Source organism: Ahaetulla prasina, chromosome 1 (genome assembly GCF_028640845.1).
Source record: "Ahaetulla prasina isolate Xishuangbanna chromosome 1, ASM2864084v1, whole genome shotgun sequence".
Taxonomy (NCBI): Eukaryota; Metazoa; Chordata; class Lepidosauria; order Squamata; family Colubridae; genus Ahaetulla; species Ahaetulla prasina.
Window position 1 is genome coordinate 54,588,114 of NC_080539.1, and position 60,948 is coordinate 54,649,061.

The 60,948-nt window shown below is 37.0% G+C and overlaps 1 protein-coding gene across 4 annotated transcripts; it reads right to left on the minus strand.

Annotated features, from left to right (window-relative positions):
- Positions 1-30,406: 30,406 nt before the first annotated feature.
- Positions 30,407-60,290, minus strand: BICRAL (BICRA like chromatin remodeling complex associated protein). Of its 4 annotated transcripts, none has more exons than XM_058165255.1 (12): positions 60,155-60,290; positions 52,698-52,746; positions 50,484-50,532; positions 49,964-50,032; positions 46,616-48,307; positions 45,423-45,513; positions 43,709-43,809; positions 39,587-39,648; positions 39,320-39,465; positions 39,052-39,146; positions 35,573-35,675; positions 30,407-34,299 (listed from the first exon to the last, which is right to left on the minus strand). In XM_058165255.1, the coding sequence occupies exons 2-12, from the start codon at positions 52,739-52,741 to the stop codon at positions 33,494-33,496; spliced, it is 3,258 nt and encodes a 1,085-aa protein (XP_058021238.1). In that variant the 5' UTR covers positions 52,742-52,746; positions 60,155-60,290; the 3' UTR covers positions 30,407-33,493. The 4 variants fall into 4 exon arrangements, with proteins under 4 accessions (XP_058021238.1, XP_058021240.1, XP_058021239.1 ...); XM_058165257.1 differs by lacking the exon at positions 60,155-60,290 and adding an exon at positions 58,876-59,589; XM_058165256.1 differs by lacking the exon at positions 60,155-60,290 and adding an exon at positions 54,266-59,589.
- Positions 60,291-60,948: the final 658 nt, after the last annotated feature.

A 60,948-nucleotide genomic window follows, 5' to 3' on the forward strand; every position in this document is an offset into this window, starting at 1 on the left:
AAAAGCATACCTTTTTCAGGTGCTATATGTTCTAAGGCAAACCCCAATGAGCTTTCTTACCATAGAAAGATCATCACATTGCTCAAAAATTTTGTCTCATGCCTGCATCTCACCACCACACTGATCCACTGACTGACCTTCCATTGCTGAAGGAAGCATCTAGAATCATCTTGCATGAAGCAGCCCTTAACCTATTTTAGATCATTGATCTGATAGGGAACTTCTTATAATATCAAAAGAGATTAAGGTTAAAATCCGGAGGATACAAAGAAAATGAATGCTTTTGAAAGAGCCTCTCAAAATATATGAGTCCAAATCATTAATGCACACTTGCAGTGCTTGGGCAAATGATAAATGATACAAGTGACCAAGCCCTTAGGTCAGGAAGAGTGTTTCTTGTCACTCAAATATTTCCCTGTAGAGCAACTGCAGGAGAGGTGCTGACAGGCTCGGAAGGGAGTCCTGCCCAGTCCTTTGTATGCAGAAATATGTTGACTTTGACATGAGCCTTCAAGTGGGTGGGCTCAAAGTGAGGAACCTAATTGTGTGGAGAGATCTAAAGGCTTCATCATAGTTTTGGCAGACTTCCTCCTTATTTTCCCTGGGGACAAGAAAGAATGCATTAACATTCTCTACAGCTGCCAACAACACTCTCCCTTGTGAACTTTTCACCAGGCAGATTTGCACATTTCTCATTTCCAGACCTTTAAAGAAAAAAAGGGAGAGGAAACAGAATAGATTCATTAAATTTGCAGGTGTTCTTCTAAAAGTGAAAACAGAAATTATGTTGTCTCCCCCTTGTTGTCAGTATGAATATTAATCCATCTCACTGCGTTCTGTCTATTCATTCTACTATCTGTTCTGAGATACACATCATGATAATAGGAATTTCTAGTCGAAGGAACTATTATGTGGCGTTTCCTTCAGAGTTCTATGAATGAAGAACTTTTTAAGGTCAATCTTAATATGGAGACAATCCACTTGGAATCCACTTTGCTATTTTGGAGAACAGATGACGACTTCAAAGGAGACAGTCCCTACCCATTTAAATGTGAGTATACTCAATTATGGAAAGTTTGAATGTCAGAAAAATTATTTCAGCACTATTTTTTTTAAAAACTCTATTTAAAAAAAGAATTTTCAATTTTTGAGACCAATATGTTATAATGCTTAGCGTTAGTCTAGACTAAGAACTTTCCTAGTTAAATCCAAGTTCAGACTAACCCATTGGGCAACTTTGGGGTAGTCATCCTTTCTCAGTGAATGAAGGGCACTCCTCATTTAAGCCATTTTATGTTCTAGAACATAAGAACATATATAGAACAATAAAATACACTACCATGTTTTATGTGGTCCTTAGTTATCTCTGAGCTTGTTTGTTTTCTTGTTTTCATTACCAAACTAGGTAACATCATCTTCTATTGATAAGACCTTATATTTTTCCCCATGATAAATCATAGAAAAGCAGAAATCTGATCTTCCCAGTTCTGTTTTTTAAATTGGGAATGAGTTGAAATATGCTACAGCACCAACACTGAAGTTGTGGCTCCCTGATCCTGAGTTAAAGACTCCTTCTCTTATAATATATTGACTATGTATCATTGGCAGATGTCAAATAGAGAGAAGCTTTATGCTGTGTGACAGAGGCACATAGTGACATAGTGACAGGAACACAGTGCCGCAAGGGAGAGGAATTTGTCAACAGCTCTGTTCCAGATCTTGAGTGACAAATCTACTATTTCATTTTCCTTACCTTCCCCCAGGATTGCAGCCTTGAGAGAGAGAAAGGCTGTAGTAATACAAACAGAGATAGCTCTTTCTCTCCCACACTGAACTATATTTATTTGTTAAAGGTTGCCAGCAAACAAGCTCCCACAAAGAAAAATTCCCAAGCCACTGGAAGTATTAGGAACTGCGCTTCTACAAATAATCATAGCTTTTCTGTGACTGATGAGAGATATTGTTCCTGGGATTCATTCATTATGCTGGCTGAATCTAATTGTATTCTCTGCCGAGTTTCCCTCCTACATCTTTACTGATCATTTTTCACTCCAGGGTGAAATTCAAGCCTATCTGAGCACTAAGACGGATCTTTAATGCATCAGAAATTCTCCCTTGAAAAAATACTTGTGATTGAGGACGGTTATCATGAGGAATTCCTTTTTGAATCATGAATTGAAGATTATCATTATCTAGGTATCCATCAAATGTAAACCAACTTTGTTGGATAGTATAGTTTGTTTGGATAGTATAGTTTGGACAGTATAGTTGGAGCAAGCTAAATTCTGTGCATTAAAGCATGTCAGAAAATGTTCTCTTAGAATCAAGCACATGGTTGCAACACAAGCAGAAAAGAGCGCAAACAGAATAAATGCAAGTTAGGGCTCTATTAGTCTGAAAGCCCAATGAAGCCACATCAGAGGTGGGTTTCAGCAGATTCTGGAGAACTGGTAGCGGAAATTTTGAGTAGTTCGGAGAACTGGTAATAAAAATTCTGACTGGCCCCACCCCCATCTATTCTCTGCCTCCCAAGTCCCAGCTGATTGGGAGGAAATGGGGATTTTGCAGCATCCTTCCCCTGGAGTGGGGTGGGAATGGAGTTTTTGCAGTATCCTTCCCCTGGAGTGGGGAGGGAATGGAGATTTTACAGTATCCTTCTCCTGCCACGCCCACCAAGCCATGCCACGCCTACAAGCCACGCCCACAGAACCGATAGCAAAAAAAATTTGAAACCCACCACTGAACCACATGTATACATATTCAAAAATGTTCTGCATTATAGCTTTTAGTTCCATTTAGAGACAGGTAAATCACTATATTCTGACTATGTGCCTGCAAATAGGTGGAGTATAAGGACTATTTCCTTATTTGTAGCATTAGAATACCTTAATTTTGCCACTCAAGTGCCATTTTATCAATGAAACCAAGCTAGTATAAGAAGTACAATAGAAATTGGTGAGAACACAGAAGGCTCTACCTCACCCGTATTAGCAGTAATTGTTACTTGCCCAAACCAGAAACAAAAGTACAATCCTTAATCTTAATTAAGATTAAGACTTAACTGGGCAAGAATATCACATTGTTATTCTAACTATGGCTTAATAAGCATTCTCATATCTTGGAGGCTGATGCAAATATCTGTCAGTGTATGGTTAGCCAATGCTTACAAGAGCTTTTATTTAAATAGGATAGTAGCCAAGAGATATCTCAAAAATTGCTGCCTAGATTTTTGGCTGATGAATCATGGTCTGCTCCCATTTGTTGCCAGGTTTCTTTTCAATGGCCATCAAGACCTTCTAGAACATAAAAATAGATGTTAAGACCAGCTGCCTCATTAAACAGAAAGTGAATTCCCTCATTAAACTATCCTTATTTATATAGGAAATGATTGAGTGATGGAGACGCTAATAGGGCCTCCTCCCACTTTACATATCCAAAAGGTTTGGTTTCATTTGACATTAATATCAGGGTATTTATAATAATAAATACACACTGCTAGTCCATGTGGACATGCTCACTCAACAAGTGTTGAATTTAAAAAGAAGTAACTGCCTATTTTCTCACATTATACAAATAAAGGGCCATGCACACTATACAAAGAAGTGATTCAACATAATTCAGCAATTATTTTTAATGTGTTGGACTGCTGGTTTACTTCTTATGTTATTTCAGACAGCCTGACCAAGTAATTTAACCATGTTTTCTCAGAGTAAAAAAAAGGAACATTTTATTTGTTTATTCTGGAGACAAATTTCAGCGATTTGACATAATTTTGATCGATTAAATAATGGCTTTCTTCCTGATTTATGGGCAATTTCAGGCTTCCATCATCACATGAAAAAGGTGAACGGCTGTCAGCCATGTGCTTGTTATGTGATGGGCAGATTGTCAGGCCAAAGTTATATGGTAACAGTGGGAACCTGTGAGCTTCCAGTTGTTGATAGAGTCTAGCTCCCATCAAGCATCTCTAGCATAGCCTAATGGCTTTGATAAGAGGGAACTGTGGTCTAACTATATTCGGAAAGGTAAATTTCCCTACTCTCTTGTCTTGGCAACTAATGATAGGAACTTCATAGTGAAATTCCTATCAAATTCCTAACAAACAGGAAGCAGTAGGTGAAGCTAAGCAGAATTACATCAGATACGTGTACAGTTAGCACAGGAGAAGCCCCAAGGCTGTGTGCTCGCCCCACTTCTCTTCTCTCTGTATACCAATGATTGCATCTCTAACAATCCATCTGTTAAACTACTGAAGTTCGCAGATGACACAACAGTGATCGGTGTCATTCAAGACAATGATGAATCCGCTTACAGACGGGAGGTTGAATGAAAAAAGTAAGGTTCTACATTTAGGCAAAAAAACCAAAATGCACAGGTACCGGATATGTGGTAGCTTGCTCAATAGTAGTAACTGTGAGAGGGATCTTGGAGTCCTAGTGGACACCATTTAACTATGAGCCAGCAGAGTGCAGCAGCTGCCAAAAAAGCCAACACAGTTTTGGGCTGCATAAAGAGAGGGATAGAATCAAGATCACGTGAAGTGTTAATACCATTTTATAAAGCCTTGGTAAGGCCACACTTGGAATATTGCATTCAGTTTTGGTCGCCACGATGTAAAAAGGATGTTGAGACTCTAGAAAGAGTGCAGAGAAGAGCAACAAAGATGATTAGGGGACTGGAGGCTAAAACATATGAACGGTTGCAGGAACTCGGTATGTCTAGTTTAATGAAAAGAAGAACTAGGGGAGACATGATAGCAGTGTTCCAATATCTCAGGGAATTGCCACAAAGAAGAGGAAGTCAAACTATTCTCCAAAGCACCTGAGGGTAGAACAAGAAGCAACGGGCGGAAACTAATCAAGGAGAGAAGCAACTTAGAACTAAAGAGAAATTACCTGACAGTTAGAACAATCAATAAGTGGAACAACCTGCCTGCATAAGTTGTGAATGCTCCAACACTAGAAATTTTTAAGAAAATGTTGGATAGCCATTTGTCTGAAATGGTGTAGGGTTTCCTGCCTGGGCAGGGGTTGGACTAGAAGACCACCAAGGTCCCTTCCAACTCTGTTATTATGTTATGTTATGTTATGACTAAGCTCATGGTGCGACCGGAACAGTCTGGAACTGAACACACTCAAAAGTGTAGAAATGGTGGTAGACTTTAGGAGAAACCCTTCCATACTTCCACCTCTCACAATACTAGACAACACAGTATCAACAGTAGAGACCTTCAAATTTCTAGGTTCTACCATATTGCAAGATCTAAAATGGACAGCTAACATCAAAAACATCATCAAAAAAGGAAAACAAAGAATGTTCTTTCTGCGCCAACTCAGAAAGCTCAAACTGCCCAAGGAGCTGTTGATCCAGTTCTACAGAGGAATTATTGAGTCTGTCATCTGCACCTCTATAACTGTATGGTTTGGTTCTGCAACCCAACAAGAAAGACACAGACTTCAGAGGATAATTAGAACTGCAGAAAAAATAATTGCTACCAACCTGCCTTCCATTGAGGACCTGTATACTGCACGAATCAAAAAGAGAGCTGTGAAAATATTAACAAATCCCTCACATCCTGGATATAAACTGTTTCAACTCCTACCCTCAAAACGACGCTATAGAGCACTGCATACCAGAACAACTAGATCCAAGAACAGTTTTTTCCCAAAGGCCATCACTCTGCTAAACAAATAATTCCCTCAACACTGTCACACTATTGACTAAATCTGCACTACAATTAATCTTCTCATTGTTCCAATCACCCATCTCCTTCCACTTATGAGTGTAACTTTGTTGCTTGTATCCTTACGATTTATACTGTAATTGATTGTTTCCTGATGGCTTAATTGTAGCCTATGACTATCATTAAGTGTTGTATCATTTAGTGTTAAATCTGTAGCCTATGACTATCATTAAGCGTTGTAAGTGTCGTACCTTGATGAAGGTATCTTTTCTTTTATGTACACTGAGAGCATATGCACCAAGACAATTTCCTTGTGTGTCCAATCATACTTGGCCAATAAAATCTATTCTATTCTATTCTAAATGGTCAGGCAACAAGGTAAATGACTGAACAAGTTGTGGGAAGCCAACATCAAATACAGGTCATTTGCCATTGTTTTAAACTGTAAAGTAATGTCTGTTAGAGAATCTATGACATTTACTTTAATGTATTAATTTCTCCCAAGGATAAATGTGCTCCCTGTCTCCCATCCAAAGTGACATTTAAATATCTGGAGGACAAAATATCGATAGATGGATGGATAGTTAGATGACAGGCAGGCAGGCAGGCAGACCATAGGTAATTCTGAGAATTATCAACAGATATCTCATCTCTGGCTAATCCCCTAAATGTATAGCTATACTGAACAGTGACCATTTATATTCTTATTTTCTAGGACTTTGTATAATTCCATTTTATAATTGTCCAAGTCAGCATCATCTCATTATCTTTTATATAATACATTCCATCTTTTAATTACACACTATTTAAAGGAATAACCAGACCTTTTTATGACTCTGAAAGTCCTCAAGAAAGAATATCCATTTTAATATTCATGTATGCAATAACATGCATGCATCTTAGATTCAGTATGAAAAAATAAAAAGTAAAGATGTTTTAAATAAATCTCTAAGTATAACTAAATACAGAAGACAATGTAGTGTATGCAATATTGAGCTTCCTAATCTTAGAATTATTTAATATAAACACAGTAATCTTAATCTGCAATTTACAGAGAACATTCTTCTACTTGAGTGATAATCAGATGATAGTACTGTATTTGTAAGCATCCTCCACCCCTAAACTCATCATTTCAAATTCATCTTCAATATATCAAGCTATAATAAGGATGATATTGACCATTAGCTGTGATAGACAAGCAACCTGAGTTGAATAGGTCACCAATTCAAGGTTTTTCTCTACACATTTCTATTTAAATAGTACTAATTTTTCTTACATTTCTTAGCATTTATGGTTACAGGTACTTTTGATGTAATTCTGTGATCCTTTTGCCTTCAGTTTGAGACAATGCATGGTAGCCACACTCAAATTATTATTTTTTTACAGGAAAAATAAAGCTGGTTTGCAGATTTATTTTGGGTATGATAACTGGTACAATAACCCGTGAAGCATTCACGTAACATTACAAACATACTGAAGTTAAAAGAAAAGCTTGTTCATTTCCTCTGCCAATGGATTCAGTTAGGTCCTCAGCCAGCTCTGGGAGTCTTAAAAGAGCCAAGTTTGCAGACCCCTGAGCTAGGTCATTTGTAGTGAACCTGCCAACATACAGGAGCCTCATCTTTTGCCTTACTATGCCAGGTATAGAAATCTTGTCAGTGGTTCCCCCTTGCCACCAATCACTTGTAACAACTATTTCTGTTTTTTAAAACCGTGAATGTTCAATTCAGATGCTTATTTAATGTGCTACCTAGCTTTGCCCTTGGGGAAAAGAAAATCAGCTTTGCAAAATGCAGTTACATATTTAACTTTCAAATTAACTTGGCCTTTCCTGTCAGGGCCAGGTGGATCTGAATATCAATGTAGCATTGCCATCTAGTGGCCTTTTCCTCCTAAAGTGCGGCTTTGAAGGTAATTGTCAGTTAATGATGGAAAAGCATTAAAGTATGTAGGAGGAAATATCTAGTAGCAGATTTTTCTGACTAACAATTTTTATTAAAAGATATCAACTTTTATCAACTCACCTCATCAGGTGCATAGAGTGGCTAAACAATTGTGTTGTAAATGTTGTACCTTGATGAACATATCTTTTCTTTTATGTATACTGAGAGCATATGCACCAAGACAAATTCCTTGTGTGTCCAATCACACTTGGCCAATATAATTCTATTCTATTCTATTCTATTCTATTCTATTCTATTCTATTCTATTCTATTCTATTCTAAACTGGGACGCAGCAAGGAGAAGACTCAAGATGTTATATTGTGTATAATTTCACAATTATAATGTATTAAAAAACTACTGTGATTGTTGAGGCTTTCTGAGATTGCCTGAAACCTTTTAATGTACAACAATCCGTCTCTCAATTATGCTGTTAAAAATCTCATTTTTCTAAAATGAAAAGTTTGCAGTAGAAGGTCTTGAGAGGTTGAAATGTCCTAATCTTACTTTGATCTTGTTTTGAATGCTGATGTAACTGACATCAATTTGATCCTCACCAACAGCATCATCAGAGGTCCCAAAAATTTCACACACAATTAGAGACCCCTTCAGATGCTTTTCTTTTATTGTGTGTTTTGTAGAGAGCCGATATAGTATATTCTAAGTGCTGGACCAGGTTCTAGTGTTCCTTTAGGTATGGAACTGGTCAGGTAATTACAAGTCAATCACTCTCTCTCTTAGCTGTAGACTGAATTCACTTAGTGACTAGGGATTGGGAATTACAACTCCATTAATAAGCACAGTGAACACTAAGCAGAAAATAATATGTATGCAAAGGGCTTATATCACTTCCATTTAGTTGTTAAGCGAATCACCATGTTCATTAAGTGAAACATTGCATGACTGCAACTTACTATTTTATTTCCACATTCTCCATTAATTTTGCTGATCACTAGCTGGTTGCAAAAGTGCAATTATGTGACCAAAATGCTGTGACAGTTTCAAATGCAAAGATTGATCATAAAGCTGGGTTTTTTTGCAACCATAGTAACTTAAATTGCTAAACAAGGCAGTCAGTAGCAATAGCATTTAGACTTATATACAACTTTGTAGAGCTGTACAGCACTCTCTAAGTGGATTACAGAGTCAGCATATTGCCCCAACAATCTGGGTTCTTATTATATGGACCTCAAAAGAATGGAAGGCTGAGTCAATCTTGAGTCAATGAAGAATGAATTTCTGGCAGTGAGCTGAATTAGCCACTTCTAACCACTGTGCTTCCATGGCAATAACCAATTACTACTTATATCTACAAGCTACAGTATTATAGATTACATCCCATAAATATCAGTGAAGAGTCTTCATCTCTTAGTGAATTGATTTGGAATAATAGTAATAATTGTAATGATTTTGGCAATGAAATTTCCCAAGATTATGTGTTTAAAAGTAGAAGTCATCTTTTATAAGTTAATAAATGGTTTAGTGGTTAAAGACACTGAGCTTGTCAGATGGAAAACTGACAGCCAAGGTTCAAGACCTGAGTGTTGCACAACAGAGTGAGCTCCCATACCTTGTCCCAGCTCCTGCCCACCTAGCAGTTCAAATCATGTAAATGCAAGTAGATAAATAGGTACCACTTCAGTGGGAAGGTAACAGTGTTCCAGGCATCTCAGCGTATAATCATACTGGCCACATGACCATGGAAATGTCTTCAGACACCACTAGTTCCCTTGCCAAAGAAATGGAGTTGAGCATCTAGAGTTGGACATGATTGGATAGAGAAAAGCTTTACCTTTAACATATTAATATTTTGAATTACATGAAAATGTAAGCCTTTCCTGCTTATCTACTCCTTTGGGCATCTAATTTTGGCAGACTAGATGGAAATCTAGATTGGAAATAAAATGCAGGATCAATATAATCATTGGTACAATCCAAACAAATTCTTATTACTTTATAGATACAAACTTTCTTACATACTAGACAAGAGAGACTGTGTTAGATATTAATGGGCCAAGGAAAGATTTGTTCCCGAGATTTCCAGCCACTGCTATTTTTGCATCCTGGTGGACTTGAACCACGAGACAAGTTTTAAAGTCTATTGTGGTTCATGAGGATTTGGAGACAGATTTTTCATATGTATTCCTGGAATAAAATCCTGGCTCCATTGGAGTTAGTGGCAAAAGTCCCGTGGTTTTCAACACAGAGCTGCATTTCTTATGCCCTTCTGCTTCTTCCTGTGAGCAGAAACCCTGTGATGGTTTATCTTAACATGTACTAGTTTCTCATTTAATTTTTTATTGAAACCGAGATCATTTCATTTGCCTGCTATGGAAAAATAACAGCAATGAAGTTATAAAATATATTGTATCATATTTTATAATGCTGAACAGAGGTTGATGTGGTCAAGTCATGTAGCTTAAAAATACGATATTGAGGCCAAGGCTAAATGGGTGGCCTTGCACGAAACCCTAGATTTCTCTATGTTGTTTAGTTTTCCTTTTGTAGAAGATAGAAAAGAAGACTGATTAGTTCAATAATTTACAAATAGGATTTCTCCAAGACACTGACATTGGCTGAATCAAAAGTTTGGACATCATCTAGATGTCATCTATTTTGTCGTTTAACCTCACCACACTCTCAATCCCCCACAAAGCAAAGCAAAGAAGGAGAAAAAAAGCTGGAAAAAAAGCAGGCTTAACCACTGTGATGACTGGCCATGTCCCTCTGCAACTCTCAGAGGCTATACATTTGTTGGCCCACCTACCGCAAAAGATTGAACATGTCTCTGTGCAATTTAACCAATTGCTAAACTTGAGACATCTTGCTTCCATTAGAACCATTGTATCTTTTGAGTCTTTTCATCAAGTGGTCAGCCTGACAATTAATAAGTTCTCTGTCATAATGTACATCTAAACTTAAATAACCTCCCAAAAAACCCCATAGTTGCCCCTGATTAGTGCCTAGATGAGACATTACCTGAAAATTACAGGGTTGTGGGTTAAACCCAGAAGGTGAGATAGAATCCCAGAAGGCATTGGCAGTTAGTTTTATTTTATTTTATTTATTTATTTATTTTGTCAAGCATGTATAAGATAACGGATATAAGTATGAACATGATTATGAATTCAGGAAATGGGTACAAATAAATGGGAACAGTAAGACAGGGATGGTAGGCACTTATTTGTGCGCTTATGCATGCTTCTTAATGACCTCTTAGGAATGGGGTGAGGTTAACAGTAGACAGTCTAAGGTTAAAGTTATGGAGGTTTGGGGATGAAACCACAAAGTCAGGTAATGCATTCCAGGCATTGAACACTCTGTTGCTGAAGTCGTATTTTCTGCAATTGAGTTTGGTGTGGTTTAACATTTAAAAATTAATATTTAAAAATATAAATTTTAAAAAATATAGATATATTGTTCATCTACTCATTAGGAGTCAAGCTTGATTCCAGGAAGACTTTATTTTTTCAGCATAGTTTTCAAGGAAATGATATGTAAGAATGAAGGAAGACAAAAATTAAGATTGAGAGGCCAGCTTGAGAAGAAAAGCATTTATAGTATTATGTTTTTTATTTTGTTCATTCATTCCCCCTACACCCATACACACCCACATACTACCCCATTCTGAACCAGAATGCTCGATAAATTATTTCTAGCTGCTGGAGACAGAATATATAACTACAACAGCTTCCTTCCTACCTTCCTCACTCCCCAGTTTTATCCAATATCTTCATTAGAATTCCTCCCATTGCACCTAAACATTGGAGGAGAGGGGCTGAGAGTGTTTGTAACAACCTCTGCATTATTGCCCAAATTTTTCTAAGTATTTTTTAAAAAGAGTTTATTATAGCAGCTGAGTTTGGGGACCCAATAGATTACCAGATTCCAGATCTGTGCTCAATGAACTGGCCCTAATAGCACATCTGCAGATAACTGTAACAACATTCATGGCTCATGAATTAATTTCTCCACAAGGACAGATGAGTTTTGCAAATAATCACCAAGGATCATTTTATTTACCTTCCTCCTCCTCCTTCTGGCTAATGCAGTAATTCTATGGCAAGAAAACCAATCTACTTTGACATTTTATTTCATATTCATTATGTGCATATTTGTCTCACCTACCCATTCTGCTAATGAGGACTTATTACTAGAGCTACTATTGTAGTACATTTTCTGCCAGTCAAAGCTGGCTCGTGATCAGAATATATTTAAAAGAACGGTCATCCAAAATCAAGGTGAAGAAACTTCTGTTTTAAAGCCTGCTGACCATGGCACTGCTATAAAGACTATGGATAGTTACCGCCCGACTCTTCTTTCTGATGCATACTTGTTTTTTAATAATATATTTCTCATGTTTACTTTAAGTAAAGTCTTCATTTTCTGGTGACATTTCCCCCATTTTGCAAAATAACTGCCAACATATGTTCCTACAAGACACAGAGCACACACAGAAATTTAAACCACCAAAGTCTGGATCCAACTTTATAACAAGTTGCCAAAATTCTCCAGCTTCTCTAAAACTGCTTAAGAAAGAGCTAAAAGTGGAAATAGATTAAGTACTGTTTATACAGCTTTTCAATCTATTTAGTATTTAAAGCTACTGCTGAAACAAAATGTCTATGAAGTTTAATTACTCAAAAAGCATTATTGGTTGATTGATTCCATATTACATTATGGAGACTTTATAGCCATTTTATTTTAATTTCAAAATTCTTGGAAAATACTCCAATTTGAACAGGAAACCCAGGACTGAATCCACAGTGAATCTCTCAATTTCTCTAAAAAGGAAGCTTTTCTTATATGCTCCACATATAAACTGCTAACCCTAAAAATTACATTGTTATGCCCATGTTCTCTTCAATCTCTGGAAAAACTTTGAGCCCCTAATATTGATAATTGTTTTAGTCCAAAATTGACTAAATTTCAGGTTTGGCCTTCATGTTTCTAATATTAATCCTCCATTTTGTAAAATTATGAAAGTAATTTTATCAAGTAGTGATTAAAAAGTAATAAAAGGACTAAAATGAATGTTAGAAATGATGAATTGATAGGTGCAATTTTTTATGAGTGCATATGAAACTAAGACACAATAGATAAGTGAAAGTTGTATATTACACACCAATGAATGATAATAATGAAAAAAATTAACGACTAATTTGCTGAAAATTGTGCAACATTTTGAATGAACATCAAAGGAAAAAAATAAGTCTGATAGGTGACATGAATGGATGGGAGGATGGGTGGAAACAAGAGGGTACAGGATTTCCTTCTCAAATTGATTGAGCCAGTCAGAGAGTCAATAATGAATGAGAGTTATGAATATTTCATGAGTATCTGGTTAGAAGAAATATTGTGGGTTTCTGGTTTAAACAAAAGCCTATTCATATATACATATGGCAAAATAATGAATATAAACCTTAATGTCTGATTGATTTGATTACTTACGATGAAAGATTAAGAGAATTAGTGAGGGATACTCAAAGGTTTCTGAATGAGGTTGTGATTTTTTTTAATACTGCCAACAGTAATTCTTGGGGGAAAATAAATAGGAAAATGAAGGGTAAATGAAGGGTAAAAATAAGTGAAGGTGGATAACTGTAAGAATAGAAAGTGTGACTGTGCTATATGAAAAAATATTTGAAAATATTCTATAATTTCCAAAAGAATGAAAGGATGTACCAAAAAAATTCCTTCTCACCCTTATGAATGGTATGTGTCTTCCTCAATCTTGGGTCTTATACCAGAGGTATAAGGTATGAGATTCTGCATAGGTTCTTAGCTATTCCTAGCACTGAACTTTTATGGACAGAGAGCTCTGATGTCTATGGAGATTCTCAGTCATCCGGATCATAGGCATCCCAAAGGTGCTTTTCAAAAGACAACTGGACTTTCTGGTTCATCTTTAAAGATGTTTCACTTCTCATTCAAGAAGTTTGTTCTCAACTGGAGAAGCTTCTTGGATGAGAAGCGAAACGTCTTTTAAAAAAAAAAACAAGAAAGTCCAGTTGCCTCTTGAAAACACACTTTTGGGAGAGAGCTCTGATGTTTTTCCCGGAATCTGTTGGAATCACTCTCCCAGCTTAGGAACCAGAACCCCAGGTGCTCCTAACAATAATGGGACCACTTTGGTCTTAACTTATGTGTGTATCTTCACATACCATAATGGAATCCAGTTTCAGAGACAACACTCAATAACTTTAGACAACTTCTGGAGCTCCAGGTGCTTTGCCAAAGCCAATTGATGGCACCTGCTGGTAGCTACTAAAGGTAGCCCTTGACTTACCTTCCATCACTTACCAACTATTCGAAGTTACGATGGCCTTGAAAAGGTTACATGCAACATGTCCTCAAAGTTATGGCTGCTACACCACTCCCACACTCACGTGATTGCATTTGGGGTTCTTGACAAACAGCTTGCATGTGCAACTGATTGCAGCATTTTAAAGTGTTGTGAACATGTTTTGTGACTTTTTTGTTGTTTTCCTGTAAAAAATACCCATTGGATAATCTGGATTCAGATTTATGACCATGTCGTTTGCTTAACAATAGCGTTGAGCTGCTTAACAACCTTTGTAAAAACAGTCCTAACATTGAATCTGGTCATGTGGTGACTCAACTTACAGACAAAATTACTTACTCAACTTACAGACAAAATTACTTACAACCAAAATTTGAGGATCAATTGAAGTTGCAAATCTGTACAGTGCTATTTTGAATTTCTCACAGTACCATACAACATCTGCTACAGAATGGCACCACTGCAGCCAGATATCTCTATGAGTAGGAAATAAAAGTGACGGCTGGAATATCAGAAAGCAGTTTAACAAATGTACAATAAAGAGGAAGCTTGGAAGGAGGGTACTATGGAGATACATATCTCCTAAACCAAAGCCAGTTTTATTACCTTCAAAGAAACCAGTTGTTTTAAATATATCAGTTGTCCATTTACATTTTAAACAAATACATTTGTCCTGGTTCTGCCAATATTCAAATCAGCAAATGGTTGATTCATTTATCTGCAACCTTAAGGACGTTTTGTAGAGTCAGAAAAGTGACCTAGAGAGAGTGTGTCAGTAGCATGAGAACTGAGCTCTCTACAATTTGAATATGGATTTATGGAATAATTCTTTCTGTTTCTCACCTTCACATCCTCAGTTGAACCTTTAGAATTTCCACTAATATAGCAGAACCCCTAAGCATAATCTTTGAAAAAGCTTTCATGACCAGTTCCCTTCCCAAACTTTGGTCACTAGCCACGGTCATCCCTGTCTTCAAAAAAGGAGACCCCAGCCTAGTTGAAAATTACAGACCAATCTCCCTATGCTGCATCGCCTGCAAAGTAATGGAATTTATCATCAACCAATCCATTACCTTCCACTTAGAAATACACAACTTACTCTCTAATAAACAATTTGGTTTCAGAAAAAAATTATCATGCAACTTACAACTTCTCCACTGTAAAAACTTATGGACAACAAATCTTGATCTAGGCAAAACAATTGATGCAATCTACATAGACTTCTGCAAAGCTTTTGACTCAGTAGTACATGATAAACTTCTCCTAAAATTAAAATCCTATGGCATTTCAGGACCCCTACACAATTGGATATCTGCTTTTCTGTCTAACAGACAAGTGGTTAAAATTGGTAATGCTCTATCAAATCCTGTTCCTGTCAAGAGTAGCGTTCCTCAAGGTAGCGTTCTTGGACCAACTCTCTTTATACTATACATAAATGATCTTTGTGACCATATCTCAAGTAACTGTGTTCTCTTTGCTGACGATGTCAAACTGTTTAGAATAGAATGGAATGGAATAGAATTTTATTGGCCAAGTGTGATTGGACACACAAGGAATTTGTCTTGGTGCATATGCTCTCAGTGCTTAATACCACCGACAACACATCTACCATTCAAAAAGACCTTGATCATCTAACCGCTTGGTCTACTACAACTACAAATCTCAACCAGCAAATGCTCAGTCTTACATATTGGAAAAAAGAACCTAAACACTAAGTACATGCTTGATGGACATTACCTTACAGATGACCCCCACCCTGTCAAAGACCTTGGAGTTTTCATATCTAATGATCTAAGTGCCAAAGCCCACTGCAACTGCATAGCAAAAAAGGCTCTAAGAGTTGTTAACCTAATCTTATGTAGCTTCTTTTCCAAAAACACCATGTCGTGTCCCACTCCCCCTCCGACGACCGGGTCTAGGAAATCCGTATCAAGCGTGGCAACGAAGCCTCTGCAGCTTTGCCAAATTCCTTCGAGGTTTCTCAGGGCAGGCAGGAGTCCAAGTTGTGACTTCAGCAAACTAGATGAGACTTTGCTTGATTCAAGGTTGGAATTCCAAAAACAGGTCCTTTATATAGGCTGTGGGGTGTGGCTCCATGACTCAGCATTTATCCAGGCCTGCCCCACCCTTCCTTCTGCTGGCGTCACCTCTCAGATCTCCAGAAGCGAGGATCCTCCCACTCTGAATTGTCTTCAGCTGTCTCTACTGTCGGCATCTGGGAAAGGGAGGGGTCAGAGGTAGCAGGTCCAGGTAATTGCACCACTTGGCTGACTTCCTGCTCTGATGGCTGTGTTGAAGGAACACACACAGTATGAGTGAGCTGTATTGGGTTTCTGTTTTCACTCCTTGACTCCTCTCCGGGCATGGGGCCAGGGCCGGGGGCTGGAGGCATCAAAGGCCGTTCATCTTCATTATCAGACTCGGAGTCTGATAACAGGCCCGGGAGGAGATGGGAGGGGCCCGGCTGAGGAGGACGAGGCACAACACACCACACTACTGACCAGAGCATATAACACTTTTGCTAGGCCAATTCTTGATTACAGCTCGCCTGTCTGAAACCCATACCACATTTCTGACATCAATACAGTTGAGCATGTCCAGAGGTATTTTACGAGAAGAGTTCTCCACTCCTCCATAACCAACAAAATACCTTATCCCACCAGACTTGAAATCCTGGGTTTAGAAAACTTGGAACTCTGTCGCCTTCGACAGGACCTGGGTTTAGCTCACAGAATCATCTATTATAATGTCCTTCCTGTTAAAGACTACTTCAGTTTCAACTGCAATAATACAAGAGCTACCAATAGATTTAAACTTAATGTCAGCCGCTCCAATTTGGATTGCCAAAAATATGACTTCTGTAACAGAATTATCTGTGCTTGGAATGCATTACCTGACCCTGTGGTCTCTTCTCATAACCCCAAAAGCTTTAACCAAAATCTATCCACTGTTGACCTCACCCCATTCCTAAGAGGACTTTAAGGGGCGTGCATAAGAGCACAAACGTGCCTACTGTTCCTGTCCTATTGTTCTATATATATGTTTTCTGAGGTTTTGGAAGTGTCTTGGCGGCGTTGGTCTCATTCGTCATCTTCAGGCTTCAGCTTCATGCTTGAAGCTGAAGCTGAAGCTGAAGCCTGAAGATGACGAATGAGACTTTGTCAAAACGTCGCCAAGACACTTCCAATATATATATATATATATATATATATATATATATATATATATATATATATATGCTTAAACGTCCTTGTTTCTCCTCATATATATGTTTATATATTATATAATCTTTTTGTGTGATGCTTGTGTATATTGTTATCACAAAATTAAATAAATAAATAAATAAATAAATAAATAAATAAAATGCCACAAGCCTTTCTATGCTTGATATTTCAATTCGTGAGCCACCATTTCAATTTCCTAAATGCCCCGAAAGTGAACTTTTATTTATTTATTAAACTTATATGCCGCCCATCTCACTACTGACATTATATTTGGTGCTCTAAAACATTTGAGAGAATTGAAATAAAATGCTAGTCAGCACAGGCATATTGCTATTAACTCCATCAGAGAAGCCAAAGGGCTGAGGCCCATCAAAACCTTTCAAAGTGCATATTTACCGCTTTTCTAATCCCTTCTCCTCTAAGCTGTAGGTAATTGAAAATTAATAATTAATTATATCTCTTGGACTTGTCAGAATAGAATAGAATAGAATAGAATTTTTATTGGCCAAGTGTGATTGGACACACAAGGAATTTGTCTTGGTGCATATGCTCTTAGTGTACATAAAAGAAAAGATACGTTCACCAAGGTACAACATTTACAACACAATTGATGGTCAATATATCAATATAAATCATAAGGATTGCCAACAACAAAGTTACAGTCATACAGTCATAAGTGGAAAGAGATTGGTGATGGGAACTATGAGAAGATTAATAGTAGTGCAGATTTAGTAAATAGTTTGACAGTGTTGAGGGAATTATTTGTTTAGCAGAGTGATGGCCTTCGGGAAAAAACTGTTCTTGTGTCTAGTTGTTCAGGCAGCTTAATAAAATAATAAAATAAATAAATAAAATAATTATGCTAAACAGCAGCAAAGAAAGAAACTGTTCAGTGGAGAGGGATGAGAGAAAAATGATTCAAAAGAAGAAAAAGAGCACTATTTTTCTCTTCTCCCCCCCACCCCGCAAAATGCACGCGCACACACATACATACACTCCAAGGGAATTAGCTTCTTAATCATAAACAGGGAGGCCCGAAGCAAGAAACCAAAATGAAGGTGACCTTTCCATAGTCCTCTCCTTTGATACATACACCAGGCAGAACCGATCAATGACGACAGTTTCAACTATATAAACACCTAAGGGCTGGATGTCATATTTGACATGGTCCGGTCTTCTCCTAGACACAGAACAGGGACAGAAAAGCTGTTTCATACATTTAGGAACACGCTCTGCAATTAAAATGAAAATATTTGCTTATCAGTTATGGCATTGTAATGTCAAACACACAGTGGCTGCTTGATGTTTTACTTTTACCTCCCAGTAACAAGAAAATTAGCCGGTTTTGTTTAGTTGTCTTCTGAATGTATCAATGTGAAAGGTTAGGCTTAAGTGAAAGAGAAGATAAGCTGCCTGACACGTCCAAGAGAGCTGAGGAAAGATCTCCATGTCCTACTTGTTTAGACAATACCATCGGTGCTGATTTAGGCAAATGCTATATGGGGAACATTCACTACTGGCTTAAAATATCCAAACCGCACAGAGTCTCTTTAAGAGTGAGATGGGCAGTCACTAAATTTGATTAAATAAATAAAAATTAACAGACTATTCATTAAAAAATCAAACTAACACCACATAAGCGATCTTTACAACTAAAACAGCAAAATAATAATAAATTGTTAATCCATATTCCTATTTACTTGAGTTACTTTAGTTCAAGGAGAAAATAGTGAAGAACAACATGTTAGAGATCTGGAAAACTATTAATATGCCAAATAAGATGAAAAATCCAGATGTATCACCAAAACAGAACTTCCCATTATATGCCAACTCCAGTTTCCTTCAGTGATATGCGCTATTTCCTTCAAATCTTGTTGAACATACCTTCATTTGGAGATCAGCACATTTTCAGGTACATTGATATTACTGTATAGTTTCATATGATCGCTGGGCTGTCATTAGTTGTCAGAATAGTAGAATCTTCTGACGTATGGTGGTATTTTGTATGGAAAAATGAGAACCATCATTTGCTTGCCAAATTCTTATCCTCTTGACAGAAGGTTGAGTCTGACCCATGGCTAAGAGAAACAATCATTAGCTTTTTCAAGGATGTGTTCCTGAATGTTAAAAAAAGAAAATCATCAAGACCTTGGTTTTTTAAAGTTTTCCCTTGGCCCAGAAAATATAATTATAAGGCAGATTTTAACCCTAACCGTAACCCTAACCCTAATCCTTTCCTGGGGAAAATGACCGAAGAAAAAGATGATCTTGCAACTCCAAATGCACCTGGATGAAACTGACTTTCTGGACCCATTTCAATCATGGTTTTCTCCAGTGACTTACCCGCAACTGAGCTCTGAGATAGGCTGATCATTGTTAAATAAGGAGGAAAAATTTTAAAAGTATAGTCATGTTTTTAAAATTACAGTGTTCTATTGATTCTAAATAAAAGCAAATCTTGAAAAATAGGTTCCACGATTTACTTGGCCTTAGAAACCATTCTGTAAAATGCCAGCATGTGTCCCTCTCACCCTTGACCTAAGACATGACACCAGTATTCATTTCCATGATATTCATAAAGGAAATTAAATCTAGAAAATACCATTTAAAAGCTGTAGCATTATTAAGCTCTCCCTTAAGGCACAGCTCCTCCTGCCTACATATGAACTATTGAACTCATCTAAAATTTATGGGAAGACGATTGCATAAATCCATTCCCATAATGCTAATAAAATTGGGCTCACCTGTTAGGATGAGCATATTAAGAACCTAATATGATACTTTATGCTTATAAACTTTGGCTTTGCCAGTTTGCATCTAGATTTGCACATGGAGAAACCATCACTGCTCCAGGTGTGGCCTAGTATTGTTGAAATACCTTTTCTTATCACTTCCAAAGTGATCACATGTAAATAAGGTTGTGTGAAAAAGGCATAACACAGCAGGAATTTTATCCTGCAAAATGAACAGTACAATTGTGTTCTTGGACAGTTTCCTCTATTTTTAGCAAGGCTTGTTTTGCAAGAGAAGTTATTAGCAGAATGACAGCCCAATTTTTTTTTTCTAGCAGTGGTGCCTTATTAAAAGGCCGATGCTTATTCATTTAAAAGCCAGAAAGTAGAGATGAATTCATAATGAATGCACAGAGGCCATTGGTCCCATTCAACTTGGGAGCTTCTTTCCAAATGCTACAATTATAATTTCATTAACTTCCAACAATAACCAACTTTGTACCTATTGGCATCATAAGCTCCTGCCCATTTATTGGGCGGAATAGGGCATGAATAGCCCTCAGTATCTATACAAAGTGGCTGGGTATGGTTTCAACAAAGGATGAGGTATCATTAATAATCTGATAACGCTCAGCTGCATATATCAGTCCCAACTTGACCAAGTAAGGTTTTCCAAGAAGTCCATAAGCGAAGTGCCTCATCAGTTCCCTTGGTATTTTTGCAAAACTGTTTCAGTGTATAAAACCCATTTACAAGCCTGAAGATCAGTTTCAAAGTTGCCAAAAACATGCTTCCTTTTAGCTCTCTGCCCCAAAGAAAATGTATTATTTAATTGTAGGTAGAACCACTTTCATGATGAGAGAATACTCAAATCCATGTCAATCCCGCAGTTGAGAGACTGATTCCATTTCTTGCACATATCCTACTAAAGAAACCATACAGCAAGCCTTTGTTGTGACCCAGGCCCAAGTAGGTAGTAGGAAACTCAGTCAGTGAAAAAACAAACAAACTTTATTTGAACAGCTGAGAATTACTTCATTCCCAGTGTAGTTCAACTAAATTAAAGCAAATTCCTCCCAACACAAATTCCTCAGTCCTATCGCAAACCTTGGTCCAATTAGGCAAACTGCCAAAGGCCTTTCTTGGCAAACGTTCAGAAGTCACAGATACAAAAATAAATGCAAGAAGACGAAGCTACCAGCGTTGTTTTCCGGCAAAACCCAAACGCTGTTGCTGGTCTGTTTTAAGCCTTATGGGAGGGGCCAATCATCTCTTGGCCCTACTCCTGAGTCATCCTCTTTGCTTGAGCTGCTCTTGCCTTCTGGCAGTTCTTCTCATGCGTGCATTAGGAACAGGCTCCTCCTGTTCATCTGCCTCACTACTATCAGTCTCTGAAGGCTCTGGAGTCCGCACCTCACTCCCCAATGGCTCTGACCCCACCTCAGCCTCACTGTTGCCAGGTGCGCAGGCTGCTGGCGGACCACAACAGCCTTTTCTTTCCTATACCACAGACCAGTGGTGGAATGTCAACAAAGTAAATTTGCAATTTTCTTTACTTCTAAATATATACTTTACCTTTTTTATTTCTTATCCCTTTTCCTGCCATTTCTTTATGAAGTTAAAGTCTCCACAGTTCTCCATTATCAACTTATCAGTCCGCAGCATTCCTGGTAAGCAGATTAGCCTGCGAGTAGAGATGGAACCATTAGCAATGTTCTCAAATCCATTTCATTAATGGGTTAATCCATTTCATCGCAGTTGAGAGTACCATTATATTTTTTGAAACAATTGAAGAAAATTCATGCAATTTTCTAGTTGTAGGCATTTTCCGTCCAATTTTTTAAAAATCTGTATTTTAATATGCTCTTTCTCTTTCTCCAAGGAATTTTACTCCTGGCCATAACAGGCTATTCTGATGAGAAAAGAATTGATACATTATAACCACTCTGTGTTTTGTAAATGATTTGTGTGAGGTTAGCCAACATTTTAGTGGTTCATCTTCTCCTCCTTTTCAGTGAACTAGGCCAGAATAATTTTCTACAAACATGTTGTGGCCTACAATATTGTCAAACTTAGATTTGTTCATATTTGTGTGCGTGTGTCCTGAGTTTAAAAGTTACTAATTATGCCAAATGATATGGTTAGTCTTCAGTTTTTAGGAGCACCACAAACAGGGTCCTAATTTCCTATTCTTACTGTTATGTTTAAAGAAAGAAAAAAATCCAGTGGGACTGGAACCAAAATAAGCATGTTTTTTAAAGCATCTTCTTTTTCTTGACATTTCCATTGCTCTCGGGCTGCATATTTATTCCTTTAAAATATGAAAGAAGATGCTATACGTATGAATATCTGCTTAGAATATCAGTTTTTATGCTTTGGTGAAATAGTAACAAATATCAATACAGAACCAATGTGGCATTGTAGACAAAGGTGTTGGAAGTAAAAGTTTGGGAAGATGGGCTTGTTCATTTTCTGGATCAATCACTACCTCTTGTATTAACCGGGGTCGGGTTCCAAATCCCATCGCTACTGGTTTGCCCATGTGCGCACACGCACAGCACTTCTGCACATGCACAGAAGCATCTGGGCAGGTGGGTGGAACCTCCCTCCGCCACAGCTACTGGTTCACCTGATACGGTGTGAACCGGTAGCAACCAACCACCATTACTAACCCATTTTTCAAGACTCTTATAAAGATAAGATGAAGAATGAACTGATCCAGTGGTACAAACACACACACACATTACTTTGATCTTTCCATTCTTCTGTACCACATGGCTGAAGCATCAAATTCTTCTTACCAAAAAGAAAGTGTCCCATAAAACCTTATGGGATGCTTGTAAGGTCACTTGCGCATCGCCTATGTTTCCATTGGTCAATACCTGAGAAGCACTTTGCTGCCAATGCCTGATCATCTTCACATCTATGGATGTTAAAATGTAGAGCACATGCCTATAGTAGATGAGGTAGGTGAAAGCAGATAGGAGGCAGACAATGGGCAACAGACCACCAACTTGTTCTGAAGAATTGCAGTGTTTCAGGATAGAAGCCAGCTCCACTGGAATTAAACATACATCATCACAAAACCAGTAATACATAGATCTCTGGTGTCCATGATATTTAGTCACATTAATTAGCTAATTCTAAACTGTTATAAATACAGGGGTGAAATCCAGCAGGTTCTAACAGGTTCTGGAGAACCAGTAGCGGAAATTTTGAGTAGTTCGAAGAACCGGCAAAAACCACCTCTGGCTGGCCTCAGAGTGGGGTAGGAATGTTTTGCAATATCTTTCCCCTGGAGTGCAGTCAAAATAGATTTTGCAATATCCTTCCCCTGCCATGCCCACCAAGCTACGCCCACAAAGAGAAAAAATTTGGATTTCACCCCTGCATAAATACACTATGCGGACATGCCTAAATCAACCATTTTAGGCTGTGAACAGGACAATCTGCCTAGATAGCTTTCTGCTCTATGTATCTGCATAACAATCTTATACTGAATTTTATCAATGTCATAAGGCAAGATTTGTGATATAATGAGCCTTCACGGCTCACTTCCGTGTCTAGTCATCTAATTTCTAACTGTTTTGATTTAAAGTTCTCCTGAAGCTAATGAAATTATCCAGAAAACTATCCAGAGATAGTTCTTGCAACTACAGCTACCATTTTTAGAACTGAATTGGGAATAGGATGCAATTATTATACCTCTGTGTTTTCTTGAATGGGTTAAAATTCCTCCTTTTTTCTAAAAGCTTCCTTTTAAAATCTTCTTTTCACCACGTTCACCCACAAACTGCAAACTGCAATGTTACATATTTTCTTTCGGACAGATTTTTTAAAAAAATTTCTACTTAAAATGATTCTTAGAAGAAAAGTGATAGCAATAGCTATAGCACTTATATACCACTGCACAGTGCTTTACAAGCCCTCTCTAAGCGTTTTAAAGAGTCAGCATATTGCCCCCAACAATCTAGGTCCTATTTTACAGACCTCGGAAGGATGGAGAGCTGAATCAACCTTGAGATGGTCAGGATCAAATTCCTGTCTGTGGAATAACCACTAACACCTTTGAAAATAACACCTACTAAAAGTTAATTATACAATTCTATTTCCAAAACTTCAAAACAAACAATTTGATTTAAAAAAAAAAAAGAGTATGTAATCTGCAGACCTACTCAAAGACAAGTCAGTTTCTCCCTCTAGTGGAAAGATAGAAACTTTCCACTAATTTCAATTTAATTTTAAGATAATTTCAAGACACTAGGCTTGAAATCTTGGGATTAGACAATTTAGAACTACACCGCCTTCGGTCTGACCTAAACGTAGTTCACAAAATTATCTGCTACAATGTCCTACCTGTCAATGACTACTTCAGCTTCAGCCATAATAATACACGAGCACACAAGATACAAACTTAAGGTAAACCACTTCAAATTTGATTGCAGAAAATATGACTTCAGCAACAGAGTGGTCAATGCCTGGAATGCACTACCTGACTCTGTGGTTAACCCCCATAACTTTAACCTTAGACTGTGTACAGTTGACCTCACCTAGGGGTGAAATCTAAAAAATTTTGCTACCTGTTCTGTGGGTGTGGCTTGGTGGGTGGGTGTGTCCTGTGACTGAGTGGGCATGGCCAACTCAATGTCCCTCAGTCACAACCCCCCCCCCACCAAGCCACCAAGCCACACCCACAGAACTCAGTAGGAATTTTTTTAAAATTTCTATTCTGCCTTTTCCCTTTTTGCGAGATGCCTGCAGCTGCAGCCTCTCGCCACCCACTCACCTCCTGTTCTCTCTTCACCTTAGGCCGGAGGCCAGGGATGCGCCATTCCCCAAGGCCCCAGAGCCGCCACCTGCCTCAATGGGGTCGGGGAATACACCATTCCCCAACTCCGGCCTTTCTCCAGAGCTGCTGCCCACTCACCGCCCGCTCACCCTTCGCCTTTGGTCAGGAGCCGGGGCCCAGGGACGCCCCATTCCCTGAGGCCCCGAAGTCGCCACTTGCTCGCCGCCTGCCTCAACCGGGTCGGGGAATACACCATTCCCCGACACCAGCCTTGTCCCAGAGCCGCTGCCCGCTCTTCCTTCGCCACGTGGCATATACTTAGTTTCCTCCAGCGGCTGGCTGCCAGGAAAGGCAAGCGTCCAAAAGTTACCGGAGTTGCTCTCCTTGAATATGCCACCTTGTTCTATGCGCCGGCTGCGCAAGTGCACACCCAACCTGCCGCTGATAAATAAATGAAATAAACGGTGTGCGCTTGCGCAGCCGGTGCATGGAACAAGCAGTAATGGCAGCAGCATATTCAAGGAGAGTGACTTCACCCCATTCCTATTAGGTCAGTAAGGGGTATGTATAAGTGCACAAATAAGTGTGTACTGTCCCTGTCCTAATGTCCCTTTTTATTTGTATTCTTATCCTGTATTCATAATTAGATGTGAAATATGAATATTTATATGAATAAATAAATAAAAATAAATAAATAAAAACTTTTCAAACCTATAGCAATTACTGACGGATAATTCAGTCTGCATTTAAAAAGCAAAGACTTTTTGTCATGAAATGTAGCAAAGAAGCAACGTATGTTTTCCTGTGTGATGAGTGAAAAAAAGCTGTTGATTTGTACAAAGGCCTATTAATCTATAAAGGCCCTTTCTTCATCACTCCAAATCCCAAACTTTCTGGCTTTTTTATGTTTTTTTATGTAGAATTTTTATTAAGTAGATTTTAATTACAGTATAATCTTTACTTCTACATGAAAGGGAGGAGCAGGAGCAGGAAGAGGAAGAGGAGGAGGAGGAGGAGGAAGAAGAAGAAGAAGAGGAAGAAGGAGGAGGAGGAGGAGGAGGAGGAGGAGGAGGAGGAGGAGGAGGAGAAGGAGGAGAAGGAGAAGAAGAAAGTAATAAAGAAAGATAAATCTATAAAAAGTAATTTTGAGCTTTCATCACAGCAAATACAAATTATTACTCTTTACCATTTTCTTAATTTACAGTCAACAATCTCCTCATCCTATATCCCATCTCTTATCTATAAACAAATTCATACAATATCATCTTTTCAGTCCCAGTGTCAGCAGAAAAGCTATTAAGGGTCACCAGAAATAACAGCATATCTTATTTGAACCTTTATCTTTCTGATGAAAACCTAAATTAATCAGAGAAGAATTGGCAAAGAAAGGTCATATTTGCCAGTGGTTTGCCTGTGCTCAGTGGACAGAGAGATTGTAATTTTATAATCATGTGCTGATAGAGATATTTATCTACTGTTATAGAAGCGATTTTCATATTCTCTATTGTTTTAAAATAATGTTTTGTATATTGTCAACTTTAGTTGTTTTCAGAACATTGTGAGTTCACTTGGTGTGTGTATAAGGAAAGATTAGTAAGGAAAAAAATAATAACCATAAATAAATAAATTAAAATCAGTTCCTTAATGTTATTACATGCTATTACACTTGGTAAGTTACATTTTATTAAATATATACTTAGTTCATGCAATTTAGAGAATTCTCATTAAGAACTACAAATTAGTCCTCTGTACTTACAATCATAATTGAGACCAGAAAATTCATTAAGTGGGGACGAAATTAACTGAGACATCTCATCACCCTACCCAGTTTTATGAACTTTTTGCAGCAGTCATTAAGTGAATCCTCATGATCATTGAGTGAGACATCACGTAACTGTGACCTGTGATCTTCCCTGCTGGCTTGTCCATTGACTTTGCTTGTCCTGAATCCAGATTGGAAGGTCACAAATGGTGATCACATGACTGCAGAACGCTGCAAACATCCTAAATGTGAATTGGTTGCCAAGTGCCCAGATCACAATTACAGAACTGCAGAGAAGCTGCAACAGTCATAAGTGTGAAGATTGGTAGTAAGTCACGTTTTCAGCACCATAACTTCAAATGGTCACTAAACAAAGGAAATTGAAGACTACCTGTATGACGATGTTGGGAAGCACTCAGCTTGGCAGGCAGGAGGGATCAAGTATTGAGCTAGCCTGGAATCACCGCACAACCACAAAAGAGCTAGAGCTGACCCTCCACCCCCAGGTTTCTAGGAGAAGGGAATAGGAGGAGGAAGTTTTGGTGGGAAGAGGGGGAAACAGAGGGAGTATGAGAGGAGGAAGGAGGGTTTTGTTTTCGGGGGGGGAGGGGAAGGCCAGATCCTATCCTTCCTAGGCTGGGGAAAAAGGAGGCTTGAGAAGATAGGAAAAGAGGCTTAAGGGGGAAATGAAGAAAGAGACCTGGAGAAAGAGAGAGGAAGTGAAGATAATGAGGAGGATAGGAGAGGCTTATGTGGGGCAAGCCTGAGTGAGAGAAGATAGGAGAGGAAAGGCTTCGGTGGGGCAAGCAGAGAAATCCACGAAGGAGCAGAGGCGGTGGAAGGAGAGCTCAGCAGGCAAGTCAAGTGAGGAAGAGAGAGGAGAGTGAGAGAAAGGAAGAAGGGCCAACCAGCCACATGAATACCATCTCATCACGTGACCTGCTGGCTGGGAAAAGACTGACCATCACCCCACCACGTGACTTGCCTGCTTAGAGGAAACTGACCACCACGAGATTACATGACCCAATAGACCCACTCAGGCGAGTAGAAGTGCCTGAGTGAGGGACCAATGTAGACTGGTAGCCATACCAAGAAAGCCAGGAGAACCCGGACTCCAGCGGCTTTCGGGGGGTAGCAATACGTAATTGTTCCCAAGAATTGACTTCCAGACTGGGAAGATTCCTGTATTACTGACAGAACATAATAAAATAGTTAGTTTGAAATCTGCATGTGTGGGCCTGTTAATTCGTGCATGAAAGCAGATCTTGGAAATCAGAAGAATTATACACATATGTAAGACTTATATTATTCATATTTTATGAATAATATTTTAAAAAAGTAAATGTACAAATTTGCAGACTATTAAAGATGAATAAATGATCTCTGCAACTGATGAGTATTAAGTTTCAGTTGATTTCAGTTGCTTCCTTACCAGACCTCTTTTGCTATTCTGATAAAAATTATGATAATGCTCTATACTTAAACATTAATGTTTTAAAACAAGCAGAAGGAAATACTTATCTACTCAGAGTAAAACTAAATGATGGAATTCATTGCAAGCCACTGTGCTAATGGCTGCCAGATAGGATGCCTTTAAAAAGGAACATGTCAGATTTATAGTGGATCAGGCTATTACGGTAGTAGTTTCTAATATGGATTTACTATTTCCTGAATATTAGCTGACTGTTGTGTTCTGCCTATGATTACCAGCTGGTGACAGCAGAGAGCTAAGAAAAGAAAAATTGTATTGAGTGATAGGGAAGTCATTGCACAAAATCGGTTGATTCCTGGTTATTTCATGACCATGCCTTTATAAAAGTTCCTAATGCTCAAGTTTGTAGGCAGTAAAAAGTTGTAGGCTTCTACAAACTTCTGTCATCCTTTTCAATCTTCCCGAAAGAAACAAAGTTGGTTGATTTGAATTTTTCTTCTGCACATTAGAGTAAGAGACCAAAAGAGAAGGAAAATCTCAAATATTACAATGATCATTGTGGAGATGCTGCATGAAGTAACAATTGTAATTTCACGGGACCATGCAGAAACATTGGGGGTAAAAGAAGGCAGCAGCTGTTCCAGGTAGCCATTTTGGGCATCGTTTGTTGCGTTTTCAACCTCCAAACACATCATGTTTTCAGGCAGCGATCCCCGCAACCTTGAAGGCTCTCAAACAGAGCGTTTGGAGGCTGAAAACGTGACACGCAGAGCCCAAAACACAAGCCATTGTCGGTGGCAATCTCTGCAGCCAGGAAGAGGACGCATGGAGGCCGAAGGGTGGGGGCCAGTGGGTGGGTGGGGCTATATTCCGAGTATAAGATGCACCCAAATTTTCAGCCTCTTTTAGGACGGAAAAAAGTGCATCTTATACTTCTAAAAATACAGTACACGCATTTCAAATATTTTGGTATTATCTGAATAAAATGCAATTGTTTATTCTGGATATGAAATAAGAATTTGGGATTGGGGAGAAAGGTAATATTGGGGATGATGTGTGTCTATAATTAAATGGTGCCTGAAGAGCAATGGAAGATTTAAAAGGGAGAGACTGGCTCCTTGCATAGCTGTTGTGGTGTATGGCAGGTGTTACACGCTGCACTTGAAGTATTAAGAACATGGACATGCAGAGTAGACAGAGGAACCAATGTGCTTTGCCCTGCTCACCCTGAAGATCTCTCTGTGATACCTATCCAGGATGTGAAGATTTGTTTTGGAATTGAAATATTTCTTGATTCATGCACATCTATTTAGCCTTCCCATACAACTTAAAGCATATTATGTATATTTCAATCATTTGATCGAACTTGATCAAATAAATATTCCTTAATACTTAGATAAGAGGTATAACAACTTGCTTAAGTTTTGAATATTAGTTAGGAAATACTATTTGACATTATACTTATTTTTATCCCACTTTTATTATTTTTATAAACAACTCAAGTATTATTGTTATAAACAATTCAAGGCTGTAAACGTATCTAGTATTTTAAGTAAATATTTAGAAAAAAATAAATCACTTTTTTGATCCTGCTCCATCCAACAATTCACAAGGGAATATGTTCCCCCCACATAGGAATTTTACTTCCCCTTCCTCCATCTTGCAGCCCCTCATGCATCCTAAAGAAGAAATCCCCCAATCCTCAACTGCAGTTCTGAAGAGAAGTTTCAGGAGAAACTCATATATCAATCTCCATCTCATAGTCGTGTGTGTTATAAGATCCATGTTGATACTACAGCATGTTTATATTCGAGATCCTTTTTTTATGCCTGAGAATAGAGGAATGCCTCTCTGTAAGAGTAGATAAGTGAAAATATGTAACCAATGTCAATTTTCTTTTTAAAAAAGGAATGGATTTTTTTCCTAATATGTAACATTTGCTTTCATGCAATGCATAAATTAATCAATTACCCCAGCTATTGAGGTTAATTCTGGAGGTTTTCAAGAAACAATTGGACAACCATTTATTGAAGATGGTATGAAGATCTTGCTCTGGGCAGGGGTTGAACTAGAAGGCCTTCCAAGTTCCTTTCCAACCCTATGAGTCTATAAATTAGCACTGACATGCGTAAAACAAATTAAGTTTTATATAATAAAATATTTGGCCTAAAATACACACATCATCTTTTAAAATTATTGAAGAGCAGACTACTATCAGTTAATGTAGCATTAGCATATTGGCACAGAGCTTTCAGCAGTGGGTTCCCATGTTCACATTTGACATATAAAGAAGATAGCTTTTTGTAAAAAAACGACCTAATAAGAATCTTCATACAGCTAAGCAGTTCTTGGCCTCACCAGTGCCTAAACAGGATACCATTTCAAAATCCTGTGTACTTGCCTTTGGTGCAATCTTGGAAGAAAGGTTGAACATAAATGTAACAAAAATATTTTTAAATAGACTATGTAAAATAAAAAAGAAACCCCTTCAAAGCCTAATTATTTATCTTGGTTAAATCAAGACAATCACAGATAACGATTTTTCCCAAATCTTTGGCTGTATTGCAATGGTTGTTTCAATTTGTAGTATCCAGCTAAACATTTCCTATTCATGGGTTAACAATATATTTTTACCAATATGTGTATTTTAACAGTATTTATCCAACATAACAAAATAAACTGCAATTTGTTATATTTTTTACAAAACATTTTATAAATATTTTTACAAAATGTATACAAAGCAATTTCAAGTGAGACATACTATACAAATGAAAGTTTTTAAGCAAATGAAGTTCATATTACATTGACAAAAAGTGACACATCCTCTTTCGGTAAAGTCAGTCTGTAAGGCCTCCCAAATCTAACAGATCAGTTATGCTGACCTTGTTGAATCAGATTTTTTTATAGTTGCCAGCTAAAAATGTTTTAACTTTAGACAATGTGGAAAGACATCAGGTAGTCAAGAGACCAAATCTACAAAGCAGGTAAGCACAAATAAATGGCCTTCACTGGATTCAGGACCATGGGCTGCATAACAAATTCACACTTTGTTTCTTTACAATGAACAAAAATATTTTTACTGCATTACCATTTAAAATATTCAGAACTCTAAAACCAAGTTCAGTTTAATAAATAAAATACATTAGCTATCCCAGGTTAATTCAGCTGAACTTTGTTCAGTGGGTTCCCAGCACAAAATCCTGGGATAAATATAGGTATGATTTAATCCACATTGATGAAGTGCATTTCAGATGTCTTGGCTAAGACGTTATCTAAAATTAAACTCTCACCTAAGATTCAAAACATATACACTTTATTTTGGTATTTAGGTTCAGAATATTCTGTACATACAATGGGAACTTTACACTAGCAGGTAAAACCAAAATAAGAAGTTGTACAAATGTGAATATTTTTGTTTTACATTTCCAATCCAATACTAGTTAAACTAATTTATGTGACTGGTGCAATATACACCCTGCTTTCCAAATTACCTCATTATGGTTACAGTTCAATTATGTTTCCTTCACAAAACCTTGAGGGAAAACCACCTTCTACTCTCTTTATATTACTTAAAAGAAACAAATAATTAAAGCTATCCTCGCAAAAAATAAATTTGTGAAAATTATAGTTATTTAAATTATGGTTGCCATGAAGTGTACAAAATCATAAACCCGTGACTTTAAAATCATATACTTTTTTTTTTTTAAAAAGGAAGCAATAAAATTAAACTCCATGTTTCTATTCCTATTATATGTGGATTGTACATTAACTGTTGTTACTCTTTTGCTGAATTAAATGATATTTTATTAATCCATGGCAATGTGGTCACAATATAAGGATGGTAGTGTGTTCTGTGTTGAATAATATAACAGAATACAGTTTTGTATTACATTATTTGGAATAAAGAAAGGAAAACATGACTCTTTCTAAAAATTCTGGCAATCTGACTGACAACCAGTTTGTCATTGCTATGTAGCAAAACTACATGGGGCTTTACTACAGCTGAATGCAAAAGAAAGACCCCCATCAGATCAGGATCAGAGAGTCCTCAATAAATTTTAAATATTTCTGCAAAAAGAAGCTGCAGACAAAGTGTCTTATAAATCACAGTTCTCTTTCCTTTTCAGCAGGCATAATTGTAAGAAACAGTATTAAAGAAAGCTTGTATACTTTTTTTCCTTAAGCCTGGCAACCTAAAAGGAGAAATTTGTAGATTTAAATAATAAAGAAATTTACATTATCAATATGATCACCAGCCAAATGCAAACCATGCATGAGGTTCCTTTGGCTCTAGATTATGAGATATATGCTTTTACATGTAATTTTGTTAAATGTATAGAAATCTAACTTTGGTTTGTACGTGTTTTCATAATATGACCACTGCCGCAAATGGATTAACATTCTGAACAATTAGAATCAGAAACAACCAAAATAACACTGTTCTTTAATTTGTTCAGATTAAGGCTAGTACTCCTTAAACTATAAACATCTACTATAACAACACAATTTTTAAGTAAAAATGCTTGTCATACTTGGTTTAGAAAAACATTATACCATCTCAGAAATATTTAGTTGATTTTATCCAATTATAAAATACAAAAGCTTTTGCTGAAGAATCAATGTGTCAATCAAAAATGTGTTTTTGTGTATATGTGTATGGTCTGTGCATGACTACTTTATAGCCTCTTTTTAAAAGTTCCAATCTACTAGCTTTTCTAAACTTTATGTTTATCGTTCCATACCAACTTAAACTCTACAATGTCATTCCTCTGAATTATATTGGTTTCTGCTTACGGAGCAGCTGAATAGCACTTGAAGTATAAAGCTATGTAAACTCTACTTATAATTTTTCAGTTTACAATTTTTTCTCTATTTCTTGTAAACCTGACGAAGACATTTCTGCAAAGAGGTAAACTGTAGAATTTTTAACCACAGAGATTTAAATCTTGACAGGAGATATAGAGAGCAATTTTCTTATTAAATATAAATTATGGACGGTATTTAATACACCTCTTAGTAGACTGTGATTGTCAATACTACATTGTGTAGGGTTTCGTAAATTAATGTTTCATTAAGCTGCAACATTAAAACTGTTTATACAAGCAATGTAATCCAGTGGTTAGCGTGTAAGACTTTGCCACTGATCATGCTGGGAATTTTCTGTTCCATATTTTATTAACCACAGTTTTGTCATGTTGCCAACTCTGGATTATACAACCCTAATTGTAGCTATTGAAAATCACAGTTCATGAATCTGGTTTAGTTATTAATTATAGGTTCAACCTCAGGCAACACATTAAACTATAGTCTAAAACAGAAACAAAAGCTTCAGATCTTACCTGTGCAGTTGAGTTGGAAGAAGAGAGGGAAGGGAAAGGCTCACTGAGAATCATTCTTGAAATGGTAAAGAACATGGTTGAGAATACATTCAATCACAGCCAATGAATAGGCCTTACCAAACAGCTTTCTCTTAAGGTTTTACATTACTGGATACTTCACTGTAACCACAATGAATATTGCTCTCAAACAAAGAACAGAACCTACTTTAGAAAGTACACATCAGGCTGTACTTGTGGTATCTTTCACATTTGTTTCTAAGGGAGATTTGTCCACAGTACTGTAACTATTAACACTCTAAGATACTATTTACAGCAGCTTCTAAAAGAGAGTCAGTTTCTACAATGCTTTCACTGTGGTCTGGAATAAACTTCTCCAGGCAGTTTTCCTGCGGAGCAATATGTGAACAGTTAGGATACTCTAACTCTAGAGAGCTACTAGCAGCTGCCTCACTTTGTGGCTGCCTTTCAGTCTTTTTCAGTTCTAATATATTTTTGAATGTAGTTTCTAAACTCTTATTGACAAGCAAATCCTTTTGGGGTTTTCCAGAACCTTTCCAGTTGTCTTGTGGCAAATCCACATTCTTTGGAGAACTCCGAGGAGTTTTATCTTGCAGGGAATGATTACATGCTGTTTCTGAATGAGAATCAACTGTATTCCAACAGGTTTTATTATGCGTACCACGATCTGCATTTGATAAGATTTTAGATGAATGATCTTTAGAAGCTAAAGAATTTTCATTCAACTTGTCAAGACCTTTAAGAGCGATTTTTTGTTCAGAAGGAGCCGTATGTTGGCTTTCGGGAGAGCAGCTTTCGGAAGAGCATTTCTCAAATGTTAAAGCTTTTGCAAGATCTGCTTTTTTAACAGAAATGTTTTCTTGTGGTGGACTCACAATATTGTTAGGCACTACATGATGTTTGTTGCACATTAAAGACTCTGCTGTGCTTGACTTGTCTCTCATTTGGGTATTAGCAGTCTGGTTTGGAAAAGTTAATGATTTGCTAGTTTGATGATCACTTTCATGAAGCTGTGTGTCATCAGCACTCTTGTCAAACTGTGTGGATGAGCAACAAAAGTCCGCCAGAAAACCATCTGAAAATTGGAAGAAAAGTATTTTAATATTACACTGTTGTACAATAGCAAGACATAAGAAATATTCTTCAATGTTTTCAGACTTGGGATACCGATATTTTGCCCAAAGTGGAATTTTTGGGACCAACTTCTTTATTTTTTTTTTATCATGGATCTGTAGGACACAAATACTACGGTAAGCCCCATTTACATTAAGCCACAACCAAGACGTAAAAAATAAGTGATCTGCTAAATAAAATATACAATGAGTATGGTTTTAGGTTTTGGATTGTAGCTTAAGTGGAATTCTGGTTAGTTTAGTGTTCAGCGTGAATCACAATGAAAAGTGTTGCAACAGAATAACCTTTAAAAAGAAGTCAGAGTGGGAAGAAAAGACTTACGAAATCTGTTTGGTCTAGTGGTTAAGGCACCAGACTGTAAGCTGGAGACTATAACTTCTAGTCCTATTTTAGGCATGAAGCCAACTGCTGACTCTTTCTCAGTCCAACTTACCTCACAGGGTGGTTGTTATGGGGAAAATAGGAGGGGGAAGATGCATTGGATATGTTTGCTGTCTTGTGTTATTTATAAAAAAAATAAAGGTGGGATAAAAATAAATAAATAACATTAAGTTAAAATTACCTGACCTATTTATTATTGCTGGACTTATTAACTGTTGCTTCACTGAAATCTAACAAATGCCTTCTGTACCTACATGCACATTTTTATAAAATAAACTAATATTTAAGAATTTCAAAATATTCAAATTTCATGTTGAAATTTGTTCTCAGTCGCCTTCATTAATCTTTGTACCTTACAACATTTCTGTTCAGAATTAGCAGAATATTTTTCTAAGTATACAGGTAAGAAATATACTTGCAAACATAGTTCCTTTTAAAACAAATTACATCATATTTTATAAGTGAAAGTGATTTAAATATTGGCATTTTGCAAAACAAATTTTTGAATACATAAATGCAGATATATCAAAATCACATATTGTATCTGCATCCTTCCAAAAAACATATTGTTTGGGGAAGTGAAGAAGAGACAAACAAGTGGTGGGAGAGAGAAGAATTAAGATTAATAGCACAATAATATAGGCTACTGCATTACACTATTATTTAGTTATTAGGGTGATTAAGGATGGGTCCTTAATTATGGGTCTTAGCCACATATCCATCAAGAATTATACTGAGACTATGTTGTATTCAATTGGCAAGTAAATCAAAATGAAAAAGCAGTGAAATAAACAAAAGAAGTCTCATATCTAGAAGGAGTCTTAGTTTCTTACCAGGATCAACTATTGCAAGACGTTTATCCCGGGACAGAGATTGTCTTTCTTCCTGGTTAAACATCCTGTCAATCATTACCATTTCTGCTGAAGGATTTATCCTCTGGAAAAGAAAACAAGCAAACAAAATCAGCTACCATATTACAAACAAAAAATGTTATGTTCCTGTTTTCTAGCCTATTGTTGAAATTATATGGGAACCATTTTAATATCATATCAAATAAGTTGTATTGTGTTGTATTGTATTGTATTGTATTGTATACAATACAATACAGTACAGTACAATACAATACAATACAATACATAAAAACAGAACTCTGTTGGGATGCAGAAGAGCCTTCTCTGCTGCAGTGCTTGCCCTTTGGAACATTTTACCCTCTAAGGTAAGATCTTCCTCCACCTTCCTATCCTTCCACAAGAACCTAAAAACCTGTCTCTGTTTAATGGCCTAGGTCCAAATAGGAGTTAGCTCAATGCTAGAGGTGACTGCTGGATTGATGGCAGACTCCGACTCTTCCTCCCCCTCATTCTATGCTCTCTACCCATCCATCTTTTTTTTTATCATACAGTAGTATTTCTTTTTTTTTTTTTTTTTTTTTTTTTCCCAAAAAGTTTTTATTGGTCAAAAAAGGTTTATACAAATACATATCAGGAATGGTAAATTTTCATTTTTCTTATACAAAATAAGAATTTTACTCAAAATTTTAAACACATACAACAGCCATATGGCAAGCAGGTGATACGAAGTGGCTAAGTTTATCAATCTTACATACGCAATAAAGAAGGGTCAAGAATAATCAGAATATCATACAAAGGAGAATAAGGAAAACCAACACAATACCAAATATCATTGTCACTTCCTAGTTTTGGATCTCAGAACTCTGGGTTCAGCCTGACCCAACTCCAGGGCCGCAACAGCGGCAGCTGCCTCCGCCCCATGGTCTATAACCTCCCCTTCTTCAACTCCTGGGTCATCTAATTCCAGGAGGGCTTTGTGTTCCTCCACGTAGGCCGCAGCCTCCGCAATTGTACTAATTTTTTTCGTAATGCCCTCCCGGAAAATCATCAATCCCTCTGGCATCAGCCATCTGAAGCCTACTCCCTTCTGGTACAATTTGCTTGACAAAAAGTAATATTTCTTTCTCATTTCACGTACCTGTCTGGGAATCTGCCTCAGAATGGCTATCTCCCTGCCCCTATAAGTCAGTGCCCCACTCCTATGTTTTCTAAGAATTTCATCTCGTCTCTCTTCTCACAAATTTGACATGAACCTCTCTAGGAACTGCATGCGTGCGTGCATATTTTGAATTAACTCTATAAACTCGATCCACATCCCAATTCATAAAGTCAACACCTCTCCCAAGAAATTCTCCCAACAGTTTAGTCACAACATCTCTCAAGTCTTCTTGGTCCACTTCTTCCAGATTTTGAAACCTAAGGAAATAAGACATTTTATCCATCTGTAGTCCAAGCACAGCATTGCCTGTCGTCTCCTCTCTTTTCTGCACTGCCCGCATCTCACCCTCCAGACCTTCCACTTTCTGCTTGTTTTCTGCTGAGACTTGTTGAGTGTCCTTTAAATCCTTTTGGATAGTCACAATTTCTGCTCTTATTTCATCCAGTTTCTTGTCCATATTAGATAACTTTTCCAAAATTCTCTCCATTTCTCCAGCAGTTAGTCTCTGACCTTTGCCATTTAAAAAATTTTAAAATCCTCAGGCAAGCACAGTATCCTTGTAATTTCCTCCGGATCCACCAGGGGGCACTCACAGGAGCAACGAGTCCAGAGTACAGTTAGTCAACCAGGAAGCCGAAGGGAAGTGATGTCATCAAGATTCTCATAGTGAAGGCGGAAGCTGGACGCCACCATTGTTCCCCAGAGGGAGGGGGGGCCTCAAACCCTCCCTCCTAAATTTCTCCATCACCTCTTCTCTCCAGAGCTCCACAAAACCGTAATCTTGTTATTTTAAGTTCTCCTCTCTCCAAAGTGATTCGTGCTCCTTCCAGTCGCAGGGAGAGAAACCCCCGCACTCGGAGCACTCCACTCACATTGCCGATATCTCCTTCCTTCTCCCTTCCTCAATTCTTCTCCGTTCCCTGTTCGCCACCAGGCTGCTGCAATTATAAATCCAAAGCCCCGGTGTCACCGGGCACAGCGGCCCAGGCGACGACCAAAATAATGGCCGCGGCCTGAGGCCTCCGAACCCCTCCGAGCCTAGGACGCGCCAGCATCGGTCCCCCCAGTCCTGTATATCGGCTGGGAGACCCCTGGCGAGCCGTCCGTGCGGCAGGTGTCCTTTTCGGAACACCTGGCCCCTAAGGGCCTCGGAGGCGGCCGGATTCGGACACTGGAGGCAGGAGAGGCACCTCCAGATGTCCGTTGCCGCCGGATACCGGAAGTCGTCTCCAGTAGTATTTCTCATTATGGTCTCTTTCGTTGTTTATTTTAGTGTTCTATTATCTTACTTCTGTTCTATTCATTTTTTTAATTTCTTCCCTTTTATTGTTGTTAAGTTGCCTAGAGTAACCCGGCGGCGAGACAGTAGACATATAAATGTAACAAATAAATAGCATAACAGTTCCAGTGACTGTTGCACCCAGTGCTCCTCCAATGGTCCCAGGATTGCCTTTCAGACACTTGGCAACTGGCTCGCATTTACAATCAGCTGCAGCGTCCCACAGTCAATTTCCAGGAAAATGGATTTTCTGAACAGCCACATGGTTCACTTAACAATCACGTGAGTTTTTAACCATCATGGTGATTTGCTTTACAACCATCATAAAAATGGTCATAAAATCATGTAGTGATCCACTTAACAACTGCAGTGACTTACGACCAAAGGAGGGAGCAAGGAAATGTGGCAATGGTCAGAGGATGTGCAAGAGCACAATACAAATTGGGAAGGGTGCAAGCAGCCAACGTGGAAAGACTTCAGAGGGGCTGGGGACGATGCACGGGTGGGCGAGACTTTCCCAACTGACTTTCCAGGGAAGCCACCAGGGAAGGTTGCAAATGGGAATCATGTGATTGAATGAGGTTGCCACTGTTTGTAGGGTGAACTGGTTGCCAAGTTTCCTGACTGCGCTAGCATGACGGCAGGAGTGCTGAGTCTGCTGGAACTCCGAGGATTAGTCATAATCACCATTCATTCAACACTACTGTAACTTTGAACAGTTGCTGAACAAATGGCTGTAGGTCAAGGACTAACTGTAGTTCAACATGGTTAACTGTAGCAAATGAGGACTATGTTCTACAACTAAGAATTTCACACCTTTGTAGTAACCTCAATTAAAAACTGGGTCCCCATGCTGCTTACAAATGAAAGACACTTTGAAGCTATCTTATATCTTGGAAATTAATCAACTTTGCTTCCCTCGACCTATTATATTTACATGTCAGTATTAATCATATGGTTAATGTTACAACCACGGTAGTTTGACCTGAAAAAACATATATAATTATTTTTCATTTGTCTTACCATTGCATCTTCCAAAAGAAGACATCTGTATTTATTTAGCATTGACTGTGTTCTTTTCAGAAGCTGTGTTGCTGCAGATTCAAATTCATTATCCACTGAAAAGGCAATAAAATATATTTAGATAGTAATTTTAAACCCTAAAATATTTATAATAAACCTTTTCTTCCATTTTCCATTATATGTATAACATATAACTTATAAGCACCCCATCACCACCACCACTATACATACACACATCTTTTTAAAAATAGTAGAAAGGGAAAAATACCTTTCCTTAAATCCTCTTCAGTTGGCGGTGATCCCTGGCACACATGATATGAAAGAAGTCTCTGGACTGCATCCCTTAAAGATCTGAACTGACTTTTGTCAGGAGTTACAGCCTGTGCCTGGTCCTTCTGTAATTGTTGTAGAATGCTAGTGGAAAGAAGGTAGCCATCAGTCAGTTTACAATGACATCTGGAAGAATTTTGGAAAATTTGTGAACGGCAAAATTTTTAAAAAGCTAAAATGTATAATTGAAAGGAAAATAACTTACAAGGCTCCTTTGGTTAATTGTTTAGCAGCAGGTCTCTTTTGTCCTACTATATGACCATCCACCTAAGTCCAAAATACATTTCTGTTACATTAGGATAAACTTTTATTAAAAGAAACTATATCTTGTAGTTGTAAATGTTTTGTACATCTAAAAATGTTGTAAAAAATCTACTGAACTACTTTCTTTTATAAACTTCATTAATATGAATTTGAACTTTTTATGTGTCACGTATAAAAATAAATAAAATGGTTTATATGTTATTGAAGATAGCAATTACAATCTTAGACACATTTGCCTTTTTAAATTTTTCAAAAATAATCCTGCTTATCCAATAGGATATGCCTGTAAAATCAAGCATGAAATCAGGGTGTTCTTTTTATAGTGTGATCCAAGGATTACTAAAATATTTAAAATATTTACAGTCCTAAGATGGCGCCGACGAAGGCTGCCTCGGTGAAATGCTCTCTAATTGTTTCTTTATTTCTAATTGTTCTCTGTGACTCACTACGGATTTCCTACTCACGAGACCATCTGCTAAAAATCAAGGAACATTTCTTTAAGGAGCAGCTTTCTTTAATCTCACCCCCGCCTGTCTTTACAAACACGGAGGAGATTCTAACACAGGAGGAGGCAATTCCCACGGAGCCATGGATTACTAAAAAAACCAAACGACGGAAACGAGGTAAAAGATCTGGGATCTTAATCAAGCTAAGAACTCGCACTAAAACTCCTCTGCCTTCAATTTTCCTAACAAATATACGCTCACTTGCAAATAAGATGGATGAAATACTCCTCTTAAACAAATACTATTCTGATTTTCGCAATTCAGCAGTCCTATGCTTCTCTGAAACCTGGTTAAATGAATCAATTGAAAATAGCAGCCTGAACATTCCAGGATTTCAAATTGAACGATCAGACAGGATTCCAGAAACATCTGGTAAAAAGAAAGGAGGAGGCTTATGCCTATATATTAATTCAACCTGGTGTCAAGATTTTAACATAATTTACAAATTCTGTGACAACAATTTAGAGACTCTAATTATCAACTGCAAACCTTACTATTCGCCTCGTGAATTTTCCTCATTTCTTCTAATTGCTGTTTATGTCCCACCACAAGCCTGTGTAAACAAGGCATTACGAACTCTAGCTGACCAAATCATGGAGGCTGAAGCCAAACACCCTGATTCACTGGCCATTGTTTTGGGAGATCTAAACAAGGCAAACTTAAGGAAAGAACTACCAAAATACTTTCAGCATGTCAATTGTCCCACCAGAGGCAAGAATACTCTAGACCACTGCTACACAACACTAAAAGATGCCTATCGGTCTTTACCACGTGCAGCTGTAGGACACTCTGATCATTGCATGATTCACCTTGTACCTGCTTACAGGCAAAGACTTAAAGCCATAAAACCAATAATTAAATCAGTGAAAACCTGGACGGAGGAATCAGAATTAAAGCTACAGGCATGTTTTGACTGCACTGATTGGAATATTTTTAAAGATACCTCTGCAGACCTGGATGAACTCACAGATACTGTAACATCATATGTCAGCTTCTGTGAAGACCTATGTGTACCTACAAGGAACTTGCGAATACACAGTAATAACAAACCTTGGTTTACACCTAAACTTAAGCAGCTACGACATTCCAAGAGAAGCCTACAGAAAAGGTGATAAAATGCTGTACAATCAGGCCAGAAATGCACTAACAAGGGAGATAAGAGCAGCAAAAGAGCCTACTCTGAAAAGCTAAAGAATCAATTTTCAGCAAATGAACCAGCAAACATGTGGAAAACTCTTAAAAATATCACCGGCTATGGCAAACCTCCTTCCCAGGCTGAAGGTAATCAACAACTGGCAGATGACCTGAATGAGTTTTACTGCAGGTTTGAAAGGAAACTACAGCCACCTATCTCCACAACCCCATCTCAGACACACCAACAACAGCCAAGCCTCCTACAACTGACCCCATTTCATTGGGTTCACAACCCCTAGTGATCACAGAAAAGGAAGTGCAGCACCTATTTCACAGACAAAAGCCAGGAATAGCTCCAGGCCCAGACAAGATAACTCCTTCTTGCTTAAAAGTCTGTGCTGACCAATTGGCCCCATCTTCACCCATATTTTCAATAAATCACTAGAGATGTGCTATGTTCCTTCTTGCTTCAAACGCTCTACCATCATCCCAGTGCCAAGAAGCCCACCATCAAGGAACTGAATGACTACAGACCAGTTGCTCTAACATCTGTAGTCATGAAAACCTTTGAAAGGCTAGTGCTTTCCTACCTGAAAACCATCACGAATCCGCTCTTAGACCCCTTGCAATTTGCATACCGAGCAAATAGATCAACAGATGATGCTGTTAATATGGCTCTGCACTACATCCTACAACATCTTGAGTCTCCAAAGACCTATGCAAGGGTCCTTTTGTAGACTTTAGTTCAGCATTCAATACCATCATTCCAGACATTCTTCTAACTAAGCTAAACCAGCTACAGGTACCGGAACAGACTTGTAAGTGGATCACAAGCTTCCTAACAAACAGGAAGCAGCAGGTGAAGCTAAGCAAGATCACATCAAATACCTGTACAATTAGCACAGGGCCCCCAAGGCTGTGTGCTCTCCCACTTCTCTTCTCTCTGTATACCAATGACTGCATCTCCAATGATCCATTTGTTAAGCTACTGAAGTTCGCAGATGACACAACAGTGATTGGTCTCATTCGAGACAATGACGAATCCATATAGACGAGAGGTCGAACGACTAGCCTTGTGGTGCAACCAAAACAATCTGGAACTGAACACACTCAAAACCGTAGAAATGGTGGTAGACTTTAGGAAAACCCTTCCATACTTCCACCTCTCACAATACTTGACAACACAGTATCAACAGTAGAAACCTTCAAATTTCTGGGTTCTATCATATCGCAAGATCTCAAATGGACAGCTAACATCAAAACATCATTAAAAAGGACAACAAAGAATGTTCTTTCTGCGCCAACTCAGTAAGCTCAAACTGCCCAAGGAGCTGCTGATCCAATTCTACAGAGGAATTATTGAGTCTGTCATTTGCACCTCTATAACTGTCTGGTTCGGTTCTGCAACCCAACAAGAAAAACACAGACTTCAGAGGATAATTAGAACTGCAGAAAAATAATTGCTACCAACTTGCCTTCCATTGAGGACCTGTATACTGCACGAATCAAGAAGAGGGCCGTGAAAATATTTGCAGATCCCTCGCATCCTGGACATAAACTGTTTCAACTCCTACCCTCATAGAGCACTGCACACCAGAACAACTAGACACAAGAACAGTTTTTTCCCGAAGGCCATCACTCTGCTAAACAAATAATTCCCTCAACACTGTCAGACTATTTACTGAATCTGCACTACTATTAATCGTTTCATAGTTCCCATCACCAATCTCTTTCCACTTATGACTGTATGACTATAACTTGTTGCTGGCAATCCTTATGATTTATATTGATATATTGATCATCAATTGTGTTGTAAATGTTGTACCTTGATGAACGTATCTTTTCTTTTATGTACACTGAGAGCATATGCACCAAGACAAATTCCTTGTGTGTCCAATCACACTTGGCCAATAAAATTCTATTCTATTCTATTCTATTCTAAAATTTATAATGGCAAATGCCACCAAATATCTAAATTATTGTTTAGTTTCATACAATTTCTCTAAATAGATTTTCCAATACACTATCATAGATTTCCTCACAAATTTCCCTTTTCCAGATTATTGAATTCAACCAAATGACAGCAAATATGCTAATACAGTATTCCATGACACAATCTTTTATTGTTCCTTTAAGAAAGATTATGCCAATAAACAACCTCTTTCATTTTTTATAAACATAAAGCACAAAGTAAGTTCTGTTGATAAACAAATAAATGGTAAGCTGTTTGAAATAGTCAGGATTATGTATTACGGTACTATTTAGTTTCATATAATATTTAAAGTGATTGAGATACATTGATAAGAGATTTACAAATGTATTACTACAGATTTCTTCACAAATCTCCCTTCTCAAAATTATTTTAAGTGGCAAAATGGGAAATTATTTACAGAAGAAAAGCAGGTGATTTCCCCCCTCCCTACCTGCACATTTGTTTGACCAAGCGATGACCCTGCTGTTTTTTCCTGGTGTGGTAACACTGTTCCTATAGGCTGTTGTATGATTTTGGCTCCAGCATCTTGTCCTGTAAATATATTCACTGTGAAGATTCTTGACATTACACAAAGCAAACACATTTGAATCTTCCACCTAAATATACACCACTAAAAGATATTAAATACATTTGTCACCAGGAATGTGTTTATGTTACTATTCTAGACTAGCGGTCCCCAAACTTTCTGGCTTGGTGGTCCAGCATGGGGATGAGGAAATGGTTCTATAAAATACAATTAGTCCTTGACTTACGACCACAACTAAGCCCAGTATTTTAGTTGTAAGTTGTTGTCTTGTCTCTCTTCCCACCATTCTTGAGAAGATTGGCCTCTCTTGCCCCATCCCTCCAGGAACTCTGCTGTAGGCCAGAATGCCTCAGCCATCTAGCAGCAGGAGAGTACAGAAAAAGAGGCAGAAGGGGAGGTGGAGTTAAGAGAATAATCCATCTGGAGTTGTTAAATTGCCACAAGCAATTCAAATCCAACCCCCCTCGCCCCCCCCCATTCTGTTAACTCTTATCCAGCACTAATTTAGTAGTGACCATTAGTTGACTAGATTCTTGTGAATAGACTTGAGCGGTAAATATTGTGAACTACTACTTAACATATGACTCTGATCCTTTGTACCTGACAGAAAGCTAGGATTGTAGTCATTGAGCAGGCAGCCTATAGGTGTCTCCTTTAATGACACAATGATTTATGACCTAACTCCCAGACTCAGTTGTAAGTCAAGGACTACCTGTATAATAGTTATAATTCTATATATAGTTATTTAATGTAGACCTATATAATTATATATAAAAAGACCTATTATATATTATACATAATTTATGTGTATGTGTGTTCATTTACAATTCACTTATATAGCTATAGTATTTTTAACCTATATTTTGTATGCCATCCCACATTTCATTGTATTTATCCATACAAAATTTATATCTATATGCAATAATTTACATCTATATGAAATAAGCAAGCAAGCAATTCACTGAATAAATAGGGCCATAGATTTATCCTTCAAATGTTGCAATATGATGAATCTCTTTCCCTTCAAAACTAGGAGCAGGTTACAACTATCTTGTGGAGCTTATAATAAGGAATGGGCAAAACATTCCATGCATAGAACAACCACTTTGGGATGGTCCATCCCCAGAACAAAGTACATCATTCATTTCTGGACATGAACTCCTAACATGGGGATTGACTTTCTCTTGGAATGTTTTACCAATAAAGGAGAATATTTGGAGCTCAGGGTTGAAATGATGGGTTCTTGGTGCTCTCTGAGCTTGCTCAGTTCTAAATCAAATCCTTTGTATATTTAATAGTGGCAAGTTCTAACACTGTGTTCACATATCAAATAGCTGGTATTTTATAAAATATTGCCATATGTTTATAAAGTTACTGAATCACTGATACTAGCCAAAGAAACTTGACAAATGCACTTTTAGATTTTAATTTATAATTAAATATAAAATAAAAATATAATTATAATTTAATTTATATCTTTCTATTGTATATCAATAGTACACATACTAATATCTACTTACAATCCAAATTTTTCAACTAATATGTAAGATCACATTAGAATGAAGTAATTCATTCATGAGAGATTAGAAAGAAATTAAAATCTAATAAACTAGATTACCTAAAAGATTTGTTGACTGTGGTTGTCTCAAGTTGTCCTGTGATTTTGATGATGCAACTGAAGATGCCAGGTTGGTTGCTTTTTTTTGAATCTGCAAAGATACAACATAGTCATGTCACACATATAATTAAAAAAATAAATATTTAAAAAGAAATAGTCCACATAAAAAATACGAAGTAGCTGAGTTCCACATCATTTACCTAGTTTTAACCAGAGTTATTGGATGTACCACAATAGCTTCATTTAGGCATTATACTAAACCATAAACCAGGAACACTTAACATATGTCTCATAGTGAGAGATGTATAGCCAATAATGTAGTTACATCACTGGGGATGGGACTGGGGTAAGGTAAAAATGTTTTCAGACTTTTTTGGAAGGGCTTCAAATCATTGTGTGTGATTAATTTTGAATGCTAGACTTCCAAAGTATTTCAGATGTAATTAGAATTAAGGCTATTGATTCAGGTATTAGTTAACTGAAGACTGACACCTTCATTCATAGAATTGAACTGATATTCAACTTACATCCTAAATAGAACTGAATGATATTCAACTTACATCCTAAATCTTTATAACTGAATTGGAGCAAAGTATGGATCAAATCCTTATTTCTCATCTATCATATTTTATATGTTTTATTCATTCTCCATATACAAATTACTACAAATGACATTTAATTGTTAGCTTCAGTAGTTAGTTCAGCTATCAGAGTTTATGACTAAGCTATTACTTAGCATAATGAAAGCAAGCCACAGTAAGCCTGGAATCATCTACCCCCTCTATAACTTCTTTATTGAGTATGTGAGAGTAAATTGGAAATATCCATTTAAATTCAATTTTAACTTAAAATATTATTATGCTGAAATCCCAAACTGTGGTTAATCTTGCCTTTGATTAATGAGAATAAAGCAGTTCATAAACTGTAATTTCATTCTTATCACATGAAGTTCAGTTTTACATGAAAACAAAACTAAGCCAGTAATGAACCTTATTTCTATGAAACCACATTTTAATTAAAATAATAATTCCATGTAAATTGGGGGGGGGGAGTTGGTATTATCGTGTCAATAAAACAGCAGTTATTTCAAAATACTGCTTAATATTTAGAAGCACAGGCTGCATGATCATACCCAATTCTGCATCATTAAAGAAACTAAATTTATGGAATATTTTTGATCTTGTGAATCATACCTGTCCAAATGAAAATGGTGGCTGGGTTATTGATGTGTGACTAAAAGTGCTGACAGGTTTTGATGAAGAAACTGGAAGTCGATGTGATACACTGACTGACAATTGAGTTCTATTTTGCTGTGTAAGTTGATCTCCAGCAAAGCTTCCACTTGAAGCTACAGACTGAACTGATGAGCCAATGTTTGGATGTACCGTAGCAGAGGAACTCACAACAGTAAAACGATTACTTGAAGATATATTCGAACCAGTTGCCTGTCCAGGAGATGCTGCTGAAAATCCTGTTCTGCCTTGAGAAAGGTTTCCTTGGTTTGGAGATAAATGTAATACGGCGGAAGAGGATTGTTGTAATGGAATCTGACCACCAACAATTTGAGAAGTTCCATGGTTGACTATAACTTGGTTTCCAGAAGGAGCAAATGTCTGACCAGAAACTAACTGTACAGCATTCTGATTATTCAGCATTTGTCCTGAATATGCTTGGTTACTTCTGAGCATATTCGTAGAGTTTCTATTTAACATAATATGCTCAGTGGATACTTGGCTGGGAACAAGTTGTGAAGACTGATTCTGAAGCAGCTGTCCATTTACAGTCTGGACATGATGAACTGGACTAGGATTTACAGACAGACTTGTGGGTATAAGAAACTGATTCTGAGACGTGTGAGGTTGTCCCATTGGAGAATGGATAACAATGCTACCACTGGCATTACTTACTGTTTGGGGAGTAACTGGTTTTCTTGAATTTTGTTGACTAACAATATTAACAGACATATGTGGACCAACTACTGAATTCTGAGGGGAATTTGATGAAGCAAAGGGAATCCCTTGTTGTACATGATGCTGCTGTATTCCTAAACTATTTACATTGTAAGTGGCTTGCTGTCCCATCTGAATTGGTTTGGGTTGAATATTGATGGGAATTTTGTTAGAATTTGGAGCAAGACCCCTCTGTATAATAATGTTGTGTACAGGCAAAGATGCCTGAAAATTTGTACTATTAAATGGAACAGTTACAGGTTGTGCTACTGGGCTTGAATTTGAATTGCCAAACAATGAGTTGCCATTAGGAGTTTGTCTATGAACCAAAAGTCCACCACTCATATTTGCAGGTGCTTGTTGTCCGCCACCCTTCAATATAATATGAGATCCTTCAAGATTATTTATGGCCATCATAGAAGGTTGATTACTAAATGAACCAATTAGTTGTATTTGTCCAGAATTACCAATCTGACTGTTTGACAAATGCTGACTGGGAACACTGATCCCCACATGTTGCATAAAGCCATGTTGCACACCAACTGTATTGCTTGTAAAAGATGCTCCAACTGGTGGCTGTACTACTTGAGTAACTCCAATAGGTTGCAGCGTTTGACCTGAGTAATTAGAAACATTAGAAGCCTGAGTAAAAGATGCTGATGAGGAAGGATGAAGCTGTGTTTGTGCAAACTGTTGATTGGAGCCTATGTTGGCATCCAAATAAGCCTCTTCTGCCAAAGTCTGCTCAGTAATATTAGCTTCTTGCAAAGATTTCTGGAGGATATCAAAAGGCTGATCTTCACTAAGATCAGGCAATGGAGATGATTCAAGTTCATCATCAAGAAACTGAAGAGTACTTGGCAACTGTAGTCCATCATTAGACCCTTCTCCAAGCTGACCACCAACACCTTTGATTGATGACTTAGGGTCAGAGCTCTGAAAGGAAAAAGAATACAATAAAATTTCTTCAATCTTTTTTTAAAAGTGCTCAATGTATAGCATAGTTCACTATAATGTATAGCACAGTTCACTATAATTATTTTCCTTTTCTCAGGTTTATTATTAGAACAAGAAACATTACTGTTGTGCAACACTGTGAAATAATCCTAACATTTTTTCACCAAGGTTTTCAGACAGCATTGATGGTATGCTGGGTGATACCTCTGTGGGTATCATTTAATTCCCACAGCAGTCCTGTGAAGGATTAGTTAGAAGTAGCCTGAGACTTCTGAATCCACAAACAAGAAACTCTAATGCAAATCCAACAAGTCTGCTTTTAATTACCCCATTTCACAACAGGATAAAGATACTAGTATGCAAAACGTATAAACTGATGGCAAGAGCTTAATGTAAATGAGTGGAACATTCTCTTCTTTCTTAACCCTCTATTCGATCATTTGAATGTTGCAGCACATTTACAACTACAGTTTGTAGTTATTTAAGGCACTGGCAGCATATTATCTACTTTATATGAACATTAAAAAGCAACTTTTTCTTTAAAGAAAAATGTAAAGTTGATTAGGGAGCAAGTCAGATCAGACTGAAATAGTGTAGAGCTGATCAAACTATTCCCAGAAGTCCAGGTCTAAAACATCCTAATAATATGCACACTATGAATACTATATATATGTATATATATCAGCAGTAACAAAGACACTCTATAATGTTAAACTTTTATCTAATAGCAAATCTACCATGACATTAAACATTAGGTCTTTGCCATGTCATGAAATCACACTTTGGATCTGAAGGAAATAACTACTCCAGAGTACGTACAGGAATTTTATGGCAACTCCTTAAAGCAGCTTGGTCTTCTCCAAGGACCACTCAGCTGCCCTCTGCAACTGCAGCATAAGCTCTGGAAAATATATGTTTTGTTTAGGTGCTATGTGGGTGCCTAAATGCAGTCTGAAACACCTTTGAAGTGTAAAAGCACTTTACAGCCCTGCTACACATCATTTCAACCTGTACTATTTAGCTAGCATGTCCAGAGATTAGAAGGTCACCACAATCTTTATTCTTTGTTAGAATCTGCTATGTCTGAATTACAAAACTAGAAGTGATAAAGAAAAAAACAATATATTATGAGTTCAACTGAGTTACAAATCCTGCTATTACAGATCAGGGTATATTAACAGGTAATTAGGGTATATTAAAAGGTAATTCTGGCTCACTTCTATCTGTCTCATAATTCTTTCTAATAGACAGAGAGGAAGTAGCTGAAATTTTAGTAACACATTTACCACTTTTCTTGGTAAAATTTTCTTGTACTGTAGCTTGCTCTAACTAGATAACCTGCTCAGTTTCTGAATTCCAACCATTTGCATATGGGCTGAATAGAATTCACAAAACTAAATACTTTGGGAAAGGAATAGCTTCCAAACGCAATTCATTTCAGGTGTACAAATATTGTGAAATCAAAATCTATACATTAATATCACTAATATACTACTAATAAAAATAGTAGTATATATACGGACAACATAGGTATTTGATCTTATAAGATAATCAGTTACTATTTTTATTCCATTCAATTACATATAATATAAATAAAGCAAATAACATTGTATATATTTTTTTCTTTATACTTACACTGGTATTGGCAAAAATGGAATTTGAGTTGGCTGCAGAATATCCTATGTTACTCAAGTCTTCGCTGTTCTGTGACAACACAAATAAATAGTCTTAAACTGAGAGCAATACATTTAGAGTACAACTTTCCTCATTATATAATAAGAGTCTGACCCTTAAGTGCTAAAATCCAACATTAAATTTTTCCTCCCATTACCTTTCCATCAACAATTGTGGTTATTCTTTCCAACTTCAGGAAACTATTGTAGCCTCAGAAAGATTCAAAGAGAGTTCTCTGCCACATAAACTTGAAAAGTACTAAAATGTAGACTACCTCTTTTACATCACCATTCATTGGGCGCATAAGATTTCTTTTAAATGGAAAAATGCAGAACTGCAAACCCCACATTTCTAGTTTGCTGTGATAATCCTTGCATGTCATTGAATTGGCTTTAAGATTCTGTGGGCACACTTCTAGCAATCCTGAAAAATGGTTAACAAAATTAAATGTATAATAAGATAACATAAATAAATAACTTACAGATTTACTACCCCCTCCGTGTAGAAAGTAATTCAGTGCCTGGGGATCTCTAAAATATATATAAACAAAAAAAGTGAGATGGGTCATTTTATACATTAAAGCATTTTAAAATATAAAATTTGCTAAAATTTAAATTGTTTCAATAGGTAGCAGTACATGGTATTTATCCTATAGACTTGGAAGGCTAGCAGTTTTGGACCAGGTTAACATTTGGATGCTACCAAGGAATAACAGGCTTGTAAGCTAAACTGGGAAATCAAGTAACATCCCAGAAAACTTTCATATTGTTACCACCACCATCATCCCCAAAATGCATGGTTGTTGATTTTATAACCACCCAGAGATGAAGGTGACCTGAGGACATATTTATATTTGAGAAATAAATTGGCTTATAAACAGAAACTATTTGCTTACATTTATCTTTTTCATCTCTTGGTTTATGTTGATATTTCATACGACCAAGAGAATTTTTATACAGTATTTGTATAAATAATACAGCAAATAATATAGTAGTATATAGTACTGTATATAGTGCTGTAGTATACAGCAAATATAATCAGTAGTAAAAACTACTATCTTATATGGTGAATTTTTTCAAGTGAATTTTTTACCCAAATATATTTCATTGGTTGCCAGTATTCTATAAATGAAATCTGCTAGAGCAAAAAAGTTACAACCTCCAAATCATTAACCAAATTCAGGTGACTATCTATTGCCTGCTAGATACTCAAAAAGAAGATTGATTCACTAGGTGGCTATTATTTAAACTCACATGCAAACAATTTGAGGAGATTGTCAACGTATTTCCTTGTATTTGTTTTTCTGTTCCATGAAATTCTGCATGACGTAAACAATTCCCAACAATCTTCTATCCAATATCTGCATAATTTTTTATAAAGCTATTATATTATACTTTAAATCATGCCCTAAGTTTAAAAGAACTTAGATTTCACTTTTTCTTTTTATATTTAAAACAGATGAAAATAAAAAAACTGGGATGCAAATATGTAAATATATATGAAAATATTTTCCAATATGAAAGTGACTTTTCTTAAATAATATTAAATTAGAAGAAGGGCTTGTTTTGCATTGTTTGTTTTACATGATCTAAGAATAGAAACAAATGAATGGGTGGCAATATATACAAATGCAGATTTTGCTGATAAAAATCATAGAAGCCTGAAAAATTAGTTGTTACTTGAAGAGCTTCCCTAGTAAATGTTTATGTTTAATGTCTAAACAGGATTGACTCATTCTATTTTCCTATGCTATCAGTTCCCTTGCCTTCTCTCTATACAGTTTTGTTCCGTGCCTTTTCTGCTGTAGCTATCTTTTTTATATTTTTACTGTCTTCTTTCCTTTTTTTCTCCTCCTTTTTCTCTTTTTTGGTTATTTGTGCATATCAGAGTAGTCTGTGAACTTATTCCTGACTTTTTGAAAAGTAATTTCTTATAGTTATTCATAAAAACATTCATGTGTGCATATACAAGCAAGTTGTACGCACATCTTTATGGGGGTGCAAGAAATTTCCAGGATTTTCAGTGAAGTTGGCAAACCTAGCTTCGACAGACAGCACGAGATGTTTACCTCTGTGTATTTTCTTTTTCTACTTTTCTTTTGATGGATGGGTTTGATCTTAAATTTAGGGTTATCTTTTATGGAAATTGAATAATTTTGATTAAATATGATTTACGTATGCATTATTGATGATAGATTATGATTTCATATGTAAATTATAAATAACTCGAGCCACTTCAGGAAATTAAAATTGAAAAAGTTGAAAATCTGTGAGGAAATAAAAATAAACAACTGATACAAATTTTATTTCCTTTTCATCATATGTGAGAGAAAGAACACTGGTCTGCAGAAAGAACACTGGTCTTATAATAAAATGAGCTCTTTTCACCAGTTCTGCTTCTGCAGCTTAATGTGCCCCTAAAAAACTATTTTAAAAACTCGTCTGGAGCGGTGAAGAATGGCAAGAAGAACTAGAAGCTACAGGAAATAAAGGGAAATTTTAAAAAATCAACCATTCCTAATTCCTTTTGAAAATTTTAAAATTAGATTCCTGGGGGGGAAATCATTTATTTATTGTGAAATAAAATTATGCTTCAGAGGATAAAGTTTTAGCTGAAGTTGCTTATCAAACTTGCTTTTCTTTTCAAATGAATTCTGAATATTTTTCAAGGACATATGTCTAAAATAAAATCTTACCCAATAAGATCAAAGAGACAGGCTTCATCATCATCATCATCCATGACAACTAAGAAGAAAATAAAGTATTCATATTGTATCATAAAACACACTTCAAATTATCTTTTTATGAAAGACTGTTTTATGTAAGAAATTACAAAATATATTTACCATGAAAGTGCTTTTACCATGTCAATTTATTGTACTGGAAAGTGACTAGGTAGTAGGCTACATCCAGTAATATGGAATCTAATTTTCCTTATTAAGAGTTACTCTTGCCCTCCTCCATACCTCTGAAGAACTATTTAGATATTTTCAAAAAATCCTCCCAATCCCTCAGATATTTAAGGTGTGCTGATGAATGCAATGAGTTAGAATTAGAATACAGCCTACTTGTACCACTAATCTGCATCTGTAATACACGCTAGGTATAGGTATATTTCTGGACCGCAGCCTAAAAACAGAAATGAAGACCCAAATACCAATTTGTATTGGTACTATGTTTCAGTTTTTCTTCCCCAAAGTATTGTCATGGAAAAAAGTCAAAATATAATGTGGCTACCATCCCCAAAATATTTACCTGTTTGTCTTGTATCGAGTCAGTGTGGACCTAAATTGAATGATTTTCCACACATTGATCTTTTTGTGTGTGTTCCATTTGTTTGTTTAGCCTGTGAATGGTTTGTTTTTACTGCATTTTAATTAATTTACAACTTTATACTGTTAATTGATTTTTGTCACACACAATATTATAAATAATGCAGTGTTGGGTGTATGTAAGTATTTCCAGTTTTACAAGATGAATTGTTTGTGCTATTTGGTCCACCAGATAGGTTTATTAGATGGCTCACAACAAATAATTCCCAAATCTTATTCTTCTAACTCAAGAGATTTGCTAAATTCAGATGTATTACATTATTTCCTAACGTATTTTTCTATTTCATCCAAATGAATTAACAGTACTTTCTGCTGATTCATGCGCATTGTGCCATATGTCCATGACTGATCCTAAATCACCTGAAGTGCATCCAGATGCTTTGTTCAGAGAATTCTACAACTGTCTCCTACTTGCATGCTAACATGTATCTTCCAATCAAGAATCTTATAGCTTCAACTTTGATCACTGCTGCTATTTTTTTTCTGATGAAATCTTTCCAATAGATAGGAATTATGGAGTATAAGAGTAGACAGTGACAAGGTGGAGCATGTCTTTTAAAGATACAAAAGCTCTCTGAGTTAGACATATCAACATGTGGTTCAGAGACTATGATTTTCAAAAATATCCTCTGTGAAGCTGAAATCTTATATTTCAGATTCTCTTTATATGCTTTTAGATATTGTGATATATTATGGATATAAGCAGGTAGAGAACTTAACCAATAAAACATTTCATCTTCATATCTCATGTACTGACTTTATTACCTAAAGTGCTCTTAAAGGCATAGGAAAGCCAGAGCAAAGAGATATCTAATCTACCTTCCTGCACAGAAACTCAATTATCTCATGTGCCTGGATTTTGTAACAATTAGGATTTTGTTCTGGAATATAATGGCTGCATAACACATAAATGATTTAAGGAAGAACTGCACCTCATAGTTTTAATTAGTCGTTTTCCTGCCATCACCTTTGCAAGGCAAAGTAAAATGCTGCAAAAGAACACAGTGTAAATGTAACTTGTTCCTTCTGTTCTATCCACCCCATTCCATATTTTTTTTTATTTATTCTATCTTTTTTCATATACAACTCAAGGTGGCAAACATCCCAATACTCCTTCCTTCTTCTACTTTTCCCTCAACAACTCTGAGGGGGCTAAGAGAAAGTAACTGGTTTTTCATTCCTAAAGCAAGACTAGAACTCCGTTTCTAGGTCAGCAACTTAACCACTACACCAAACTGGCTTTTTCTTTCTTTCCTCAAATTTATTTTATCTCTGTAGGTTTTTTTATAAAACCTACAGATAAAATAAATTAGGGATGTTTAATCTGATTGACTGTATTCTCTATATAGTCACATTTTATTTGAAACCATGAAATTGTTTCTTTAGCATATTGTAAACTCAACCAAATTTTATTAAAGGAAACTGGTTTTTAAAAAACCATAGCTTAGTAGAATCCAATCTTTTTCTAGACAATAATTCCATACCTCTATATTTATATGCCAAATTATTTTTTGAAGTACAAGACTGTTACTATATTCTATGTTACTTACAGCAGTTTGAAATTGTTTTCATATATTCATTGTTTTGATAAAATGTTAAACCAATGGGCATTGCATTCGATTCAGAATCCCAATAGCTTACTGCATAGTAATATTTCAAGGATAAATTAGTATTATTACAAACATGTCTATAATTTGTCTTTCCTTTGTTATGAAGAATATGTGTAAGTTTTATTAATATGTATATTTTCAAGCATTGCTTAAATATAAAATAAAGTATCAAATATTACTATTTTCTTATTTGGCTAGATAAATGGAAGGAGACATGAACATAAATGACACAACAAACGTCTATGGAGTAAGAATGTGTGATTCTCTATATACACCAAGTTTGTGTTCCTTTAATCAAATGAAAGGTACAGAAACCACTCCCTAATCAGATTTCCACTTATTGGATTGTTCATATACTATAATACAATGTTTTTTGCCCCTCAGAAGTTGCAGAATGTCCATGTATAATCGGTCCTACTACATATTAAATGTGTTTCTATATGTTTTGGTAATTTCCACTGGAATGCAGGAAATTGGAAACATATTGTTTCCTTTTACACATTAATTTTAATCCTGATAATTTATTTGTGAGAAGTTGTCAAGTTATTCATTAGTTTGCATTTATACTTCTGGTCTCTCAAACAGTGTGGCAGTGTATCTATAGCTTCTCTAGATTGTGGGCTTAAAGCTAGATCGGCCTTATGTTTCCCAGTATATTCCTACAAAGATTGTCCAGCTCACATACTGGAATAGGAACATATAGAAAGTAAGTTGAACAGATTAGTTAACAGTTAACAACTGCCACATTATTCTTTATATTCAAAATAAAAATTCAAAATATCTACACATGCTCATTATCAATTATCTACAAATGCTCATACATATACTAAATCTTTCATACCATCCTTTGTTTTGCAACAAAATAAAATAAATGTGATCATTTATCAGTTAAAAAGTAAGAATTAAAAATAGAACAATCTTTTATTCTACTTGAAACAAAACAATTTAAATTGTTAGAAACAGAAATGATTACGTTATAGAAGTATAGATGCCTACTTCCCATTATACCAAATTTCAAATTTGCCAGTTTACTGGTAGGGGGGTCCATCTATGAAAAAGTGACTGCTGTAAACTAAGATTTATGACTAACAGACTAGGGCTGCACAGTATAGAACCTTAGATCTGATATCAAAAGGTAGCTGTCTCCTACACATCAAAGAACTTATTTAAATTTGAATATGAAGCACTACTGGGTAGCCCAACTGCAGAGTGTCAAAACAAGATGTTTTCAGTTTTTAATTTTGTAATTTCTTTAATACAAATTATACTATTCAGAAACAAATCTAAAATTAGACAACTGCTTGAAAATGGGTTTTTTCCTGTTGTGCTATTATTCTAATAAAGTTTGACCTTCCCAAAGAATTGATAAAGTAAGTTCTTCAAAAGTTTTTTGTTTTATCAAAATGACATAATAAAAGATTGTGAATGTCTAAACTGTGAACACCACCTGTGCTACATATGAATGATTGAGAATATGGGTAAATACTTTACATGTATCTGAATAAGAAGCAGCACTCCTAAGATTGGCAGAACAAATAAGCACTATCTCAATAGAGATAGAATCAATGTCATCCTTTGAACATAAACACTGTGTCCTGGGATTTCTATGTGGTAAGATCTGCTGCTGGAAATAATGATAAATATATCCAGAAGCTCATCTTTTCAGTGTTTGAAAAATATGTATAAATCTAGGCCTAACAAAACATATTTAACTAAAATGTAGTATATGCCAGGTATATGCCCAATGAAAATATGATTTTTCACAATGTCTCCTTTCAAAGTTAGTTTCTTTGATGCCATTCAAATTACTTGCCAAATAACAAATCCTTTTCTTTCATGAGACTTAATGAAGTCAGACATTTTATTGAATGTACAGTATAATTTACTAAACTATTAAATATTTTAAATGGGTGGGGGAGGGGGATTATACAGAAAATGTACATTAATTCCTAGAAGGAAAGCTACTAAACAATATATCTGATTTTTTAAATTTAATCTTTTTCATTGGTTTCTTGATATATTTTACACCAGATATATTAAGAGAACTAACTAAACCAATGTGTAGACAAACCCCTTTTAAACAATTGCCTAGATGCAATGGTAACTGCACTATCCAGTTTAGAATGACAAAAAGCAATGAAACATGTAGCCTAATGATAAACGCTAACACTTAGAACTTTGCTGAAGAGCTACTATTTTTATTTATTTATTGCATCAGTTATTTACTAGAAAACATAATAATAAACCAAGTCCAAATCATCTTTCTTTCATTGAGGATATCAATGGCTCTACAAATAGATGGAATTAACTTCATTGTTGTCACATTAAATTTATCAAGCCAATTGTTTCCTAATATTGTTTCTTACATTTATTCAAAAAGTTTTAATTAATTCTGAAAAATTAGATCAAATAAAGACTTAATAGTAGGAAATTACTGGAAAATGCAATATATCTACTAGTTTGCCCATTGTTTCCTCTGAAATTTAGTATCTAAAAAAATAAACAAAAAACCAGTTATATTAAAACCTGCCTCCACTTCAATTAAGTATTCTGAGATTACAGAATTTAAGACTACTTATACTTTAAATAAATATGTTTTACTCTTTTAGGAAGCCTTCAAAACAGAAATCTAATGACAGTGGAAGATAGGAAAAACTGTAGTCCTTTTATTATGCTCCCTTACTTGGTTTTCTGGAATAAGACCTCACTGACACATGTAAAATTATGTAATTATAAAAAAATTTGAAAGGCCATCCAATTTGCCAAGGTCCTCCATTTTTAATCCACAGATCACACGCTGCTTTTCTTTAAAGTTATTTGCATCACATAGATGTTTTCCTCCATGTGATTCATACATTCGAAGCTGGACTATTTCAAGGGTTTACATCCCAATCTGGTAGGGAACACAGGATGATAATTTCTATTAAAAAAGCAACATTTAACAGGGGTAATAATTGCCATTTGTCCCCATAACCACTAGTATTCTTCATAAGAAAGTAGTTTATAAATGAAAATAAAGACGTAAGAACTTTTTAAAACGAATGCTAGTTGTCCTACACAAGAAATCGGGCTTGTAATTGTTAAAAGTATTAAAATACGTGGCACCCTCAACCTCCGTACAATTTTTTCTCCAGACAAATTAATGAGTCGCAAAAGATATTTCACCCCTTTGGAAATCATTTCATAAAGGTGAAGAAGTTCCCCGTTTCCATTTTTGTTCTACTTTGAGAGAGGGAAAGCAACTCCACGAAGTAGAGGAAGACGACGCCCCAGCCGAAGGGGAAAGCCTCGTATTAAAAGCATTTCAAAATGGCGGCGGCAGGGAACGAAAGAGAAGAAACTGCGCCACAAATCCTGGCCGATGGCCAGGCAGCGCCATCTTCCCTTCTCCCTGACCCTCCAGCCGCCGAGGCACGAGACCGGCACGGAGAAAAGGGACTCTTGTGCGGAAAAATTGGCTCCGTCGACTGAGCTTTGGAAATGCATGTTCAATTCGGAAATTCTCCTAGATTATACAATTTAGGGAGGGTGAAATTAAGCCCTATAAAAACACAAAGGCCTGAGTTTCCTTCGTCCTTCTCTCAGCAAAAATCGACCATTTCTGCAAATCTACTGTACATGCATTCCCTATTAAGAGTATTGTCCACTCAACTACTTCATTTCGAATAAAAAGGGGGGGAAAAGCATCAAAAATGATCCATCGGATTTTCAATCCATTTTTTATATATTTCTCTCCCTCCCCTCCAGGTCTTTAACCAAAACCAATTCACTATCATTTTTTGAAAAGTTAATCCCATGCTAGATACAGATAACAAGAGTCTTCGAAAGGCAAAAACGAAAGCATTGTTACAGATGTAGAATATTTATTATACTTGCAGCTTAAAAAAAAACACATAAATTTACAACCGAAAAGGATTTTAAATCCTACCGACCCAGAATTACATACACCGAAACAAATCACCATTTCCATTCCTTGAAACAATGACGCAAAGACAAGAAATCGGAGGAAACTGGAGACAAAAAAAATAGTAATAATAAGAAACGAAATTAAGAAGGGGAAAAAAAGAATCCCCGTCAAAAAGCGCAACCCATGCTAGAAAGGCGGTGAAAATGAGTACGAGATGGCAAGAGATGGTCGCTGAAAACAAATCCAACCGGGGAGGCAAAAGAAAAGAAAAATCCTCGGCAGCCTCCCGCCCAGGAGCGAGAAGACGGAGCGTCTCCATTTTCCTGAGGAGGAGGAAGAAAAAGTGTTCCACAGACCAGAGAGCTTTAGAGAAAAGCAAAGAAACGAGGGGGGAAAAAAAGAGGGAGGAGATTTGAAAAGATTATTTTTCTTTCTCCCTCTCCCTCACACACACACATACACACTTGATTCCCCTCTTCCTCACAGACACACACCCTCAGTCACACTGGCAGACACATACACACACACACTTTCTCTCCCCCTCTCGACGGCCAAGGGGGTGGCCAGGAGAAAAAAAAAAGCCCAAACAAAACAATAACTAATTTTAAACCGGCTCAATCAGTGAGTCATTAAGAGGGGCTTTTCTTCCTCCTCTCTACATTTGCATGGCCTCCGTGAGAGAGGGGCAGCCCCCCCCCCATCCTCTCCCGCCGCCCACCTTGCAGCTATCAGCCTAGCCCTGAAACCTTATCTGTCCTCTCTCTCTCTCCCCCCCCTTCTCTCTCTCTTCGCTCGCTCTCCCTCCTTGTTTGCCTCTCCCCCTTTAAGAATCACATTTTGGAGGTGCCCTCAGTAGCCACCACCACAGCCTCTTCCTGCAAAAGAAATAAATATTTCATTTCCATGTGAATTAACATCTGCCCACCAAGCACCACCCGCGCAAAATCGCCCTCCTCCTCCTCCTCCTTTCCTCTCCTCCTCCTCCTCCTCTTCTTCTTTTCTCTTCTCCTTCTTCTTCCTCCCTATGTCCCCCCCTTCTCTCTCTCTCTCTCCTCTCCTCTCTCTCCAGATATATATTTATATACCTAGCCCCAGAGCCAATAGCTCTCTGGGCTGAAACCTAATATCCTGGTTTTGGCAACTCCTGGTTGTTAATTTGCTCCTCTTTCTTTTCTGTCTGTCTGGAGATAGATTTTCCCCCCTCTCTTTTCCCTCCCCGAAGGAAGGGAGGAAGGAGGTTGTGTGTTTTTTTTTTCCTTGAAATTTTTATCACAAAATTATAATACACTCAAAGGGAAACTCACCGTCATGAAAAAGCAGTGCCTTGTCAACGGGGTTTCTTCGCCATCACATCAGGGGCTGGCAGTGTAAGAGAGAGCGAGAGAGCGAGAAAGGGAGGGGGGAAGAGAGGGAGCGAGCGAGCGAGAGAGCAAGGAAGAGAGAGCGAGGATAGCGAGAGCCCAGTGCGGGAGTTCCAGCTACTAGGCGAGGAGAGAGGCTCAGAGGCTGCGGGGACGCCGCTACCGCGTTCACATACATTATTAGGAGCGGCGGTACTGAACTATCGCTCGCTGCTGCTGCTGTTGCTGCTGCTGCTGTGCCTGCCTGCTTGCTTTAACGCTGGGCAAAGAAGACACTTTCGAAAGATTGGGCTTGCTTTGAAAAAAAAAAGAAGCTGAGTTTGAGGCTTCGAAGGTATAATCTGTTGACCCTTCGCAGGAAAGGAAAAACTTTTACTTTTAGTTAATCGGGAAATGACTGAATGTCCTCGTCTAATTGGAACCAACGTTGCGATTTATCAACCCCTTTGGTCGGTTGCTGCATTTTTATTTTGAGAAAACAAGAAAAGCACTGCTTTAACTTAAATTCTCCCCTTTCCTTCCCTCCCTCAAATGACGTAAACAAAGGAAGTGGAAAAGGTTTGGGATTATTTAAACGGAACTGCATGTTAGAGGTAAAAAAAACCGAAAGCTGCCCATGCACAGTCCTACTAACTTTATTCGGTCCTGAATTCTTTCTCATTTATTATTGCTATGCTTGTTAACATGCTGTCAAAATAGAGTTGCAGGTTGCAGCACAGCAAATTTAAGTTTAGGAT

Excerpts from the sequence above, each read along its gene's own strand:
- BICRAL (XM_058165255.1), bottom strand. The coding sequence starts at position 52,741 with ATGGATGATGATGATGATGAAGCCTGTCTCTTTGATCTTATTGG. Across the intron at positions 50,033-50,483 it reads ACGGAGGGGGTAGTAAATCT|AACAGCGAAGACTTGAGTAA; the intron begins GTAAGTTATTTA and ends GTGTTGTCACAG. Across the intron at positions 39,147-39,319 it reads TGAAGAGGATTTAAGGAAAG|TGGATAATGAATTTGAATCT; the intron begins GTATTTTTCCCT and ends TTGCCTTTTCAG.